The 72,089-nt window shown below is 45.0% G+C and overlaps 2 protein-coding genes across 2 annotated transcripts; one reads left to right on the top strand and one right to left on the bottom strand.

The window, feature by feature from the left end:
- The first annotated feature begins 6,479 nt into the window (after nt 1-6,479).
- On the top strand, nt 6,480-7,424 carry LOC141050035 (olfactory receptor 5P81-like). The gene has a single exon (XM_073546870.1). The coding sequence runs from the start codon at nt 6,480-6,482 to the stop codon at nt 7,422-7,424; it is 945 nt and encodes a 314-aa protein (XP_073402971.1).
- Nucleotides 7,425-54,239: 46,815 nt separating this feature from the next.
- LOC141050002 (olfactory receptor 11A1-like) lies at nt 54,240-55,172 on the bottom strand. Its single transcript, XM_073546841.1, has one exon. The coding sequence runs from the start codon at nt 55,170-55,172 to the stop codon at nt 54,240-54,242; it is 933 nt and encodes a 310-aa protein (XP_073402942.1).
- Nucleotides 55,173-72,089: the final 16,917 nt, after the last annotated feature.

Below are 72,089 nucleotides of genomic sequence, written 5' to 3'. Positions count from 1 at the left end.
CACGCAGATCAAGTTTGGTAAACACTATTGCTCCCCGCAACCTATCGAAAAACTCCGATATCAGGGGCGAGGGTACTTGTTCTTAACAGTGATGGTGTCAAGACCCCGGTAGTCTATGCATGGACGTAGTTCCCCATTCTTCTTCTGTATGAAGAAGAAACCTGCCCCTGCAGGTGACACTGACTTCCTAATGAATCCTCTTGCCAGATTCTTCTGGATTTACTGAGACATTGCCTCTGTCTCTGGGAGAGAGAGAGGATAAACTCGACCCCGAGGAAGCTCAGCACCAGCCAAGAGGTCAATAGGACAGTCATAGGGACGGTGAGGCGGAAGAGTCTCTGCACCGTTCTTGGAGAACACATTCGAATAGGGCCATTACACTGTGTGCAGAATTATTAGGCAAATGAGTATTTTGATCACATCATCCTTTTTATACATGTTGTCCTACTGCAAGCTGTATAGGCTTGAAAGCCAACTGCCAATTATGTAAATCAGGTGATTTGCATCTCTGTAATGAGGAAGTGTGTGGTTTAATGACATCAACACCCTATATAAGGTGTGCCTAATTATTAGGCAACTTCCTTTCCTTTGGCAAATTGGGTCTGAAGAAAGATTTGACGGACTCTGAAAAGTCAAAAATTGTGAGATGTCTTGCAGAGGGATGCAGCAGTCTTGAAATTGCCAAACTTTTGAAGCGTGATCACCGAACAATAAAGCGTTTCATGGCAAATAGCTAACAGGGTTGCAAGAAGCGTGTTGATAAAAAAAGGCACAAAATGACTGCCCATGAATTGAGGAAAATCAAGCATCAAGCTGCCAAGATGCCATTTGCCACCAGTTTAGCCATATTTCAGAGCTGCAACGTTACTGGAGTATCAAAAAGCACAAGGTGTGCCATACTCAGGGACATGGCCAAGGTAAGGAAGCCTGAAAAATGACCACCTTTGAGCAAGAAACATAAGATAAAACATCAAGACTGGGCCAAGAAATATCTGATTTTTCTAAGGTTTTATGGACTGATGAAATGAGAGTGACTCTTGATGGGCCAGATGGATGGGCTCGAGGCTGGATCAGTAAAGGGCAGAGAGCTCCACTCCGACTCAGACGCCAGCAAGGTGGAGGTGGGGTACTGGTATAGGATGGTATCATCAAAGATGAACTTGTGGGACCTTTTCGGGTTGAGGATGGAGTGAAGCTCAACTCCCAGACCTACTGCCAGTTTCTGGAAGACACCTTCTTCAATCAGTGGTACAGGAAGAAGTCGGTATCGTTCAAGAAAAACATGATTTTCATGCAGGACAATGCTCCATCACATGCATCCAAATACTCCACAGCGTGGCTGCCCAGTAAAGGTCTAAAAGAAGAAAAAATAATGAGATGTCCGCCTTGTTCACCTGATCTGAACCCCATAGAGAACCTGTGGTCCCTCATAAAATGTGAGATCTACAAGGAGGGAAAACATTACACCTCTCAGAACATTGTCTGGGAGGCTGTGGTGGCTGCTGCACGCAATGTTGATCGTAAACAGATCAAGCAACTGACAGAATCTATGGATGGAAGGCTTTTGAGTGTCATCGTAAAGAAAGCTGCCTATGTTGGTCCTTTTTTTTTTCTTTTTGAATGTCAGAAATGTTTATTTCTAAATTTTGTGTTGTTATATTGGTTTACCTGGTGAAAATAAACAAGTGAGATGGGTATATATTTGGTTTTTAATAAGTTGCCTAACGATTCTGCACAGTAATAGTTGCCTGAAAAAACAGATATCCTCCTAAGATAGCCAAATCTAAAAAAAAAGCACTCCAACTTCCAAATATATGAAGCTTTGATATTTATAAGTCTTTTGGGTTGATTGAGAACATAGTTGTTGTTCAATAATAAAAAGAATCCTCTCAAATACAACTTGCCTAATAATTCTGCACGCAGTGTAGTGTTTGGAGAGAGAGGAAAGATCTGCGGGTACCTCTGTAGTAGCAACCTGAAGGCAGTCCCTCTGACATCTACCCTCACAGGATTTACTCCATCCCAGAATTCTCCCTGAAAATCACTCTATATGAGGGGAGTGGTAGCGTAGCCATGGCATCCCCAAGAAAACCTCATCAATTCCCTCGGGCATGACTAGCAGGGAGATGATCTCCTGATGGGATGGAGACATGGATAGAGTAAATGGGATGGATTGATGTGTTATCCATGAGGGTAGTGTCGACCCATTTATCACCAGTATGGTCACTGGCTTGGCGAGCATCACCAGTGGAATTGCGTGCCATCAGGCAAATGCAGTAGACATAAAATTGCCCTGTGCCCTGGAATCCTCGCAAAGCTCTACCACATGGGTGGATGGGCCTGTACCGATTGTCCCCCTAAAGGTGAGCTTAGAAGATGGCGTTGCTGCATCTAGTGAACCAGTTCCTAAGGTCACTAAGCGTTGACGTTCCCTCGCTTGCTGAAGACACCTAGAGGCGAGATGTCCCGACTGCCAGCAGATACGACAGACCTTGCATGTACGAGCGGTCCGGGACATAGACCCCGCTCGAGACACCTCCATGGCCTCATGTGGCTTGGACATCTGGGCCGGAGATTCCAGAGGTTCGGCGAATGTGGGAGTCCGTTGAAACCTTTGCCTACACTGGGCTCGCTCCAACCTTCTCTCATTAAAATGAAGGTCGATGAGGATAAAAACTGCTATTAGCTCCTCTAGTGTGGCAGGAATCTTCCTAGTGGCCAAAGCGTCCTTTACATGGTCAGCCAGCCCCCTCCAAAACACTGGAATGAGGACTTCATCCGGCCACTCCAGCTCGGAAGCCAGAGTCCGTAAATGGACAGCAAAATGGCTGACCATGGACGGACCCTGTGTAGATGCCAGCAGTTGGAGCGCCGTATCGTGGGTGACTCGAGGACCCAAAAGGACCTGTTTCAGTGTGCTCAGAAACTGTGAAGCACTCTGCACCGCACGATCATCATGCTCCCACAATGGTGTGGCCCACTCCAACACCCTGTCTGACAAGAGAGATATTATGAATTCCACCTTGGCCTGCTCAGAGGGGAAACGTGCTGCCAGGAGCTCAAGGTGTATCTCACAATGGCTCACGAATCCCCTACATGACTGGCTATCACCAGAAAACTTATCTTCAGCAGGAGGCGGGATAATTTTGGAACAGGGGTGGCAATGGAAAAAGTGGCTACAGCCACGCTAGCAGCCTGAGCAGCTACTGCGGTAACATCCACGGCTGTGGTTGTGTGCTCAATAGCCTCCAACCTACCCTCCAGCTGCTGGATGTACCGCTGTAGTCGCTGCTCATCCGCCATTACTAGCCAGACCCTGGCGCTAATATAATGTTAGGGCTGGTGGAACGCACCAAATAATAAAATGATAGTAAGGTGCGTTCACAGCCCGGGGTCCACCGTGCATAGGTGGTAAACTGCTGCTTGGTAATGGCGGATGTATATAGCGGTATACAGAAGGTCACACGCGGGTTATTGTCATCCGGTGTGACCAGGAGCGGACTCTGTTACGTCACAGAGCCGCAGTACCATGGAACATAAATGTTGGAGCCTGTTAGAACTCACAGCACTCGGCAAGAGAGCGTTCAGTATGTGGTCACAGAACTCAGCACAAGGGACATGAGGTCTGAGTCCCTCTAGACCTACTGAGCATTCGGCGTCGCACCTGCGGATTCCCCTAATGAACGCTGACCACCGATTAGTGTCGAGCAAGTGCACTGTGGCGTGTAGAGCTACCAGTGGACACTGATTCCAGTCTCTGACTTTGCCTCTACCTACACCTAGGACAGGGCGCTTAACAGGCTAGGCTGCACAACACATGCGTACCAAGGGTAGGGGTTTCTTAATGTGTCATTCACCAGAGACATTCATACATGCATACAACACTCACTCGACATTGTCTAATCTTTTGCTATACTAGCACACAGCTGTGCGGTCGTGCGATCCTTTTATAGACACAGCCTTCCGGGACCTTTCTGATGGCCCAATCTGAGCTGCATTAGGACCTAAGCATGTGACCTCCGACCTCCAATGAGAGGTCATCCCATGGGCATGCTCAGTAGGAGAAAAGCAGGACTTAGTCCCAGGAGCGTCTGCTCGCCGCTGTCTCATGCATGGTACAAAAGCTGAGCCTGGAGTAGCAATCAGACGCCTAACATTAGCCTGGGCGAGATGCTGTGACCGACATCTCTGCTGAACAGGAACCTCTGCGACCGTAGAGGAATGGGTGACCGCTGAGGACATGGCTTGAAGTCCCCCCTGTGCAGTGGGAGAACCTCAGCGCCTAACAATCGCCCAAGAACTGAGCGCTAGGAGCTGGATACCAGAGTCCGTGGTTGCATGGGTACTACTACCCAGTGGCACAGCAGCATACCAGAGTCTGGAGCCAACACAAGGAGCGGCACCTGTGATAGGCTCCAGCTGCCTGCCATGGGGGCAAAGGTTTGCTTTTAAATCAGAGAGAGACTGTTAGCAGCAGGAGGGTGAGCTGTTAGGCAGCAAGGAAAAATGGAGGACAGCACAGAAGGAAGGCCTCCCTACCTACCTGTCCAGGTGTATCCAAAATTGCTTCCAGGCTGCCCTGCTCTCCATTGCAATCTGTTACCAGTGATAGTTCTGTACTATCAACCTTAAAGTAAAGGAAGATAAAACTACGGCCCTTGTGTCCTCCAGTGATCTCTTGCACCCTGAGTCCTGCACCACAAGGTACAGGAAACCTGACATAAACAGATCTGGTAGCCCTGGGGCCCAGCTCCACCTGTGGGGAGCAGAAGCATCACAGCTGCGTCACCATCACCCCCAGCAGTCTCCTTTAGCAGCATCGGCCATCCGTTTCCAAACATCACAGGTGGCATCATGTTAAATCCCATATACATATTCCCCATTATATGGAACTGCCACGTCCACGGAGTCGGGTCACGGCCCCGTGACTTCACCAAAGAAATGTCCGACCTGGTTCCGAGTACGCCACGGCACTGCTGGGCATGTCAACCACAAGGTCAGAACATCAAAAGCAGGCAAAGATGACCCACACTTTCTGGCTGAATGAGGAGATGGTGAATAAAGCAGAGTAGGAGGAGGAGGCAAAATGGACAGACAGCTGACTTAACGACTAAAAGCCATAAATAATTTCCCCATCTGAATAAGTTTGCAGAGCAATTGTCCTGATCTTATCCCAATTTAGTTTTCTTTTGCATCCCACAAGCCCTCACTATGACTATTTTACAGCCATTTTTAAGCTCCATAGTTTGGGTCCCCTTTGACTTCTATTTTGTTCGGGTCCAGGGTTAATTTTGAGGTCAAGTTTGGCCCCTAACCAAACATTTTACTTTATGTTCGTCAAAATTGGTGAACTCGAACATCCATGGGTTTGATCATCTCTAAACATCTAGTTTGTGGTAAGGACTATCTCAGCTCACGCAGGAACCATTTGGGACTGTGGGGTCAGGATCTCTAGTCTGTAGGAACCGGCCTGATCCATTGCAATTTTAAGTGTGTTTTCCACTTTCCAGAGTGAGTTGCTACACTATCATGACCCTCAGCTGGTATTTTGTTTGGGAAAAGTATCTCTTGCAGTTCCACTTATTAGTTTATATTTAGTAAGTGCAAGTTGTTGTCACAGATATACAAAAGAAAAAAAACTTGAATGATCTGTTTTAGAGTCATAGTATAACACTTTTTCCAATTAGATTTTTTTTTACATATGAAACATAACAAAAACCTTACAAATAGCATGCAGATAGAATAAAAGATGAACTCGCATCTGCTGCAAAGACGTCTCAGATGAAAAAAAAAAACCAATCACTCTCTGGTCTGTAATAACTATTAAATGTTCAGATCTCTTTGTATATTTTATGCCAAGATTGTTCTACACTGAGCTGCACAATGAATATGTGTGATGCATCATATGATGTGACACAAAACTTTTAATTAGCCGTTTAGTGACAAAAAGTTGTCACTTCTGCGTCTGAAACTTTGCTTTTTATCACATCTAAAGAATAGATTAGAATTCATAAATAGGAACATTTTTACAATTTTTTATCTGAAAATAAATTATGTTCTTGTGAAAAATAATAATTATTAGCAATAATAAACCATTAGGCTTTACAAGATAATGAGCCATAACTAGACTCCCCCTTGGACAATTATACTCTCATTTAATCTAAGCAGCCAGTCTTGTGTGTTTACTTCTTCCAGCAGAATGTGATTATCGGGATCCAGGTGGAATTAGCCATGTTTTTCTGACATTATAAAAGACGTCCACATTTAGGAGATTTCATCTTTACACGAGAAGACTCAACAACGGTTACATATCACATCGTGGCTGAAATGATCACAAGTCTCTTGAGAGCCTCCTATAAGAAGAACTGTCATAAAGTGTTTTATTGTGATGCATTTCAGGAGTTTATAAATGATTTTTATTAAATTCTCTTAAATGTTTAGGAGAAAAACATTTCTTTGAATATTCATGGGCCACAATTATGTGTGAGGAGAACCAGACACAAGTCACGCAGATACGTCTTCTTGGATTCCAAAGTCTATCCAAATACAAACCTCTTCTATTCCTTCTGCTTACCCTGAGTTACATTTGTATACTGGCCGGAAACCTTCTCATTATCCTTCTAGTGACCACCATTGACCACCTCAAAATCCCAATGTTTCTGTTTCTCAAACATTTATCCATAGCAGATGTCCTACTGACCACCAGTGTTATCCCCATGATGTTGCATTTAACAATAGTGGAAGAAGGAGTTATGTCCCTTTGGGGCTGTCTATTGCAGCTTTCTGCCTTTGGTACATTTGGATTTATTCAATGTTTAATCATCGCCGTCATGTCTTGTGATCGATATTTGGCCATCTGCCATCCATTACGCTATTCTTCTCTAATGACTCCAGATCTTTGTCTTTGGTTGGTTATTGGGTCTTGGTGTTTGGTTATTGGGTTGATATCAAGTGAGTTCTTTGTTGCTATCCAGTTTAACTTCTGTGGCTTGAATTCCGTCGACCACTTCTTCTGTGACTTTAGTCCCATAATGCAATTGGCCACTTCAGACATTTCTATATTCATTTTGCAAGACTTTGTTTATGGCATCTTTATGCTTTTTTTTCCATTTAGTCTTATTATTATTTCCTACTTTTGCATTTTTGTTAATATCCTTAAAATTTCTTCAACTAATGGTAGAAGAAAAGCCTTCTCCACGTGTAGCTCCCACCTGACCACAGTGTGTGCGTATTACGGCTCCCTAATCGCAGTCTATATAACTCCATCTGATGAGAGCTCATCCAACATCAACAAATACAGATCCCTGTTGTATCTAGTGGTGACACCATTGCTGAATCCCATTATCTACAGTCTGAGGAACAACGAGATCAAGAGAGCGATGCAAAAAATGAGTGATAGGTTTTTAAATGGATGGAGAAGGTAAAACGATAAGTTCAAAAGTAAAATTCAAAGGTTTCCTTCAGCTATGAATCTCAGAATCCTATAGCTGAAAACATTAGTCACATCTCAGGTCGTTACCCATGTCTTTATTTTGCATCCACTAAATGTTTTGAAACTTTATTTGAGCGAATCAATTAAAAGCACATCATATCTATTACAAAAATCATATTAAACCTTTAATGACCATCAATACATCTTTTTACTGACCTGTCAAATAAGAGACTCGCATCCCCATACAGGTGACAATCCAGCAGCTGTCGGCCGTCCACTATAGCTGACAATTTGCTGTATCAGCCACGATGAGTGTTGGCACCGACTATGGTCATTTAACCCCTGCTGTCAATAGTGAGTGCATCACATAAATGCTTAACAGAGTGTGGGGGCTTCACCTTTAACCCCGTCAGCATTCTGAGATCATGATTGTGTGGTCCTGATCATTGTCTTGGCAACTGATAGCCAAATAACGGCCTTAGAGTCTGCCGCCTGTAGCGACCTTTCCAGAAGTTAGCGACATTCAGATGGTAAAAATACACTGCTTCATTCCTGTCAAGTCACTTTCATTAATTCCTGAAAATCACCTGAAGGGTAAATAAACTACCTGACAGCAGTTTTCGATATGTCAGGGGTGCTGTTTTTTTTGGAGGTTTTCCAATATATAGGGCCCCCAAAGTCACTTCAAACCTGAATAGGACCTTCAAAAATATAAATTTTGTAAATTTCCTTTAAAAAAATGAAAAATGACTGCTACATTTTTAAACCTCCTAAAATTCTAACAAAAGAAAAGAACATTTTACCATTGAAGCTGATATAAAGCAGACATGTGGGAAATGTTACATGTTAATGTTTTTCTGTGTTATAACTATCTGAATTAAAGGGATAATCATTCAAAGTTTGAAATTGCTTTTTACATCTTTGTCAAATTTCTCATATATAATTTTTTTATAAATAAACACAAACCATATTGACCTAAATTTACCATTATCATAAATTATGATGTGCCACGAAAAAACTGTCTCAAAATCACTGGGAATTGTTGAAGAATTCTAGAATTATCACCACATAAAGTGACACTGGTGAGATTTCAAAAATTTGGCCCTGTTACTAAGGGGTTAAAATATGGATTCTCCGGAATCTGATTTCTTTTACGGTCATCAAAATGACATCAGGAAAGCTACTATTTTCTTAGTCTTTTCGAACGTGAGATCTGATAGTACCGTATATACTCGAATATAAGTCGAGATTTTCAGCCCAAAAAATTGGGCTGAAAGTCCCCCTCTCGACTTATATTCGAGTCATATACAAAGGGGGTCGGAGGGGGCGGAAGTGTCAGGTCATACTTACCCGTCCTGACGCTGTCTTGAGCCCCCAGCTTCTCCCCGTGCTCTCTCTTCCTGCCTTCAGCGGTCACGTGGTGCCACTCATTAAAACTCATCAATATGTGCATATTGATGAGTTTTAATGAGCGGCACCACGTGACCGCTGAAGGCAGGAAGAGAGAGCGCGGAGAAGCTGGGGGCTCAAGAGACAGCGTCAGGACGGGTAAGTACAGCGATACTCACCTGTCCTGCATCCATGGCTGCTTGCTGCTGTCTGTCATCGGTCAGTGACTTCAGACAGCAGAGGGCGCGGTGACGTGGTTATTGCGCGCCGCGCCCCCTGCAGTCTGAACGTCACTGACTGATGACGTGGCAGATAGCGGTGAGCAGCCATGGACGCAGGACACGTGAGTATCTGACACCCAGCGACGGAGAGGTGAGTATGTCATTTTTTTATTTTTACATGCAGCAGCAGCATGGGGGCAGCATATGGGGGAATAATCTAAGGAGCTTCCTATGGGGGCAGCATATGGGGGAACAATATGGAGCTTCTTGTGGGGGCAGCATATGGGGGAATAATCTATGGAGCTTCTTATGGGGGCAACATATGGGGGAACAATATGGAGCTTCTTGTGGGGGCAGCATATGAGGGAACAATCTATGGAGCTTCTTGTGGGGGCAGCATATGGGGGAACAATCTATGGAGCTTCATCTGAGGACACCATATGGGGGAATAATCTATGGAGCATTTCCCACCCTAGACTTATACTCGAGTCAATAAGTTCTCCCAGTTTTTTGTGGCAAAATTAGGGGGGTCGACTTATACTCGGATCGACTTATACTCGAGTATATACGGTAAATACTAGTGTATTATAGCAACATTTCCCCTCTATTGTCCTTCTGCACCTCAATGTTTGGTCCTCTACTTGCTCTCCATGGTCTTCTAGCACTGACTCCTTGGTCTCCAGTGTGTCGCACTTTTATTAATTCTCACTGACCTCTATGCCAATCATATATGGAGTCTGGAGAGTCCTCAGTGCAAAACAAACATCTTTTAACGGCAAAATTTTTATTCTCATGCAAACTATGCAGCTGAATTCAGTCTGATATCCTGAATTCGATTTTGGGAGACACGATCTTCTCTAGTTGTAACCAGCAGAAACTCTCTGACCTGCAGTGTATCACTAGGTCTCTGCATGGTGCAACTTATCGTTCAATGGAAGGTGTGGTTTTGTCATCATTTGAATTTAACCTACTTACGACAATATTTTGAAAAAGGACACGTTGCATCTTGATTAAGCTAACATGCTGAGCTTTCCATCTACTTGTTTCACATGGTTGACCACAACAACACAATGACTTTATTTGGTCTACGATTTCTAAGTTACTTTGCTATTGATTTTTAAGGCTAAGACTTCACAACTGTTTATCAAGATTGGAGTGAAAAATTCTAATTAATATCAAAGACATTTTGGGGAATTGTTGCTAACTAAAATTTAGCAATTTGGGGAAATTGCTTCCCTTTTTCCATTATGATTGCATCCCTGTGCACAAATTGAGTTTCATAAAGGCATAGTTTGTGCAGTTTGGAGCGAGGAAACCGGAATTATTATCTCAACCCTATTAGAAACTCAACATGCCAACCACAAGGCAAACCTTCTCATCACAACCAAGTGTCTAAATCAGAAACATGGTGCAAATTGACACAGTCAACTAAGAACTCTTGTTAACAGCCTTTTTAGAAGAATGTGTTCATCTAAAATAAGGTGCATAGCCCCATAATAGCTCACAATTTTTGGAAAGGGATGTCCATCAAGATGAAAAAGGTGAAATAGGAAACTTTTAGCCAGGTGGTGCATCTCACAGACCAGTACTATGAATGGAAGTTAATTTCCAATGAGAAGTCTATAGCCATACCACTCATGATGAGTGAATACATTCGGCACTATTGGTTACTCGCACGAATACTGCGGTATTTGGGCTATTCGTTACTCAGTGAGTAATAAGGTATTTGCCTCGGTATATTTAAGTGACCTGCCCAGCATGTTGGGTGCTTTATTTGCAGCCAATGAAGAAGCTTGCCAATCACAATAATGCCGGCGCCATCTTTGGTGTGGCATTACTGTGATTGGCTGGCCTTCCAGTATCATAGGGAATATTTAAAGGCTGCAGGTGCCATCTTGTGCACATTGCAGGCAGAAACAGCATAGGGAGAACGTAGTTTGAGCGTAGGGAGAGTGAAAGGAGCGTAGGGAGAGTAATAGGAGTTTATACTGAGGATTTGTTAATTCCAAAAAACTCTTTTAAGAGCTGAGGAATGTGTAGAGATTAGATTACTTGTTTGTTAGTTGGGGATTTCAGTAGTAGTGAGAGATTTAATAGGAGAGAAGGAGGGAGGGTGAAAAGCAGGAATCTTGGTGTTCTGATCATTGCAAGTAGATGCTGCAGATCTCTATTTTCCATTGTGTTGTATAGTAGTTAGTACTAGGAACAGACTGTGGGATTAGACTAAAATAGGGAGTTTTTCATCCAGTTCCAAAATAGAAAAATCAGCTACTTCTAGAGGGAAAGGATATTAGGTAATAACAACATATGCAAAACCATTTTTGGGGAGCCACATAATATTCCTGTGTAGCAGCTTGTACATTAATTTTTTTTACGCCAAATAATATTCCTCAGTGACAGCATCTAGTAACATCCATTTTAAAATCAAATTGCTAAATAATATTCCTCGTCTATTGCTTAAATAGCTAATATTTGTCTAGCGGTTGTGCGAGTGGCGCAATCCTTGTAGAAATAATCTTACGTGACAATTTTGCAGGGGCAATAATCTTCATTACTCTGCACTTGGAGTATGTCAGCAAGGCAATCAAAAAAATAATTTTCTATTGGTGTAAAAAATAGCGTATCTTTATCTAGCAGCTGTGTGACTGTGTGAATGGAAGACCAGGGATGGCCACTACGAGTATTTGGTCATGCTCTTCGGTTTGTGCAATGCTCCCGCAGTATTCCAGGAATTCGTGAATGACATTTTCCGAGATCTCCTGTACTCTTGTGTGGTAGTGTATCTGGACGACATTCTTGTCTTTTCCTCGGATTTGGCTACCCATAGGAAGAGTGTTCGCCTAGTGCTCTCACGCCTGAGGGAGAATCGCTTGTATGCGAAACTGGAGAAATGCTCCTTTGAACAAACCTCTCTTTCGTTCCTGGGGTACATTGTTTCTGATTCAGGCTTAAGCATGGATCCAGAGAAAGTGTCAGCTGTGTTCAACTGGCCGCAACCTCATAGAGTCAAGGCAATTCAACGATTCCTGGGTTTTGCCAATTACTACCGGCAATTCATCCCTCATTTTTCGTCCTTGACCGCTCCCATCTCCTCTCTGATTCGTAAGGGGGCCAATCCGCATGTTTGGACCTCAGAGGCCGAAGAATCCTTCCTTGCCCTGAAGCAAGCCTTTGCTTCTGCTCCAGTCCTTCACCGCCTGGAGACTAACAAACCTTTTATTTTGGAGGTGGATGCTTCTGCCATCGGGGCCGGAGCCATACTCTCCCAGAGATCCCCATCCGGGCGACTGGTCACCTGCGGCTTCTTCTCGAAGACGTTCTCCTCTCCGGAACGCAATTACTCCATTGGTGACAGGGAGCTTTTGGCCATCAAGATGGCGTTGCAGGAGTGGCGGTACCTTTTGGAAGGAGCTGTGCATCCTTTTAAGATCTACACGGACCATAAGAACTTGGTTTATATCCGATCGGCACAGAGGCTAAATCCACGACAAGCAAGATGGTCTTTGTTTTTCGCTCGGTTCGATTTTGAATTGCACTTTTGCCCGGGTAGTAAGAACCTCAAGGCTAATGCGTTGTCCAGATCCTTTCTTGCTATCGATGCCGAGGAAGACCCTACGCACATCCTGGATCCCTCCAAGATCATCACAGTGGCACCCCTCAGGTTGTCAACCCTACCACCGGGTAAGACCTTCGTCCCAGTGACCAACCGGAGACGAGTCCTGCATTGGGGTCATGCTTCCAAGATTGCAGTCCATGTTGGGTTGAAAAAGACCCTTCATCTGGTCTCACGCAAATATTGGTGGCCTACTCTTCCCCAAGATATTCGTAGCTTTGTAGCCTCGTGTCCATCCTGTGCCAAAAACAAGGTTCCCAGACAATTACCTTCTGGACTCTTGCACCTGCTTCCAGTTCATTCGGTCCCCTGGCAGTACATTGCTATGGACTTTATCACTGACCTACCTCGTTCGTCTGGATGTACTGTAATTTTTGTCGTTGTGGATAGATTCTCCAAGATGGCCCATTTCATCCCCCTGTCTGGACTACCTTCGGCTCCTGAATTGGCGAAGATTTTTATCCACCATATTTTTCATCTCCATGGCTTCCCTCAGTGTATTGTCTCTGATAGAGGAGTCCCAGTTCACCTCCCGATTTTGGAAAGCGCTCTGCAAGTTTATGAACATCACGCTGGATTTCTCCTCCGCTTACCACCCTCAGACCAACGGTCAAGCAGAGCGTACTAACCAAATTTTGGTTAATTACCTCCGTCACTTCTCCAACGCTCACCAGAACGACTGGTCAGACTTGCTCCCATGGGCCGAATTTGCGTATAACAACCACACCAGCAAATCTTCTGCCAAGTCTCCCTTCTTTATCGTCTATGGGCTACATCCAGGCGTACCTCTACCAGTTCCTCCTGTCTCGGGTGTGCCGGCCGTTGATCTTCTGTCTGGGGAGTTCTCCAGGATCTGGCAGGAGACCAAAACCGCTCTCGAACAAGCTCAGGTTCAGATGAAGAGACACGCAGACAAAAGGCGCTTGGACCCACCTCTCTATCATCCTGGCAACAGAGTGTGGTTATCCATCAGCTCATCAGTTCATCAGCCTTAGGATTCCTTCGCACAAATTGGGTCCCCAGTATATTGGACCCTTCGAGGTCTTGTCTCGCATCAACGACGTCTCTTACAAGTTAAAGCTCCCTGCCTCGCTTCGCATCCCCAATTCATTTCATGTTTCTCTGCTGAAACCTGTGGTCCTCAACCATTTCCATGCCACTACCACCCGCACCCCCCAGCCTGTTTCCGCCGATGATGTCTTCGAGGTTAAAGACATTCTCGCCATGAAAAGGCTAAGGGGAAAGACCGTTTTCCTGGTCGATTGGAAAGGTTTTGGCCCTGAGGAGAGATCTTGGGAGCCTCGGGAGAACATTCAAGCTCCCCGGATTTTGGCAAGATTTCCCTCCAGCCTTGGGAGGAGGGCGCGTAAGGAAGGGGGTACTGTTACGTCACCGTTTCCTTCTGCCGTGCCACCGCTCCCCGTGCCCCGTCGGACTCACCAGATTGCAGCTTCCCGGCGTGTCCCCGTCTGTTCCTCTGCTCTGACGACAGCGCTTGCTTCCTCCCGGGTGCACGCTCCCCGCAGCTCTCTCCGTGCACGAGCACTTCCCCCTCTTTGAGCCGGTCACTCTTCCTGGTCCTCTCTATGGTCAGGAGGACCCTGACCCAGGAGCTCCTCCCCACGCTCCCATATCAGGCCGTCGCTCCCTAGTGCCTCTTGCTGGCGTTCACCGCCGCTTCCTCCGCGTCTTGTCGCCTGCCTTGCTCTCTCACCTATGTTACCTGTTCTCTCCTATGTTTCCAGTGTTCCTGCCTTGCCAGCCCACAGCTCCAGTCTCCTGGGTTCCTGCCATTCTACCCTGGTCCAGTCTCCTGTGTTCCTGCCGCTCTACCCTTGTCCAGTCTCTTGGTTCCTGCCGCTCTACCCCGGTCCAGTCTCCTGTGCTCCTGCCGCTCTACCCCGGTCCAGTCTCCTGTGTTCCTGTCGTTCTACCCCGGTCCAGTCTCCTGTGTTCCTGCCATTCTACCCCGGTCCAGTCTCATGTGTTCCTGCCGTTATACCCCGGTCCAGTCTTCTGTGCTCCTGCCGCTCTACCCCGGTCCAGTCTCCTGTGTTCCTGCCGTTCTACCCCAGTCCAGTCTTCTGTGCTTCTGCCCTAGGTCTATTACCAGCTGCTGTGGTAATAGTTTCCCCTGGGCCTGTCCCTAACTCGCCCGGGGGAGGTTTGTTGCCGTGGTCCAGTGGGTTCACCTTCAGGGTTCCTAACACCCAGTCATCCTGCCTGGCCGAACCAAAATGTCACAGGTACGTGACCAGGGTCTGGTAAACCAAATTTTTGTGGTCGGTGTACACTTGGAAGGGATAGCGAGCCCCTTCCAAGAGGTGTCTCCATTCAGAAAAGGCCAACTTCATGGCTAGCAACTCCCTGTCCTCGATGGAATAGCTCCTCTCCACCGGTGAGAAGGTCTTAGTGAAGAAGAAGCAAGGATGCTTCTGACCTAGAGCATCCTTTTGGAACAGGACTGCTCCAGCACCGACAGATGAGGTGTCCACCTCCATAATAAATGGCTTATCTACATCAGGGCAATGTAAAATGGGAGTGCTAGCGAAGTGTGACTTGACAGAGAGGAAGGCCTTGGAGATCTCCTCCGACCAAAATTTGGGATTTGCACCCTTCTTGGTAAAGGCAACCAAGGGAGAAGTGGGGAATGAATTGGCGATAATAATTAATAAACCACATAAAGAGCTGCACTGCTTTGGGGAATGGGGCTCCTGCCAATCCATCACCGCCTGTAGCTTGGCAGGATCCATGGCCAATCCCCGGCAAAGATGATATAGCTCAGGAAAGGCAAGAACTCCTGCTCAAACTTACAATTCTCCAACTTGGCATACAGGGAGTTTGCCCTTAGGAGGTCAAAGACTTTGTAAACATCTCTCTGTTGGGAGTCTATATCTGGAGAGTAGATGAGAATATCATCCAGATAGACTATGACCGAGGTGGTGAGCATATCCCAGAAGATGCTGTTCACAAAGTCTTGGATGACAGCAGGGGCATTACAGAGACCGAAGAGCATCACCAGGTATTCATAGTGCCCATCCCTGTGTTAAATGCCATCTTCCATTCGTTCCCCTCACGGATGCAAATCAGGTTGTAAGCACCCCGCAGATCAAGTTTAGTAAATACCCTCGCTCCATGCAACCTATCAAATAGCTCAGATATCAGGGCAGAGGGTACTTGTTCTTAACGGTGATGGCGTTAAGACCCCAGTAGTCTATGCATGGATGTAGTTATCCATTCTTCTTCTGCACAGAGAAGAACCCCGCCCCTGCAGGTTACACTGACTTCCTAATGATTCCTCTTGCCAGATTCTCCTGGATGCACTGAGACATTGCTTCCATCTCCGGGAGAGGCAGTGGATAATCTCGAGCTCGGGGAGGCTTAGCACCAGGCAACAGGTCAATAGGGCAGTCAAAGGGGCGGTGAGGCAGAAGGGTCTCCGCAGACCTCTTGGAGAAAACATCTGCATAGGTGCAATAGTGTTTGGGGAGAGAGGAAGGATCTGCGGGTACCTCTGTAGTAGCAACCTGAACGCACTCCCTCTGACATCTACCCTCACAGGATTTACTCCATCCCAGAATTCTCGCTGAGGACCACTCTATATGAGGGGAGTGGTAGCGTAGCCATGGTATCCCTAAGAGGACCTCATCAATTCCTTCGAGAATGACTAGCAGGGAGATGATCTCCTGATGGGATGGAGACATGGAAAGAGTAAATGGGATGGTCTTATGAGTTATCTGTGAGGGCAGTGTCGACCCATTTATCACACGTATTGTCAATGGTTTGGCGAGCATCATCATAGGAATTGCATGCCGCCGGGCGAAGGCAGAAGACATAAAGTTGCCCTTTGCCCTGGAATCCACGCAAAGCTCTACTATATGGGTGGATGGGCCAAAGTTAATTGTCCCCTTGAAGGATAGTTTGGAGGAAAGTGCCGCTGCGTCCAGTGAACCACCTCCTGCAGTCACTAAACGGGGACGTTCTCCCGATCGCTGAGGACATCTGGAGGCAAGATGTCCTGACTGCCGGCAGACATGACAGACCTTGAGTGCACGAGCAGTCCGGGACTTAGATCCCCCTCGTGACACATCCATGGCCTCATGGGCTCAGGCGCCTGGACCGGAGATTCCAGAGGTTTGGCAAAGGTGGCAGCTAGCCAAAACCTCTGCCTACATTGGGATCGCTCCAACCTCCGCTCATTAAAACGAAGGTCGATGCGAGTTGACACTGCTATTAGCTCCTCCAGTGTGGCGGGAATCTCCCTAGTGGCCAAAGTGTCTTTCACATGGTCAGCCAGTCCCCTCCAAAATACAGGGATAAGGACTTTGTCCGGCCACTCCATCTCAGATGCTAAAGTCCGGAAGTGGATGGCAAAATGGCTGATCATGGACGAGCCCCGTGTCCATGCCAGCAGTTGGATCGCTGTATCATGGGTGACTCGAGGCCCCCAAAAGACCTGTTTCAGAGTGCTCAGGAACCGCAGAGCACTCTGCACCACATGATCGTCACGCTCCGACAGCGGTGCTGCCCACTCCAACGCTCTGTCTGGCAGGAGGGATACTATGAATCCCACCTTGGCCCTGGCTGCAGCCAGGAGCTCAAGGTGTATAGTACACTGGCTCACAAACACCCTACACGTCTTGCTATCACCAGAAAACTTATCTGGCAGCGGGAGTCGGGATAAGGTCGGAACAGGGGTGGCAGTGGACAAACTGGCTGCAGCCACGCAAGCAGCCTGAACAGCTACTGCTGTAACATCCAAAGGTGAGGTTGTACGCTCGAGAGCAGACAACCTGCCCTCCAGCTGCTGGATGTACCGCTGTAGTTGCTGTTCATCTGCTATTACTAGCCAGACCCTGGCGCTAGTATAATTTTATAATGTTTGGGTTGGTGGAATGCACCAAATAATAAAAAGATGGTAATAAGGTGCGTTTGCAGCCCGGGTTCCACCATACAGAGATGTTAGCTGCTGCTCTGTAACGGCGGACACTAAATTCAGGTATTGCACTAGACACACGTGGGTTAAACGCCACCCAGTATGTAATAGCGATGGGCTCTGCTGCTTCTCAGAGCCACGGTAGCGCATAACACAGATGCCATACCCTGTTAACTGTCACAAGGCACAGCTGAGTCAGCGCTAGTGTACGGTCACAAGACTCTGCCCCAAAGACGCAGGGAAAGAGCCTCTCTAGACCCACTAGGCGCACGGCATCGCACCAGCGAGCGCCACTAATAGACTCTGGCTACTGTGGAGTGCAGACCAAGTGCTCAGTGGTGTATAGGCAAAGCCACTACTTGGCGCTGAAGCTAGGCCCAGACTCTGCCTCCTACCTGCACTATTAGCCTAGGCACTGTCTGGCAAGGCTGATCAACACATGCATACCAATTGTAGGGGTTTCTTAATGAGTCAGTCACCAGAGACATTCATATGTGCATACAACACACACTCCATATTGTCTATACTAGCGCACGGCATGCTCAGATGGAGAAAATCAGGACTTAGTCCCAGAGCGTCTGCTCGCCGCTGACAAATGCAGGATGCTATAGCTGAACCTGGGGTGGCAGCAGCAACCAGACGTATAGCATTAGCCTGCGCACGATGCTGAGACCGACGTTTCCGCTGAGCAGGAACCTCTGCGGCTGCAGAAGAATGGGAGACCGCAGAGGACATAGCTTGAGATTCCCCCCCCGTTCAGTGGGGGAAACTCGATGCCTAACACTGGGCCTCTGAATCCTCAAACTAGTCCTTCTTCCTCTCACCATCAATAGTGCCAGGAGACATATTAACTCAATGCAGGCCATTCGGAGAAACTGTTTATGTTCCTTTGTAATTTGTTAGGCCTCTCAACGTACACCATTAAAGCGGGTGATGAGGAGGTGGAGTGTAGTGATGCCTAAACATTTAAGCACCTGTGGCAAGGAGAAAGGCACATTAGGAAAGGTCAATTGCTGATTGAAGAGATGGATGATAATCATAAAGCACAATTGCCATTAGGTCAGCCTCAAATCGCAGCTCAGAAGGAGGATCAGATTGAGGAATTGGAAGACGACATGGTCGATGATGAAGCCACTGATCCAACCTGGCACGGTGGCATTCCTATCGAGCACAGAACTGCAAAGAGGGATGGATCAGTTGCAAGAAAACAGGTAAAAAGTGGTAGTGGTTTGCCCTTAGGTAGAACTCAGTCAACTGTTACACAGAGCCCCCCCATTCAGCTACATAGCAGGCCAAAGGTGCGTTGTTCCCCTGTATGGCAGAAAATTTTTCAAAATTTCAAAATTTTTTACCATATCCATGTTCCTCGCATCATGTTCTCACATGCTTTAGGCATTTAATAGCCCTCTGTGTCTGTACTGTTACATATTTAGTCTGTTAACTGGTTCATGCAGCAACAGGAACACCTGATCTTACATTATGACTGGTCCAAACAATAAAAGCAATTGTTACCATCCACCTGTTGTGTCTCCCCTTTTCCCTTATAGATTGTAAGCTTGCGAGCAGGGCCCTCATTCCTCTTGGTATCTACTTTGATCTATGTGTTTACTGTTATGTTGTAATATTTATTGTCTGTACAAGTCCCCTCTAAAATGTAAAGTGCTGCGGAATATGTCGACGCTATAGAAATAAAATTATTATTATTATTATTATTATTATAAAGAATGTTATACAACACAAAACAAAATTATAGATGTCACAATGGAAAATGCATGAGTACATGAAATTCAGTAATGCAGCAGCCTTATTTGGTCACCGAATATATCAAGTGCATCTTTATACTAAGGGGAAGGTGTTCCATAAAAATTGAGGGTTTATATTATTATTTTAAAGTGCCAAAGCAAAAGGAAAATTCATTTCTAAAAGTTTTTTTTATCGACAAGGCTCAAGAATACCTGAATAATACATGGAGGTTTTTTTTTTTTAAATTATTATTTTAATATTTGTAAAAAATCACAACTGGTAATGGTGAGTGGGTTCATACACTTAAATAATGCAACAGCCTTATACAACTACAGTAAAGAATGTCAAATGCATCCATGTGTAAAGGAAAGGATATTCCATAAAATTCAGAATTTTGTATTATTATTTTAAAGTGACAGTGCATGAAGAGAGCTCTTATCATTAATGATAATAGAAAAAGGCTCAAAAATGTGTATGGCCCACATAGCAGTGTTTTCTGTGTCATCCCAAAAATATGCTGTCAACACTATGTAAGATGCAAACAATAATAGACAATCAATGGCCCCAAATGGGGGGAAAGCAATCAAGAACAATGAAATACACGGGTCTGCAATGCAACTTACACAGGATGATGCTGTAGATGGGTCTGTCCAACATCCCTCTGCCCCGACGCGCATTTCATCCACACTTCCTCAGGGTGCATCTGACATAACAGGTTCTAGCCCAGAAAATCAGGATGGGATATTACAGTCAGCATAAAAAAAAGCTAAGCAGAGTCTTTTTAGGTTTTTACATTTTAAGATTTCAAGGACAGCTCACAATTTAGTCATTCCAAATAAGAATAGCAAAATGCCAATCTAGTTGTAGTCTGTGAGTGGAAACACAAAGATTCAAGTAATATCTAGTGAAATTCTCTAGTTATATAGTCACTCAGTGTGAGTGTGAATTGATCGATCTATGATATGCTGAAGTAATCAACATCTTAAAGAGCCCCTGTCAGTAGAATCAACCCTCCTAAGCCATCTAAGTCCTCTCCCCCCTCTGTATCAGTCTGTCATTGTTAGTTTGTTTACTGTAAGTGATATCTGTAATTTGTATGTAACCCCTTCTCATGTACAACACCATGGAACCAATGGTGCTATATAAATAAATAATAATAATAATAATCTATATGGGTATATAGGTCATAGGCAGTTGAATTATATGATGCTTTCATATACGCAATTCAATGTTTTATTCCAAAGACATCCTCAATTTTCTTATGATATAAATTTTCAGTAGAGATCTATGGGCCGGACATAGATGCCACCAAGAATCTGACTCCAGGTTATTTTTTTTAATGAATGGAGCAATCATCAGTGAGAGCCATGTAATGGCTGACAGTTTGCTCTACTGATCTACATGTCTCACACTTGTATCTTTCCCATTCACTTAAAATAACCTTTGGAGGCAGATTACCAAGGAGTTCTATATCCTGTTCATAGTTCTTAACTTTTCATTTACATATTAATAAAAACTTGGATTTCTCTCGAATAAGACATTGGATCGCAGATAACAAGGTATTAATTTATTCAGTTCACTATGACCTATATGCCTGTGTAGACAGCTTCAGATGATTGACCCTATTGACAGAATCCCATTTAGAACATTATCTTTTTAATTCTTCTCACACTTCAAATAAAAAATGTCGTAATTTTGCAACTAAACCAAAATCCAATAACCAAGGCTTGTGTGTCACAGAATGTGTGCTTCCTACATTGTAAGACAGGCAAGCCATAGCTTTAAAAAATATGTCCATTATCCAGAAATCAAAACACAATTGAAGGCTTTTTAGCATTATGATAAATATGTTGCAAATCAAATTTTAGGGGGAAATTTTAACAAGGCTGGCAAATTCAAACTTCAAGCAATCCAACTCTAAATCCCAGAATATGAAGAGCAATATATATATATATATATATATAAAAAAAACTTCCTTCTCACCCCCAATGGGGGTGGTCTTTATTGTCCTTTTTCATTCTCTGGTCCTCTACCAGAGGCCTGGGAGTTTGAGGGTTTTGCGCAGGATCTTAGTAATTCCCAGTATTGCACTTTTCTGGAAGAGAGCTCAGATGTTGCTCCTGGGATCTGTTGTAGCCATTCTTCAAACTTAGGGGTCACTGCTCCAAGTGCTCCTATCACCACTGGAGTCACTGTTGCCTTCACCTTCCACACCTCCAGTTCTCCTTTGAGGCTCTGGTATTTCCCCAGCTTCTTATATTCCTTCTTTCTGATGTTGCTGTCACTTGGCACTGCCACATCTATTATCATTTCTGTCTTCTGATCCTTTTCTACTATCACAATGTCTGGTTGGATAGCCAACACCTGCTTATCTGTCTGGATCTTGAAGTCCAACAGGATTTTTTCCGTTTCATTCTCCATCACTTTTTCTGGGGTATCCCACCTGGACTTAGGGGGACTTAGCCCATATGCTGTGCAGATGTTCCTGTATACAATTACCGCTACTTGATTGTGGCATTCAGTATACACTGTTCCTGATTGCATTTTGCATCCTGACACTATGTGTTGGACGGTTTCTGAGGTTTCTTTCCATAGTCTGCACCTTGGGTCTTGTGTGTTAGATTCCTGCTTCTATGGATCTGGTACTTAGTGCTTGCTCTTGTGCCGCTATGATTAGTGCCTCTGTGCTGTCTCGGAGTCCAGCTTTCTCCAGCCATTGGTAGGATTTCTCCATGTCAGCCACCTCCATTATCTGTCCGTGGTACATCCCATGCAGCTGCTTGTCTTGCCATGGCACTTCATGTTCCTGTTCTTCCTTCCAGATTTGTTGTTGTTGCTGCCTTAGGCTTTCTCTCAGCATCTCATCTATTGATGCCATTCTTCTGATGCATTCCTGGATACTCCTTGCTTCATCCATGATGGTGACTTGGATGGTTATCAAGCCTCGACCACCTTCCTTTCTGTTGGTGTACAATCTTTGGGTGCTAGACTTAAGGGCCTGTCACACTAAGCAATATCGCAGCAATATTGCTATAACGTCACTGGTTTTTGTGACGTTATAGCGATATTGCTAGCGATATCGCTATGTGTGATACTTACCTCCGACCGGCTCCCCCAGTGATTATCGCTAATCGCCCGAGAACATCCTGGGCTGTTTCTCGTCGTCAGCTTCCTGCTGGGGCTTCTTGCTGTGGAGACGAGCGACGCGTGGACGCGGGCGGGAGGACATCAGGATCGCCTCATCGGACAGGTAAGTAGCGACCCCCGACCCCTGCTATGTTGCTGGTGAGATCTGCCTGTGTGGCAGCTCACTAGCGACCACTTAGTGATGCACCAGCGGTCCTGACCTCGTCATATCGCTGGTCGGGATCGCTGGTGCATCGCTAAGTGTGACAGTACCTTTAGGGTGGAAACCTCCATGCATTGGGAGGAGCTTTCATGTCTTCACATCTGCAGCTTCCATCTCTTATTTTGGCCAGCACACTATACCAGCAGGGTATCTGATAACTGGCAGGGCATATGTAATGATAATAGAAAAAATTGGAGTCCAGCTCACCAGGACTGGCTTTTTCTTTTCTTTTTCAAAAGAAAATATAGTGTGTACAAAACAAAATTTTCATGGTCGACATGACCCAGTTGACACGCTTCGACTGCACTAAGCAGTCTTACTCGTGTGAATATTTTTGTTCGTGATGCACTGATAGTAGTAAATTTCGAACAATATAATTTGTGCTTGCTTACGAAAATTTGGCAAATTTGACAACAATTTTCAAACGATGATGTTTTATGCTTTTTAAAAAGACCACATAAAAAGTTAATAAATAAAATTTACTATATGATTATTTTACATATGCATTATTCATGGAACAAGTATTTTTTGCGAAGATGCTCAAAGGTTTAACATTTAGCATTAATTTTCCAATTATTAAATATATTTGATTTTGCATTTATGTTTTTCTACAGGAGACAAGGGCATTAATTTTAGATGTTAAGGTGAGCATAATGTGTTTTTTTTTATTTTTAAATGAATGTGTAAAATGGTGTGGACATTGATGTTAAATAAAATATTTTATTCTGGATATTTTTTATTTACAATTTGACTTGTAGACGCCTCTCCATTAGTAGCCCCTATGCTTCATGTCAGCTACCAATACAAGGCATGAACCACAACCCTATTACTCCACTTGCCACCACACCAGGGCAATTGGGGCTTACTTAGTGATGCACCATTACTGGTGTGGCTGAGCGCTGACATTTTTAGTCTGGAAGGGGGACAATAACCAAGTGAATCATTTTTGGGGGCTCCCCTACAATAACCAGGAAAGGCTAAGCAAACAGCTGTGAGCTGATATTAATAGCTTGGGAATCTTTATGGCTATTGGCTCTTTCCCATAATATCAACATTATGTCATGCACAGTGTAGGAAGGACTAAATGCAACATGAAGGGATAAGGGGAATGGAGTCCAACACTAGTGAAGTGGGGAGTGGAGACCCCTAGGCAGATCTAACCCTGTCACCCTGTCTGCCCTAAGAAATCCTATATAGGTTCTGCACCTATCGCCGAGCAGAATACCTATTCCTTGCCTGATCCTAGAAGTAAGCCTTGCTTAAGGATGGATGGGGTACTACTGGTCGATCCCAACTACAGCTAAAGACAAATGGGAAAGACAAACAAAGGGAACACTTAGCTTGAGTAGATTCAGAGAGAAACACAAATGTCATCTCAACACCAAAGAGGAAGATAACCAAGTGCTATAGCTCCCAGCCTCAACAGGGGGAAAATGGAAATATCACCGGCAACTTCAAGCAGCAAGCTTCCAGGTGTGTCTATAAGAGTAAAAGGAAAGATGCCACTGGGTCTTAGAGTCAGAGGGACCAGGAAGAAGTCTGAAAAGCAAACTAATGAGACCTTCTGCAGTCAGATGCAGTGCGACGGTCTGCACCCTCTGACACACCCGTGACATGTTAGTCCTCAGCTGTCGGCTTTCCCTCAACTGGTTATGAAAACTGTGCTGGACCGCATGACATTTTTTATTTTTTATTTTATTTATTATCGATATTACTTGTTAATAAATACTTAAGTATTTAATAAGTATTTAAGGTGTTTTATAAGCATACTTCTTAATAAATGAAAAAATGGCATGTGCTCTCAATTAATTTTCATATCCAGTAGAGGGACAGTCGATGGCTGAGAGTTGATGTTAATATTCTGGGAAGGAGTCAATAACAATTAAGGTTCCCAGGCTAATTTAATACCCGCACACTGTTGTTTGATTAGCATTAACTGGCTAGTTTATAGGTGGACACTCAAAAAAATTAAAGTAGGGTCCTCCTATAAATTCTAACCAGCATAGGCCAAACAGAGAGTTGCAGTCTGATCCTAGGAGAGGATCATGGCTATTGGCCCCTTTTCAGACTAAAAACATCAACTCTCAGCCACCCCTGAAATGGCGCATCAATAAGATAAGCCAAATTTTGCACTTAGCCTCACTTGTCCCACTTGATCTGATGCAGTGGCAAGTAGGACAATAGGGTACGTGTTCATGTCAGCCTTGTATTGGCATCTGACATGAAGACCAGTGGTTGGTAATAGAGAGGCATCTATAAGCCATCCCCATTACTAATTACATAGTCAAATTGTAAGTAAAAAAACATCGAGAATAAAGTCCTTTAGTTGAAATAAATGCCCATATTATTTTACACATTTATTTAAAAATAAAAAAATATACTCACCTTAACAGCTAATCGCTGATGCCCTTATCCTTTGTAAAATAAAACATATATCTCAATTGTCCAACATACAGTATTGCAGCAAAATTTGCTATTCAGCATTATTGTTGGCATGATGAGGCCGTTTATGCTGAAAAGTAGGGGAGAGTGAGCTGTAGAAAGTGGGCAACCGAACTGCAGTGACCTCAGTGAGATAACAACTAGCATTATGAGAAAAGTCTCATAGAATCATAGAATCGTAGAGTTGGAAGGGACCTCCTGGGCCATCTGGTCCAACCCCCTGCTCAAAGCAGGATTCGCTAAATCATCCCAGTCAGATGTCTGTCCAGCCTCTGTTTGAAGACTTCCATTGAAGGAGAACTCACCACTTCTTGTGGCAGCTTGTTCCACTCATTGATCACTCTAACTGTTAAAAAGATTTTTCTAATATCTAATCTGTGTCTCCTCCCATTCAGTTTCATCCCATTGCTTCTAGTCTTTCCTTGTGCAAATGAGAATAAAGTTGATCCTTCTACAATGTGACAGCCCTTTAGATATTTGTAGACAGCTATTAAGTCTCCTCTCAGTCTTTTCTTTTGCAAACTAAACATTCCCAAATCCTTCAACCTTTCCTCATAAGACAGGGTTTGCAGACCGGTCACCATTCTGGTCGCTCTTTTCTGAACTTGCTCCAGTTTGTTGATGTCTTTTTTAAAATGTGGTGCCCAGAACTGGACACAATATTCCAGATGAGGTCTGACCAAAGAGAAGTAGAGGGAAATAATGACTTCACGTGATCTAGACTGTATGCTTCTGTTAATACATCCTAGAATTGCATTTGCCTTTTTTGCTGCTGCATCACACTGTTGATTCATATTCAGTCTGTGATCTATTAGTATACCCAAGTCTTTTTCACATGTGCTGTTGCTTAACCCTATTCCTCCCATTGTGTATATACTTTTTTCATTTTAATTGCCCAGATGTAGTACTTTGCATTTTTCCCTGTTAAAAACCATTCTGTTAGTTGCTGCCCACTTCTCCAGTTTATTTATATCTTTTTGAATCCTCTCTCTCTCTTCTCTAGTATTAGCTATCCCTCCTAGCTTTGTGTCATCAGCAAATTTAATCAGTTTAACCTCAATTCCTTCATCTAAATCATTGATAAAGATGTTGAACAATACAGGGCCCAGGACAGAGCCCTGTGGTACCCCACTTGAGACATTCTTCCAACTGGATGTGCAGCCATTTACGACCACTCTTTGGGTCCGATCACTAAGCCAGTTATGAATCCACCTAACAGTTGCCTTGTCCATTCCATACTTAGTCATTTTTTCAATAAAGATTGTATGAGATACTTTGTCAAATGCTTTGCTGAAGTCAAGATATACTATATCTACAGCATTTCCTTGATCCACCCAATCAGTGATACCGTCACAGAAGGAAATTAAGTTAGTCTGACATGACTTATTAGTTAGAAACCCATGCTGACTCTGTTTAATCACTTCATTCTTATCCAGGTATTGACATACATGTTGTTTAATAATTTGTTCAAAGATCTTTCCTGGTATAGAAGTCAGACTCACCGGCCTATAGTTGCCTGGTCCACCTTCTTCCCCTTTTTGAAGATAGGAACAACATTTGCTCTTCTCCAGTCTTCTGGGACGAGGCGTCTATGACCACTGTAGGCACGCTCCACGGCTACTACTAGTTGTTGTGGATAGGATCAGGGGTCTGCAATCCGCTAGTTACCAACCTCTCCGGTTTTCTGGGCTTAGCTTGCTTTTTTTTTTTCCTCCTCGGTGACTCATTCATAACAGGTAAGTGAGTGCAATAATATTACTGAGAAGCCATGCAAAGAGAAAAGGTCGCACTCATCGAGATGGAAGTTTCACTGATTTATTGACATATCATAAACATGTCAAGTCGGGGGAGTGACATAAGGAGTGCAAGAAAGGCTGACAACGGCCATTTCGCGCTGCTCGAGCACTTCAACGGGTCCTATATTATATTAATATTATAATATATTATTATAATAATATTACCAGTGATGGAATTGAGGGCGATAATATTACCAGTGAGGGAAGTGGGGCAATAATATTACCAGTGAGGGAAGTGGGGGCAATAACATTATCAGTGAGGGAAGTGAGGGCGATAATATTACCAGTGAGGGAAGTGAGGGCGATAATATTACCAGTGACGGAATTGAGGGCGATAAAATTACCGGTGAGGGAAGTGAGAGCGATAATATTACCAGTGAGGGAAGTGAGGGGACAATATTACCAATGAGTGAAGTGGGGCAATAATATTATCAGTGAGGGAAGTGGGGGCAATAATATTACCAGTGAGCGAAGTGAGGGCAGTAATATTACCAGTGAGGGAAATGAGGACGATAATTTTACCAGTGATGGAATTGAGTGCGATAATATTACCAGTTAGGGAAATGTGGGCAATAATATTACCAGTGAGGGAATTGAGAGCTATAGTATTACCAGTAAGGAAAGTGAGAGAGATAATATTACCAATGAAGGAAGTGAGGGCAATAATATTACCAGTGAGGGATGTGGGGGCAACAATATTACCAGTGATGGAATTAAGGGCGATAATGTTACCAGTGAGGGAAGTGAGGGCAATAATATTACCAGTGACGGAATTGAGGGCGATAATATTGCCAGTGACGGAATTGAGGGCAATAATATTACCAGTGAGGGAAGTGGGGGCAATAATTTTACCAGTGATGGCATTGACTGCAATAATATTACCAGTGAGGGAAGTGAGGGCGATAATATTACCAGTGAGGGAAGTGGGGGTAATAATACTACCAGTGACGGAATTAAGGATGATAATATCACTAGTGAGGGAAGTGGGGCAATAATATTACCAGTGAGGGAAGTGAGGGCAATAATATTACCAGTGACGGAATTGAGAGCGATAATATTACCAGTGACTGAATTGAGGGCGATAATATTACCAGTGAGGGATGTGAGGGCGATAATATTACTAGTGACGGAACTGAGGGCGATAATTAGAGATGAGCGACTTTGCCTTTTTTCGGGTCGAGTTGGGTTTCGCGAAACCCGACTTTCGCAAAAGTCGGATGGAACGAAATCGGCCGACTATAGGGAAAAGTCGGGGGTCCAACTGAAACACGAAACCCAATGTAAGTCAATGGGGAAGAAAAGTCGGCAGTGAGAGGAGGACAGGAAACACACCTACAGTGCCCATTTGAATGCCAAAAGCATAAATTCTTATTACTGAAGCTTGTCACCCTTTATTTACTTCATAATACTAGTTACGCACTGAAAAATGGGGGTTATTTGGCTAAAGTTGTGGGGGGGTAGGGCTGGCTCCAGGTTTTCATGTGCCCTGGGCGAAAGAGCGCCCCTTTAACACATACCACAACTCATGCTGCTCCGATACGGCAGAGAAATAGTGGTATACTACAAAGAAAAATACTTCACTTTTAACATCTCATGACGATGCCTATCTATTTCTCCATACAGAATCATTGGTCCCATATAATGTTTGAAACAGTATATGATGAGCGCAACATAATGCTACAGTATATGTTGGTCCCCATGGATGAAGCTCCACTGTCTTATGGGCCCAAATAATGCTCCATACATAATGGGCCCCATTTCTAATGCTCTAGTGTATAATGGGCCCTGTAAATGCTGCTCCAGTGTCTGATGTCCACCTTTGGAATTTTCCAGTGTATGGTGGGCCCCATCTATCGTTCTCCAGAGTATAGTGCTCCCCAAAAATTGCTGTCCCAACATTGAAAACAATGAAATGTCTCCTCGCTAGGGAATCCCTGTTCTAGTCTGGACTCCTCGTCGTCCCCATCTTCCATCTCACTGCACTGTATTTCAACCTTGCAAGTGCTGTGATCCTGAGCAAGCAGGGGGGGCCCACTCGTTGGCGACGGCACTGGCACAGGGCCCCTGATAGTACGGTGGTGTGTCTGACGGTGGGTGTGCCGAACCTGCACTTTCATCTGCAGCTTCCTCTTTGTCACCATGTAAGATGGAACAGCATATGGGAAGGGTAACCTGAGTTTCATCAGGGTCAGATTCAGGCCGTGTAGAGTGCGAGGGGAATGTAGTGGTCTGGGTCAATGTACCAGCAGATTCATCGAGCAGTGGCTGGGCATCAGTGCACTTGTGTCGCCCCCAGGAGTACGGTCGCCACAGCGGCATTACCTTCCTCCTAGGGAGTGTGATGTCATGCTTGGGAGCAACGAAGGATCTCTCTAGCAGGTTAACTGATTGGGCGGTGTTATTCCCACGAGTCACGACCCTCCAAACAGCGTTCATGAAGGCAAAGTGTTTGTTTTACGTGGGCAGTATGGTTGCAAAGCTGAACCTTAAAGGAATGTCCAGAAGGGCACCACCAGGAGTGGAGCCTGCGGAGTAATTTGACTCAACACGGGCAACCTCAACCATCCAGCAACAAAAAAGATGCACACATTGCAAGCTTAATTCCGTTAACGAACGAGACTCCGTCATGCCCAGCGGTCCGAGTCCGGCTTACTAGAGGGACACGCGAGGCTCTGGCACGTGAGATTGGCCAATAACTGGTGTGTCATGCCCTTACATGTCCGTGGCTGCATGTGCGCTACACTGAAAGGGCCAGCGTTTGTCGCTTACAGGTGCAGATAACCTGCTGAACACCGTTAGTGATGGGGATCTGGGATTACAATTATTACCCGCGAACGATGATTTCCCAGTAAGTGCAGGTCAACCGCAGTTCCGGAATTAGGCCTAACCGTCATTCCTGAAAAAATGAAAAACTTACGTGTGCAAACCACAGGTGCTGTAGCTTGCTTAACAGTTCGCCAGCCGTTCTCAAGCCCAGTATGGATTACACGTGATTGCACAAAGGTGAGAAAGGGTACCGTATTACCGGATAACATGTATGGATAGCATAGTGTGCACATTCAAAATATATGTCTATAGATCAGGAGGCAGGCTTAGACGGTGTCAGGCCCAATATGGATTACACGTGATTGCACAAAGGTGAGAAAGGGTACCATATCACCGGATAACATGTATGGATAGCATAGTGTACACATTCAAAATATATGTCTATAGATCAGGAGGCAGGCTCAGACGGTGTCAGGCCCAGTATGGATTACATGTGATTGCACAAAGGTGAGAAAGGGTACCGTATCACCGGATAACATGTATGGATAGCATAGTGTACACATTCAAAATATATGTCTATAGATCAGGAGGCAGGCTCAGACGGTGTCAGGCCCAGTATGGATTACACGTGATTGCACAAAGGTGAGAAAGGGTACCGTATCACCGGATAACATGTATGGATAGCATAGTGTACACATTCAAAATATATGTCTGTAGATCAGGAGGCAGGCTCAGACGGTGTCAGGCCCAGTATGGATTTGATGGCCCAGACTACACAGCGGAGGAGCAGGGAGAGGTAAAGATTGCAAATGCTGGGGCCCTGCCCAAGCAAGGGGGGCCCACTCGTCGGCGTCGGTGCTTGCACTGGGCCCCTCATAGCACGGTGGTGTGTCTGACGGCGGGTGTGCACCACCACCGTCAGAGACACATGATTGCACTATGAGGGACCCTGTGCCAGTGCCCGCGCCCAAGAGTCGGCCTACCCACCTGTCCAGGGCAACGGCACTCGCACGGTTTCGTGCGCTAGGTGGTGACCCTGGCCATGGGGGGGGGGAGGCAGCACAGTTAGGGAGTTTTAGAAAGTGGCATATGTTGATGTTGAACATTCAGCTGATGCAAAAGGCGAAATTGTTCAAGTCCCAGGAAGAGGAGGACCAAAGCAAGCCATTTTTCTGTCAACCTATGTGTCATCAGAGGACGGTGGGACAAAATCCTTGGAAACCCATGCATGGTTCATTTTAATGAAGGTTAGATCATCCAAATTTTGGGTCGACAGACGGGTCCTTTTTTCTGTCAGGATTGATCCAGCTGCACTGAAGACTCTTTCCGATAGCACACTTGCAGCTGGGCAAGCGAGCTCCTGTAAGGCATATTGGGCCAATTCAGGCCAGGTGTCCAGTTTAGCGGCCCAATAGTCAAAGGGGAATGACCTGTGTGGGAGAACATCGACATGGGAGGAAAAGTAGTTTGTAACCATAGTTGACAAGTGCTGTCTCCTGACACTTTCCATCGATGCAGTATTACCAGACGTGTGAGCGGGACTTGAAAAATCAGTCCACAACATGGTCATGAAACCCCTGTCTCCAACGCCACTTCTGATGTGTGCACTACGAACACCTCTTCCAAGCTGCCCCCGGCCCCTACGGCTCGTGTGAGAACCATCACCGCTGCTGTGTGCTGGGAATGCCTCAACCAACCGGTTTACCAGAGTAGATTGTTTGTTTGCCAATATTAGGTCAAGGTTCTCCTGTGGCATGATGTTTTGGAATTTGCCTTTATAGCGTGGATCCAGGATGCTGGCCAACCAGCAGTCGCCATCGTTCATCATTTTGGCAATGCGGGGGTCCCTTTTTAGGATCTGCAAGGCATAATCTGACATGTGGGCCAATGTTCCCGGTGTCAATGATGCAGTGTGACTGCTTGGTGGAGGAGCACTTTCTGGCAAATCCATATCCCTCCAGTCACGCACAAACCCTGTACCAGACCTTGCCAAGCCAACATTTTCTCTGGCCCACGAGAAGCATCCTCCACCCCTAAATAATCATCCCCATCATCACCCTCCTCCTCCTCTTCCTCTTCTTCCTCCACCTCGTCCAGGAGAGGTCCCGGAGCAGACAATGGCTGACTGTCATCAAGGATTTCCTCCTCCTCTTCCTCTTCGTCAACCTCAGCTGCAGACGCCTGCTCCTTAATGTGCGTCAAAGTTTGCCAATAGCTCAGAAGAGGAGGAGGAGCATCCGCAGCGGGCATCGACATCGCAACAGCTGTTATCTGGCAGGCCCGGAGCAGTCCAAAAACAGGTTACAATAACCAAAAGAGTTGCAGGACAGCTTGGCCAGACGGTCAAAATAGCACAGCGTGCAAGGCCTCAAAATGTCTTCCCTAGTAGGAAGAGTGCAGTGTGGCACTTTTTTGAACAAAACCCTGATGATCAGGCAAAGGTTATCTGTAAGGAGTGCGCAAAGATCTTTAGCCGAGGGAAAAATCTGAGAAATTTGAATACCAGTTGCATGTTAAGACATTTAACCACCATGCACTTTCAAGCGTGGACGGACAACCAAAACTCATGCACCACATGTGCAACTGCTCCCAAAGAAGGTAGTCAGCAACACTACATTGTTTCCCCACTGTAAGCCCACCGGTTAGCACACCCCAAGCAGCAAATGTTGAGTTGTCATCGCAAGGGCAAATCAGTCAGGGAATCACACTGTTATTGCAATGAAAGACTGAATCTAGGCAATCAGAAAGAACACCAACTCCATCACCATCATCAACCCTCTCTCAGTCCGTCATGTCCACTGCTAGATCCAACATATGCAACTCTCAAGTTCAGCTCACCCTACCAGAGACTATGAGTAGGAAAAGAAAGCACTCATCCTCTCAGCCGTGTACACTGGGTTTGAACGCCCACATTGCCAAACTAATCTCGTTAGATATGATGCCCTATCGATTGGTTGAAAGCGCAGCTTTCCGCGAACTCATGGCCTATGCAGTACCACGTTATGACCTACCCAGTTGCCACTTCTTTTCTTGCAAAGCCATCCCAGCCCTCCACCTTCATGTGAAAGACCGCATTGTCCATGCACTCAAGCAATCAGTGAGTGGCAAGGTGCACCTCAAAACTGATGCATGGTCCAGCAGGCATGGCCAGGGCCGTTACGTGTCCATCACTGCGCACTGGGTTAATGTGGTGGATGCAGGGTCCACAGGGGACAGCGGTGGTGGGACAGTGCTGCCTAGCCCACGGTATAGGAAACAGTTGGCTGTAGGCATTCGACCCTCCTCCTCCAGAAGCGAAAGCTCGTCTACAGAGCGCAGTCACACGAGCACTCCATCCGCAGCTGCCAGTGTTGCACATGAGGTGTCCCCCTATCGATCAGCTAGTGGAAAGCGTCAGCAGGCTGTGTTTAAGATGATGAGTTTGGGTGACAGACACACCCCGGAGGTACTGGCCAACTACTTTCAGCGACAAACTGAGTCATGGCTGGGCAGTCTACATCTTGAGACAGGCAAGGTAGTTAGTGATAACGGCCGTAATTTTGTGGCAGCCATAGCCCTTTCAAAACTCAGACACATACCTTGCTTGGCTCGCACCTTGAACCTTGTGGTGCAGTGCTTCCTCAATAATTATCCGGAGTTAACAGGCCTGCTCCATAAGGTTCGAAGACTGTGCTCGCACAACCGCCGGTCGCCCGTACACTCCAATCGTATGCAGAAGCTGCAACGATTGCTCCACCTTCCCAAGCACCGCCTAATTATCGACATTGCAACAAGGTGGAACTCCACCCTGCACATGGTTGAGCGGCTGTGCGAACAGAGGCAGGCCGTAATGCATTTGTGGGAGGACACACGGGCAGGCACTTTGAGGGCAGACATGGAGTTGACAGGTGTGTAGTGGTCGAAGCTGAAAGACCTCTGTAAAGTCCTTCAGTGTTTTGAGGAATGCACACGGCTGGTAAGCGCAGACGATGCCATCTTAAGCATGAGCATCCCACTTATGCGTCTGCTCATGCAAACCTTGACGCACATTAAGGAGCAGGCTTCTGCAGCCGAGGATGATGAGGAAGAGGAGAAGTGAAGCCTTGATGACAGTCAGCCATTGTCTGCTCCGAGACCTCTCCTGGACGAGGTGGAGAAAGAAGAGGAGGAGGAGGATGATGATGGGAATGATTATTTAGGGGAGGAGGATGCTTCAAATGGGGCAAGAGAAAATGTTGGCGTGGCAAGGTCTGGTACAGGGTTTGTGCGTGACTGGAGGGATGTGGATTTGCCAGAAAGTGCTCCTCCACCCAGCACTCGCAGTGCATCATTGACACCGGGAACATTGGCCCACATGTCAGATTATGCCTTGCAGATCCTAAAAAGGGACCCCTGCATTGCCAAAATGATGAACGATGACGACTACTGGTTGGCCAGCATCCTGGATTCACGCTATAAAGGCAAATTCCAAAGCATCATGCCACAGGAGAACCTTGACCTAATATTGGCTAACAAATAAGCAACTCTGGTAAACCGGTTGGTTGAGACATTCCCAGCACACAGCAGTGGTGATGGTTCTCACATGAGCCGTAGGGGCCGGGGGCACCTTGCAAGAGGTGTTCGTGGTGCACACATCAGATGTGGCGTTGGAGACAGGGGTTTCATGACCATGTTGTGGACTGATTCTTCAAGTCCCGCTCACACGATTGGTAATACTGCATCGATGGAAAGTGACAGGAGACAGCACTTGTCAACTATGGTTACAAACTACTTCTCATCCCATATCAATGTTCTTCCTCACAGGTCATTCCTATTTTACTATTGGGCCGCTAAACTGGACGCCTGGCCTGAATTCTCCCAATATGCCTAACAGGAGCTCACTTGCCCAGTTGCAAATGTGATATCGGAAAGAGTCTTCAGTGCTGCTGGATCAATCCTCACAGAAAAAAGGACCCATCTCTCTCGACCCAAAATGTGGATGATCTAACCTTCATTAAAATGAACCATGCATGGGTTTCCAAGGATTTTGTCCCACCTTACCCTGATGACACATAGGTTGCCAGAAAAATGGCTTTCTTTGGTATTCCTCTTCCTGGGGCTTGGCCAATTTCGCCTTTAGCAGCAGGTGAATGTCCCACATCAACATATGCCATTTTGTAAACCTCCCTAACTGGGCTGCCGCCTCCCCCCATGGCCGGGGTCACCACCTAGCGCACACAACCGTGCGAGTGCCGTTGCCCTGGACAGGTGGGTGGGCCGACTCTTGGGCGCGGGCACTGGCACAGGGTCCCTCATAGTGCAATCAAGTGTCTCTGATGGTGGGGGTGCACACCCGCCGTCAGACACACCGCCATACTATGAGGGGCCCAGATCCAGTACCGACGCCCACGAGTGTGCCCCCTTGCTTGGGCAGGGCCCCAGCATTTGCAATGTTTACCTCTCCCTGCTCCTCCACTGTGTAGTCTGGGCTGTCAAATCCTTCACTGGGACTGCCACTACAAATTTGTTGAACTGATAGAAGATGATGGTTAAGACGAAGCTATGCCCTGTCCCGCTGGCTGGGATCTAGCTTCAGATGATCAACGGCTTCCATTTCTTATGGACTTCGACTCGCAATCAGATGCAGTGGTGGTTTATCATCAGCTTTCACAGTTTTCCTACCCACAGACGTGTGACATTCCAGCGCACATTTTTAAATGTGCCCTCTCATGCCAATTCAATTGAATCGCCTACGGCCTGTGGCTTCTGTGTTTTGCACTCCAAAGTTACATGACAGATCATGATAGCCAGTGAGCATCATGTTTACATCGCTCCCTGTGATCAAAATTGGATGGATATGAGTAACGGCGATGGGATCAACGGTACTGCGATACAGCAACACTTTCTTCACAAACAAAGTTTTTTGCTGTCTCCACACACTAATTAATTGAGGGTCTGCATCGCCTCTGAGAATTGTGACGGAAGTTTTTCCCGTGAATAGTAATTCCTAGATTTCTGCAATCACTAGACTTTATGTCAGTAATTGTATGCATCTCATTTCCTATTGCGGAGAGTCTAGACTGTATTACTGAAACAGAAATATAAATGAAGATTAAGAAATACCACCAAAAGTGTATACTGGTCTACGCTTCAAATACATTTCCTTTTTTCGACTTTTTAGATTGTTGTCTAATCCATACTGAGAATACGGAGATTTTAAATGTTTAAACTATGCTCTATATACCTGCTATCCAGTGATAATGTACCCTTTCTCAACTTTGTACAATCTGGTCTAATCCATACTGGGCCTGAGACTGTCTGAGCCTGCTTCCTGATCTATAGACATAGGTTTTAAATGTGCAAACAATGCTACATATATACGTGTTATCCGGTGAAACTGTACCCTTTATCACCTTTCTAGAATCTTGTCGAATCCATACTGGGCCTGAGAACGGCTGCCGAGCTGTTAAGCAACTACAGCACCTTTGTTTTGGGCACGTAATTTTTTCAGTTTGTCAGGAATGCCGGTTAGGCCTAATTTCATAATTGCGGTTGACCTGCACTTACTGGGAAATCATCGTTCGCGGGGAATAATTGGAATCACAGATCCCGATCACTAACGGTGTTCAGCAGGTTTTCTGCACCTGTAAGCGACAAAAGCTGGTCCTTTCAGTTTAGCGTGCATGTAGCCCCGGACATGTAAGGCCATGATTGACCTGATATTGCTCGATTTCGCGTGCCAGAGCCTCGCATATCCCTTTAGTAAGCTTGTTGCATACCGCGGGGGCATGCCGGAGTCTCGTTCGTTAAGGGAATAAAGCTGACAAATCGCTAGCACAACTACAAATGGGCATACCACAACACACACAGAATCGACAAAACTTTCAATGTGTGCATCTTTTCTTGAAGTGGCATTGTAGTGGTTTCCCGGGTGTAGTCCAATGAAGCCACAGGCTCCACTCCTGATGGTGCCCTTTTGGACATTCCTTTAAGGTTCAGCTTTGCAATCATACTGCCCCCAGAAAGCAAACACTTTGCCTTCATGGACGCTGTTTGGATGTTCGTGGGAATAACGCCGCCCGATCACCAGTTGGCATAATTTATTGGTGGGAAGTCCGACGGTATATTATCGTGTTCGATTTCATTTTTTTTTTATTTTGGTTTGTTTTTTACATTTTTAGTTCAGCCTTTCTTGACTTCATAAGGGCATGGCAAGCCTATATCTGTGTCTCCTCCACCTCCTCCTTTTACTCCTCCACCTCTTTTGTAAATGTAGTTGCCCTTTTCCATATGTAATCTTTGTCTTCTGAGCATTTTGTCGGCTTTGGGACACCTTTTAAGGTGTTTTGTAATTGTTTTCTATGTGTTTGTATGTGTTTGTGTTTGCCTGCCATTGTTTTCAATGTGGTTCGACGAACATTCGACGAACTTGCCTCCTGTGTGACGAACTAAAACACTAGCTGGGTGGCTCAACACTACTCCTGATATATAGACGTACATTGTTAATGTTTAAACTATGCTATATATACCTGGTATCTGATGATACTGTACACTTTGTCTACTTATTATATTCTTGTTTAATCCATACTGAGCCTGTGAGCGTCTCTGTGTGACTGATGGAATATATATGGAGATTGACAATTATCCTTTGACTGAACAGAGCTGTACGCTTTTGATACAGTACCATATATGTGATGTTATTTGGTGTCTATTTTGTTCTAAATTTGGAAGTTTGGTGGAAGAGGCCGCGGACGTGGGCGTGGGGGGGGGCCAGCTGGTGCTGATGGTGGTGGTGCATCTGCTGGTAGTGGCAAAAGCACAATAGCAGCTAAGGCAAGAGGTGTTGAGCCTGTGTCATGGTCTGGCTCTGGAAAGCCTGGAAGGCTACCTTTTCTGGGAGTTGGTTAACCGCTTTTAAAGCCGGAGCATGAGGAACTGGTTTGGGCTTACATTGCCGAAACAGACTCCAGCAAATATGCCCTCCTCTTCTGAAGTTTCAAAAAATGCAAGCACTGAGTCGTCAAGTGCTGCTCCTGGTCAGGAAGAACCCCTTTCCTTGTGTCCTGCACCCCCAACCAAAGTGAATGATGCAGCAGGCCACACTTCACATTAGTCCATGTAGCTCTTTCTATCATACCATGCCTGGGTTATCAAGTCAAATCGTGAATTCCCCAGTCCAAGATTAATCTGACATGGAGTGTGGGTGGCCAGCCAGGGCAGTGGGGTTAATCGGTACCGGGCCGATGTCTCACAGGGATGTGTCACGGTGGTGGTGACCCGTTCCGTGGCCCTGGGCGTCCATGCAAAGGGCTGAATTACGTTTATAGGTGAATGATACGTGACGCCACCTGTGGTTTCTGATTAGATTGACCAGCACTGCAGTGGCGCTTCTCTGGGACAGATGTTGTGGTGCAGGTAAGATGTAGAAGCCCGGCACAGGTAGGGCCGTTGTCGCAGGGCATATGAAAGAGTTGGTAGATGGTGTGCAGTGCAGGATGTAGCAGAGCCATGCGCCAGGCACAGGAGAAAGAGGACAGACACAGTCATGCAGTTCCTTTACCTGGACTTGGTAAATGCCGTCCAGGACCCAGAGTACAGATGGAGAAGGAGTTGGTTAGCCTGGAGCCAATTTGGAATTCTCTCTCTGCAGATAGGTAGTGTGGCCTCCGTTCTAGCGCTTATCTGAGGTACTCGCATTGCTGAGTTCAATGAAGTTCCTCCTGTTGACTCTCTCTTGGAACTTTCTCGTATGGCAGGCAGCCGTAGCCTTTTCCTTCTGGCTCCCGCTGCTGGGGCCTCCGAGCCTTAGTTGGGTACAGAGCATTTACAGCTGCTACTTCCTCCGGTTTCTGCTGCTGGAACGTCAGTGTCCCTACAAACTCGGAGACAGGAATCCGGACCATGCGCTCCAGCTAGGAGTGAGCCTTAACTCTGCTCATCCTCCAGCTTCCCTTCTCATGTCCACACACTTCCCCTTCCCTTCACAGACTGCCCTAACTTACCTCCTCCCGACCACAGAGAGCAGCTCCTCAGCAGTCAGGTTCAGAGGTCTCCCTGCTGGCCTGGAGTGGGAAATGTGTTGTGTGTTGGTTTAACTGCTAGAGAGATCCTTTGTTGCTCCCAAGCATGACATCACACTCCCTACGAGGAAGGTTATGCCACTGTGGCGACCATACTCCTGGGGGCACCACAAGTGCACTGATTACCAGCCACTGCTAGATGATTCTGCTGGTAAATTGACCCAGACCACTACATTCCCCTCGCACTCTACACAGCCAGAATCTGACCCTGATGAAACTCAGGCTACCCTTCCCATATACTGTACCACCTTACACGGTGACAAAGAGGAAGGTGCAGATGAAAGTGCAGGTTCGGCCCACCCGCCGTCAGACACACTGCTGTACTAGGAGGGGCCCTGTGTCAGCACCGTCGCCAACGAGTGGGCCCCCCCCTGCTTGCTCAGGATCACAGCAGTTGCAAAGTTGAAATACTTACCTCTCCCTGCTCCACAGCCATGACGTCTTCCTCGTTTCCTGACAGTGATATTCTGATCAGAGTGCGCAATGACATCACATCTGTACGCCCAGACTAGTACAGGGATTCCCTAGCGAGGAGACTTATTTGAGGAGACTTATTTAATTGTTTTCAATGTTAGGACAGCAATTTTTGGGGAGCACTATACTCTGGAGAATGATATATGGGGCCCAACATACACTGGAGCATTCCAAAGGTGGACATCAGACACTAGAGCAGCATTTACAGGGCCCATTATACACTGGAGCATTAGAAATGGGGCCCATTATATATGGAGCATTATTTGGGCCCATAAGACAGTGGAGCTTCATCCATGGGGACCAACATATACTGTAGCATTATGTGGAGCTCATCATATACTGTTTCAAACATTATATGGGACCAATGATTCTGTATGGATAAATATATGGGCCTCATTACTCTGTATAGCGCACTATGCGGTGGCCATAATACTGTATGGATACTGTCCGTTTTTGGAGCTATTGGAGAATTTAAAATGGATATCAGTCATGAGATGTAAAAAGTGAAGTATTTTTCATTATACTATACCGCTATTTCTCTGCCGTATCGGAGAATCATGACTTGTGCTTTGTGTTAAAGGGGCACTCTTTGGCCCTGGGCACATGAAAACCTGGAGCCAGCCCCACCCCCCCACAAATTTAGTCAAATAACCCCCATTTTTCAGTGCGTAGCTAGTATTATTAAGTAAATTAAGGTTGAAATGCTTCAGTTATAAGAATTGATGTTTTTGTCCTTCAAAAGGGCACTGTAGGTGTGTTTCCTGTCCTCCACTCCCTGCCGACTTTTCTTCCCCATTGACTTGCATTGGGTTTCTTGTTTCAGTCGGCCTTCAACTTTTCACAATAATCGGCCGATTTCGTTCGACCCGACTTTTGCGAAAGTTGGGTTTCATGAAACCCGACCCGACCCGAAAAAAGGCAAAGTCGCTCATCTCTAGTGAGTGCAATAACATTACCAGTCAGGGAAGTGATGCCGATAATAGTAACAGTGAGGGAACTGAGGGGAATAATATTGTCAGTGCGACAAGTGGGGGCAATAATATTACCAGTGAGGGAGGGAGTGGCAAAAGTACTCTCACTGTAGGAAATGGGGGCAATAATATTACCAGTCAGTGAAGTTAGGGCGATAATATTACCAGTGAGGAAAGTGGTGGCAATAATATTAGCAGTGAGGGAAGTGAAGGTGATAATATTACCAATGATGGAAGTGAGAGGACTAATATTAACATTGAGTGAAGTGGGGGCAATAATATTACCAGTCAGCGAAGTGAGGATGATAATATTACTAATGAAGGAAGTGAGGGCAATAATACTTACAGTGAGGGAAATGTGGGCAATAACATCACCAGTGAGGAAAGTGGGACAATAATATTACCAGTGAGAGAAGTGTGGGCAATTATATTACTAGTCAGGGAAATGGGGCAATAAAACTACAAGTAAAGGAAGTGGGGGCAACAATATTACCAGTCAACGATATTAGGGTAATAATACTACCAGTGAGTACAATAATACCACCACTGAGGTAAGTGAGGACAGCAACACTAACAATGATGAGAGGTGGCAATAATAACACTAGTGAAGGAAGAGAGGGAAATAATATTACCAGTGAGGGAAGAGAAGGCAATAATATCACCAATGATGGAAGTCAGGGCAATTATATCACCAGTCAGGTGTCATGATCCATCTTGGATTATGACAGATAAATGAACTAGTAACCTTTTTTTTTTCCTTAAGCTGTCTGCTTAAAGATAGTTTTGCCCCCGCTGGCCATTAGGGTCATTGCACTCTGGTTACTTTAGTGCGCGTGATTATAAAGCAGGTGTGATTGCTCTTGCTCTGCTATAAAAGAGTGTCAGGTGTTGCAATCACTGTTGGTGATATTGCTCATTTCCAACCAAGTCTGGTGGAGGAAGGAACTAAAAAAGAGGAGTTCCTTGCAGCTCAAGAGAGCTTTGGTGTAAAGTCTGGTGGAGGAGGGAATTACAGAGAGGTGTTTCTTGCAGCTCTGACAAAGCTTGGAGAAGTAGCAGTGATTCTGGAGGAAAGCTGCATTCTGGTGGTGGACTCTGTTGCTGGGAGCAAGAGCAACAGAGCAAAGCTAAGTGGTGCTATCCCTGTTTGTGACTTCCCTTATGTGTGTTTCAGTGCAGTGGTGGGATTAGTTTCTGCACCGTCCATTTCATTAGAAAGGGCTAGGTGCAGGGCGAGCTAGGGTTCATAGGTTCCAGCTCGGCGACAGGTGTGGAACCTGTATAGGTACTGTTAGGAGTGTAGAGACTGGCTCAGGGGAGTGCAGGAGTATCGGTTTCCCTGGTGGTTCCCCTTATTATTTAAATTCGCCCTGCTGGAGGCGGTGTATCCAGTTTCACGTATAATTCTGAAATTCACCTGCTGGAGGCGGTGTATCCGGGCTGCACATTATATTATTTAAATTTGCCCTACTGGAGGCGGTGTATCCAGGGTCACGTGTGTGAGAGAAATTTGCCCTGCTGGAGGCGATGTGTCCATCCACACGTTGACCATCATATTATCACCAACCCAAACTTTTTTCTCTGTTGAGCCATGGACCAAGTGCTGACCGGTGAGCAGTTGCTGCTGGCCCTCACTGAGGTTAGTGAGGAGCTGAATGATCTGTTTCAGCAGCACCAGCAGCGGAATTATGGGTCTGAGGCCTATCCTCTGCCTCAACTAGAGGGTCCATATATGGCTTTGGCAAGGATGTGCCGTGGAGTCCCTGCTGGGGAGCAGGACTTGCTTATACAGGTGGACGTACCCTGGCAGGTGGATGGAGTCGGTTTCCCCTTGGTGCTGCCTGGTGTTCCCCAAGGTGAAGGGGTACATCCCTGTAGTGAGCAGACTAATGATTTAGTCCTTGGCACTCACGCCGAAACTTCAGTTATATCAGAGAAGCCATGACCCCTGGTCGTGAGGAGGAAGATGACCTGAGAGTGTATATTTCCTCCTCGCCCTCAGAAGGTACTATGTCAGCAGAGGTGTTGGTTGGTGAGGTATCTGAGGGCATACCGGTGCTTGTGAACAGTGGAGCTGAAGTCAGTCTGGTGGATGCTCAGTTTGTCCAGACTCATGGTCTGAGTGGTGAGACGCCGGACAAACCCATAAGCGTCCAGGCCATTAACTCTGTCCCACTGAGCCAGGGGGGGTTAAGCCAAGTCGTAGAAGACATTGTGCTGTATAGTGAACATCATGGTGAGTCCCAGTCATACTACGTCTTGGAGGGAAATCCAGCACCTATCGTTGTGGGCCCCCCTTGGTCTAAAAAACACAACCCGGTTTCAGATTGGCAGACTAGGGAAGTAGTCAGCTGGTAGCAGTCATGTGAGGGCTGCTGCCTAGGGGCTACTGTCCCTGCCGTCTCTCTACAATCGTCCCCTTCCTCTCCAGTGAGAGCAGCGGAGATGCTGCAGGAGAGTGGGGGCAAGGCTCAACCCTCGCCATTAGCCAACCCTGAGAGGCGCAGACCTCATAGTAGGAGGGGTTGGAGGGTGGTGTTTCCCTTGGTGAATTGCGGGGGTGTGAGTGTGGTGACACAGGGGAACACCTCTGTCAGTTCCAGAAAGAGATCACCCTATTTTGACAAATGAATGTGTGGCAATAAACATTGAGGTCCGGACCTGTGTGTGAACGAGCATGTATGGGTGGCCACCAAAAACATCCAGTGGAAGTGTGTTTCAGGGGTCTGGAATTCTCAGGTGATCGGGCAGTATCTGGTGTCGGCTATCCAGGGCCCGGAGACTTACCAGCTGGAGTTACCCACATACTTACCCATACACCTCTCGTTCCCCAGATCGGCGCTTTGGAGATGGGTGGTGCCTCCGGAACATACTTTGCCAATACCAGCGGTGCTTGTTTGTCATAAACCTGAAGTGTAGGTAGTTGCTGATGTGAACTCTGGACCTGGGCATCCCCGCTGTAAATGGTTCCCTGATGAGGAGCGGTCTTGAGGGTCCAGAGGCCCCTCATTAAGGGAGGGTACTGTCATGATCCAGGTTGGATTATGACAGATAAATGCACTAGAAACCTTTTTTTTCCCTTAAGCTGTCTGCTTAAAGATAGTTTTGCCCCCGGTGGCCGTTAGGGTCATTGCACTCTGGTTACTTTAGTTTAGTGCATGTGATTATAAAGCAGGTGTGATTGCTCTTGCTCTGCTATAAAAGAGTGTCAGGTGTTGCAATCACTGTTGGTGATATTGCTCATTTCCAACCAAGTCTGGTGGAGGAGGGAACTACAAAGAGGAGTTCCTTGCACCTCAAGAGAGCTCTGGTGTAAAGTCTGGTGGGGGAAGGAATTGCAGAGAGGTGTTCCTTGCAGCTCTGACAAAGCTTGGAGAAGTAGCAGCGATTCTGGAGGAAAGCTGCATTCTGGTGGTGGACTCTGTTGCTGGGAGCAAGAGCAACAGAGCAAAGCTAAGTGGTGTTATCCCTGTTTGTGACTTCCCTTATGTGTTTCAGTGCAGTGGTAGGATTAATTTCTGCACCGTCCATTTCATTAGAAAGGGCTAGGTGCAGGGCGAGCTAGGGTTCTTAGGTTCCAGCTCGGTGACAGGTGAGGAGCCTGTATAGGGACTGTTAGGAGTGTAGAGACTGGCTCAGAGGAGTGTAGGAGGTCTCCACGTCCCCGTTCCCTATCGCAGGGCCCTCCATTGTATCGGTTTCCCTGGTGTTTCCCCTTATTATTTAAATTTGCCCTGCTAGAGGCGGTGTATCCAATTTCACGTGTAATTCTGAAATTTGCCTGCTGGAGGCGGTGTATCTGGCTGCACGTCATATTATTTAAATTCGCCCTGCTGGAGGCGGTGTGTCCAGTTACATGTTGACCATCACATCAGGGAAGTGAGGAGGATTATATTACCAGTGAGGGTAGTGGGGGTGATAATATTACCAGTGAGAGAAATGGGGGCAATAATATTAACAGTGAGGAAAGTCGGGGCAATAATATTAACAGAGAGTGAAGTGAGAGCAATAATATTACCAATGAAGGAAGTGACAATTTTCTGGTGCATTTAGCATAATTAAAGCGGATCTGACAGCAGTTTTGGCCGATATAAGATACTGCCACTGCCTTTCGGGGCTTATCTAAAGCATTCTATAATGCTGTAGATAAGCCACCGGTCCAACCTGAAAGATAAGAAAATTAAGCTTTATTACACTCACCTGCAGGGCGGTCCGGTCCGATGGGTGTCACAGGACCGGGTCCGGCGCCTCCCATCTTCTTGCGATGCCATCCTCCTGTTGCTTCAATGCTCCACGGCATCTTGCTCCTGTGCAGGCATACTTATGTGCCCTGTTGAGGGCTGGACTGACTAAAGTACTGAAGTGCCCAGGTGCTGGGAAAGGTCAAAGAGGCCCAGTAGCTGTGCAATGCAGTTCTTTTCTCTGCCCTCAACAGGGTAGATAAGTGTGCCTGCGCAGGAGCGCGATGCTGGGGAGTGATGAAGCAACAGGACATCCCTTTCAAGTCAGACTAGGGACTTATCTAAAGCATTATAGAATGCTGTAGATAAGCCCTGAAAGGCAGTGGCCGCATGTTATATCGGCCAAAACTGCTGACAAGTTCCCTTTAATGTCTCCCAACAGCCCAACTGTGGCTTGACTAGTGACTTGTATAGGGGTAGAATTATGTCTTTTCATGAACCTCTAAGCCTCTTCTTTGCATCCCATGATTTCATTTGTCTGGCAGCTGCCTGACGTTGGTCACTATACAGTAAAAAGTATGCTGTCCATTAATAAATTAAATAAATACTGTATGGAAGCAGATCGCACCAAACCATAGGGTGATGCCTCTATAAAAAGACATATTAGATCCAGATCAAGTGCTCATCAGAGTGAGTTGTGTAGTCACAGCTCCTGTGAGAGCTCAATAACGGTTGCAGCTGCCTGTGACTGGGGGATGAATGTCACCAGGATGCTTGAATGACGAAACAATTCATGGTTTGGGCTAGGCTAACAGTAAGGAAGATATTTGAGCCAACATATTAAAAAGAAGTTTTTATTCCACAACATGTTGTGATGCTGTCCTGGTGTCTTTCTCAAGTGTTAAGATGAACTTATTCTACAAGCCAGTGTGGAAATGCATTGCAAAATAAAAAACACTTCTTTCTTTTATTGGATCAGGGATCTTCACGTTGATTAGCGCACCCCAAGTTGTGACTTGGGTTTTCCTTTGGTTTGCTATTTAGTAAGTCATTGTACGTTCTATTTTCTTGGCCCATGTGCATTTCTTATATTTAACTATATGTAAGAGCAATTGCAATTTCTTCAACCAAGCCTCAAAATTCTGTATAAAGCATTAGTATTAAATTATCCTCCTCTGTGTTAATTATCTTACAAAACATATTACTACAGACAAACATACACTATCTGTCTGTGTGTACTCAGCAGCTCTGCCATCACCACGGCCGAAAGTGCCACTACAACTCCACCAACACAGACATGCCTTCAGATCATGCTATCTATCTGCACTTGATCCTCCGTCTCAGCCCTATCGTTTCTCAACTGAAAAATTCTGGCTGACTTAACACCCAGAGTGCTGTCTTGTCAACTCTAGAAATTAAGTTGAGAATTGGAGAAATCACTAACATTAGTGGAGTTCCATAGGGGTCAGATTGGGATTGGTTACAGCAGGGTTCCCCAACTCCAGTCCTCAAGGCCCACCAACAGATCATGTGTTCAGGATTTCCTTAGTATTGCACAGGTGATAATTGCTTCACCTGTGCAATACAAAGGAAATCCTGAAAACATGATCTGTTGGTGGGCCTTGAGGACTGGAGTTGGGGAACCCTGGGTTACAGTAATCGGCAGGTAACAATCTGTGCTTAATAAGTCTAATAATACCAAACAATTGTGCCGATCCATCACTCCTATGTGAAATATTATTCTGAGCCTATCTGGGGCAATACTTTATACCCTATCATACAACTCAATGCCACCTCTCTTTGCCTAGAAGGACATCTCAACCGAAGATTATACCACCCCTGGCTCTCTGCTTATCTGGATATTGGACATTACGTTGGTTATGAAGACCCAGTCTTCTTGGCTTATTTATCTATCCCTTTAAATTCACCGTTTTGTAGGAGACAACATGTTTTGTATTACTTATGATCTATAGGAGTTTCTAGAAGTGTTTCCATTGAAATACCTAATGATTGTACAAGCCCAGGAGCACAAGGGAGAATGTAAGCGTCCTGTAGGCTAAAATAATAAATCTGAGCACTAATTTTTCTCATCTCCATTCTGTTTTCCAAACAATTTTATTAACATTTTATAACAGAGCATACATAAATGCGATATCGTGAGGCACTCATGACACATGAAAGAAAAAATAAAAAAGACACAACCAGACTATAAATAATAAGAAGAAGAACTCAAGGAAACATTTCCAGCCAGCGAGACCATTTCTTTATATAGGAAGGAAGACAGCCATTCAGCAACGCCAATTTTTGCTCATATGACTTATGTAAAGTCAACTTTGCAATGATATCGAGTGAAGTGGGCACTCGAGTGGATTTCCAATAAAACGCAATTTCATTTTTAGAAACCAAAAGTAAATGAATAACCAATTTCCTAACAGAAGGATTCAAACGACTTTCATCCAACGAGAGCAGGGCGAACTGAGGAGTCAGTGAAAAATCTGATTGATTTAAAATATGAGAAATAAGAGAGGAGATGTCGTCCCAAAAATGCCAAAGACGTGGACAAATCCAAAATAAATGGGAAAGGCTACCATGTTGCCCGCAGTCCCTCCAACAGAGAGGGGAGGTGGAAGGATTGATAAAAGCTAGACGAGATGGCGAGTAATGCCATCTCGATATCATTTTAAAGTAGGACTCATGGAGAGCCATAGACATGGTAGCAGAGTAGGTTAGGGACATGGTCAGTTCCCAAACCTCTGGAGTAACAGAAAAATTCAAAACCGATTGCCATTTTTTCATATATGGGGATTTTATAAATGCAGAATCGTTGTTGAACCACTGGTAGATATAACGAGTGGACCAAAAAATATTATGGCCTGAGTTACATAAAATATTGATCGCTGGCTCCGATAGCGGACGGCAGCGAGTCACCAGTGGAGTCAAAAATTCTTTCAACATAGTAAAGTGTAGAAAAGCAGAAGAGGGAACAATAAAACCTATTCTTAAGATGAGAAAAAGATACAAATTTATGACCATCAAAGATGTCATTTAATTTAGAAACACAAACAATTATACACACTGGCGCTCCTTCCAAGAGTACACCTAATGGAGAAGCTGCAGGTGAAGACAGGCACTGCGCAAATCCTGTTACATGAACTACAAGTAATAGACCAAAAATAAAATTCACTGCGCTTACTCTCTAAGAATTAACATGAATATATACCAAGAAAAACATTGTATCAAAAAGATACTCAGGATAGACCATTCACTGCCACTGCCTGATAATGATTAGTTAAATAGCAGACAGTGGCTGTGCCGCGAAAGCACTATAGGAATTAGCCTCACACTACTAACACCAGAGAGTGATGGAATGTAACCTCCGCTGGTAAGGCTATGAGATAAGGTTGACAGGTTCTGCTGACTGATCAGGAGACCGTCACAAAGATGCTGTATAGATTAACAGCCTGCCACTGTTAATAGACGGTGGCGAAGTGAAGCACTTACTTGCTGAACTTGTGAGGCACCATAGCCAGGTGGTCAATCAGGATGCCGTATAACATAAAGATGTAAGCTTTCAATGTGCTGCTAAGGGTTAACGTGCTGCTGGAACGTGAGGAATGCAGGCGGGGAGCTTGGAATGAACAGAGGCTGACGGCGGGGCTCCGGCTGAAGTAACCCCCACCAGCACACTGCAGAGCATGGAAAGCCGGGGCGTGACGTCACGTGACCAGCCGCTGTGCTAGACGGATGGTGCTCAGGGTCAATCCGAACGACGCGTTTCGAGGACACGGTCCCTCTTCATCAAGGTTTATTTTTGGTCTTATTTAGAAATACCCCGGTCAGCCCAAGTAGATTGCAAATCGAATGAATAAACAGAGGCCAGAAAAGAGAGAGGAAGCCTCAACAGGAGTTGAATCCTAGAAAAACCACTCTTAAATTTAAAAAACTTCCACCAAGCCACAATAGCAGCCATAAAAATTGGATGATTAGACTGAGATAAATGCTTAGAGGTCAATAGATTCAAAATAAGAGAACAAGGAGGGGAGTTTTTATTAAAATAAAATTCCAAGTCCGCCCATGAAGGTATACGGCCAGTTGACCACCAACATAGACTTTGCTTAATAAGATTAGAGTAATAATAAGCGGAGATGTTCGGCAGTCCCATACCTCTACGTAACTTATGTTTGTATAACTGATTTGAAGCAATACGGGCCTTTTTATTTCCCCAAATAAATAAATTAAGGCGTGTCTGCAGACTAGTTAAATAAGAAGTGGAAATAAGCAGGGGAAGGGATCTGAAAACATAGAGGATTTTGGGAAGGAATATTGATTTGGCTACTAGACATTTTCCCCACCAGGACAATTCTTTGTCTGCGTAAAAATTATGGCCTTTAGAAATGGAGGCGATTAGGGAATCTAGATTAGTGGAAATCAGAAATCCAAGGTTTCTAGAAAACCGCAGACCTAAATAAACAATTTCCCTCTCTGCCCAACCCCAAGAAGAGACAGCCTTTATACTCCTGATTTGAGCATTGGTGAAGTTCTCATTTCCATTCTGTAGCCTGGAAAGCTGCTATGTATCATAAAGGTCAAAAAGCAAAGGTCTGAGCCTAGAATTTCACTCCTTTATAATGGCCCTGTCCACGCCATGGATATTTACCAACATAAGAGAAGGGGTAGAGACAGTTGCTTGTTCCCAACAATAAGCATTTGCTGGTGATTATCATTTTCATGGGTATCAATAAAATCCAGACACAAAAAGAGATGAACAGTAGGTGGTAAGCTTCGACAACCATTACATTGCAGCTGGTGGTCCGTCAAAAAGAAATCGATGTGAAAGCCATATTTGTTCATATTTCTATGTTGAACTTAATATTTAATTTCCTGTGTCCATTCAACTATGTAAAGAAGCCAGACTTGTACCGTCACCTTCTATTTTAGGTTTTTGTAAGAGTCAACCAAGACTGTGAGCACAAACATACTGGCATACAGGGTAATAATTTTGTTTTATATTTAACCCCTTCACCCCCAAGGGTGGTTTGCACGTTCGTGACCGGGCCAATTTTTACAATTCTGACCATTGTCCCTTTATGAGGTCATAACTCTGAAACGCTTCCATGGATCCCGGTGATTCTGACAATGTTTTCTCGTGACATATTGTACTTCATGATAGTGGTAAAATTTCATTGATATATCTTGCGTTTATTTGTGAAAAAAATGGAAATTTGGCAAAAATTTTGAAAATTTCACAATTTTCCAACTTTTAATTTTTATGCCCTTAAATCACAGAGATACGGCACACAAAAAACTAGATAACTAACATTTCCCACATGTTTACTTTACATCAGCACAATTTTGAAACCAAAATTTTTTTTTGTTAGGAAGTTATAAGGGTTAAAAATTGACCAGCGATTTCTCATTTTTGCAACACCATTTTATTTTTAGGACCACATCACATTTGAAGCCACTTTGAGGGGGCTATATGACATAAAATACCCCAAAGTGACACCATTCTAAAAACTGCACCCCTTAAGGTGCTCAAAACCACATTCAAGAAGTTTATTAACCCTTTAGGTGCGTCACAGGAATTTTTTTGAATATTTTAAAAAAAAATGAACATCTAACTTTTTTCACAAAAAAAATACTTCAGGTTCAATTTTTTTTATTTTACCAAGGGTAACAGGAGAAATTGGACTGCAAAAGTTATTGTGCAATTTGTCCTGAGTACGCTGATACCTGATATGTGGGGGGGAACCACCGTTTCGGTGCATGGCAGATCTCAGAAGGGAAGGAGCAATGCAAAATTGGCTGGAATTCAGATCGGACGCCGTGTCACGTTTGAAGAGCCCCTGATGTACCTAAACAGTGGAAACCCCCCACAAGTGACCCCATATTGGAAACTAGACCCCCCAAGGAACTTATCTAGATATGTGGTGAGAACTTTGAACCCACAAGGGCTTTACAGAAGTTTATAACGTACAGCGGTACAATTAAAAAATCATATTTTTTCCACAAAAATGATCTTTTCACCCCAATTTTTATTTTCCCAAGGGTAACAGGACCCTAAAAGTTATTGTGCAATTTGTCCTGAGTACGCTGATACCCCACATGTGGGGGTAAACTACTATTTGGGCGCATGGCAGAGCTCGGAAGGGAAGCATCACCATTTGATGTTTTTGGCTGGAATTGAGATCGGACACCATGCTGCGATTGGAAAACCCCTGATGTACCAAAACCGTCGAAACCCCCTACAAATGACACCATTTTGGAAACTAGACCCCCAAGGAACTTATCTAGATGTGTGGTGAACACTTTGAATCCCCCAGTGCTTCACAGAAGTTTATAACACCCGGGTGTGAAAATAAAAAATTCGTATTTTTTCCACAAACATGATCTTTTAGTCACCAATTTTTTTTACTTTCCCAAGGGTAACAGGAGAAATTGGACCCCAAAAGTTGTTGTCCAATTTTTCCTGAGTACACTGATACCCCATATGTGGGAGAAAACTACTGTATGGGCACATGTTGGGGCTCGAAAGGGAAGTAGTGACGTTTTGGAATGCAGACATTGATGAAATGGTCTGCGGGTGTCATGTTGCCTTTGGAGAGCCCCTAATGTACCTAAGCAGTGGAAACCCCCCACAATTGACCCCATTTTGGAAACTAGACCCCCTAAGGAACTTATCTAGATGTGAGGTGAGCACTTTGAACCCCCAAGGGCTTCACAGAAGTTTATAATGCCCGGGCATGAAAATAAAAAAATCGTATTTTTTCCACAAACATGATCAATTAGTCCCCATTTTTTTTATTTTCCCAAGGGTAACAGGAGAAATTGGACCACAAAAGTTGCTGTCCAACTTGTCCTGAGTACGCTGACACCCCATATGTGAGAGAAAACTACTGTATGGACACACGTCAGGGCTCGGAAGGGAAGTAGTGACGTTTTGGAATGCAGACTTTGAGGGAATGTTCTGCGGGTGTCATGTTGCCTTTGAAGAGCCCCTAATGTACCTAAACAGTGGAAACCCCCCACAAATGACCCCATTTTGGAAACAAGACCCCCTGAGGAACTTATCTAGATGTGTGGTAAGCACTTTGAACCCCCAAGTGCTTCACAGAAGTTTATAACGCTCGGACATGAAAATAAAAAAATCATTTTTTCCACAAAAATGATATTTTTGCCCCCAATTTTTTATTTTCCTAAGGGTAACAGGAGAAATTGGACCCCAAAAATTGTTTTGCAATTTGTCCTGAGTAGGCTGATACCCTACATGTGGGGGTAAAACACTGTTTGGGGGCATGGCAGAGCTTGGAAGGGAAGGAGCACCATTTGACTTTTTCAACTCAGAATTGGCTGGAATTGAGATCAGACGCAATGTTGCATTTGGAGAGCACCTGATGTGCGAAACAGTGGAAACCCCCAATTCTAACTCCAACCCGAACCCCAACACACCCCTAACCCTAATCTCAGCCCTAACCCTAACCCTAATCTCAGCCCTAACCCTTACCCTAGCCCTAACCCTAGCCCTAACCCTAGCCCTAACCCTAACCCTAATCTCAGCCCTAACCCTAACCCTTGCCCTAACCCTAGCCCTAACCCTAGCCCTAACCCTAACCCTAACCCTAATGGAAAAATGGAAATAAATACATTTTTTTATTTTATTATTTTTCCCTAACTAAGGGGGTGATAAGGGGGGTTTGATTTACTATTTATGGCGGTTTTTATATTTGGCAGCTGTCGCACGCTAAAAGACGCTTTTTATTGTAAAAATAGTTTTTGCATCACCACATATTGAGAGCTATAATTTTTCCGTATTTTGACCCACCGAGTCATGTGAGGTCTTATTTTTTGCAGGACGAGTTGACGTTTTTAATGGTACCATTTTCGGGCACGTGACATTTTTTGATCGCTTTTTAGGACGCAGAATGAACAAAAACCAGCGTTTCATGAATTTCTTTTGGGGGAGTGCGTTTACACCGTTCCGCGTGCGGTAAAATTGATAAAGCGGTTTTATTCTTCGGGTCAGTACGGTTACAGTGATACCTCATTTAGGTCGTTTTTTATGTTTTGTCGGTTTATGCAAAGAAAACTATTTTATATAAAAAATAATTATTTTTGCATCGCTTTATTCTGTGAGCTATAACTTTTTTATTTTTTCGCTGATGATGCTGTGTTGCAGCTCGTTTTTTCCGGGACAAGATGACGTTTTCAGCGGTACCATGGATATTTATATGCGTCTTTTTGATCGCGCGTTATTACACTTTTTGTTTGGCGGTATGATAATAAATCATTATTTTTTGCTTCGTTTTTTATTTTTTAAGGGGTTTGCTAAAAGGGTTAACTAATGAGACAGTTTTATAGGGCGAGTCGTTATGGACGCGGCGATACCTAATATGTGTACTTTTATTGTTTTTTTTTTTTTATTTCCAAAAAATGGATTTATTTGGGGGAATATTTTTTTTTTTTTTCTAATTTATTTGGCGATTTTTTTAAAAATTATTTTAACACTTTTTTTATTTTTTTTTAACTTTATTAAATAGTCCCAGGTGGGACATCACTGTCCTGTGACAGATCGCTGATCTGTCACATCACAGACCACTGTGACAGATCAGCGATCTGTCACAGGCAGTGCCGAAGGTTTCCTCATGCCTGCGCTTTGCAGGCACTGAGGAAGCCAGCTTCCTGCAGGCCGCCGAAGGCCCCCGTCGCCATCTTGGATTCGGGGGCCTGCAGGAAAGGAGCCCCCCGCAGCAGCGCTGCACATTGCGCTGCCGTGGGGGGCTCAGGGAAGCACGGAGGGAGCCCCCTCCCTGCCGATGCTTCCCTTTAACCCCCGGTACACCGCGATCATGTTTGATCGCGGTGTGCAAGGGGTTAACGTGTCGGGAGCGGTCTGTGACCGCCCCTGACCCATTGTGCTGGGTGTCAGCTGTGATAATCAGCTGACACCCGGCCGCGATCAGCGGCGCTCAACCACGTGGGCGCCGCTGATCGCGGTAGACGTACTATCCCGTCCATGGGCATAGGGGCCCGGGTCCCATGGATGGGATAGTACGTCTGATGTCAGGAAGGGGTTAAAAAAATGGATTTATTGGAGGAATATTTTTTTTTTTCTAATTTATTTGGCGATTTTTTTAAAATTATTTTAACACTTTTTTTCTTTTTTTTAACTTTATTACATAATCCTAGGTGGGCTGGACCCCATGGACGGGATAGTACGTCTAATGTCAAAAAGGGGTTAAATGGAATCTGTCACCTTATTTTTCGCCTATCAGCTACCAGCACCGACATCAGGGGCTTATCTACAGCATTCTGTGATGCATTCTGTAAGGCTGTAGATAAGCCCCCGATGTAAACTGAAAGATAAGAATTATGAGTTAGATTATACTCACCCAGAGGCAATCCAGTCTTGGTCCGATGGGTGTTGCGGTCCAGCACCTCCAATCTTCTAATGGTAACGTCTTCTTCTTTGCTGCCTGTCGTGGCTCCGGCGCAGGCGCACTGCTCTGCCCTGTTGAGGGCAGAGCAGAATACTGCAGTGCGCAGGCACCGGACCTCTCCCGGCACCTGTGCAGTGGAGCCACGATGGGAAGGAAAGAAGAGGACATCATCGTTAGAAGATGGGAGGTGCCGGACCGGACTGTGACACCCATCGGACCCGGACCGGACCAGGACCACCCCTGCGTGAGTATAACCTAACTCATTTTTCTTATCTTTCAGGTTACATCGGGGGCTTATCTACAGCATTACAGAATGCTGTAGATAAGCCCCTGATGTTGGTGCCGGTAGCTGATAGTCGAAAAATAGGGTGACAGATTCCCTTTAAGCTACAAATTATAAAAAAAAACAAAAAGTATACAATAGAAATTCTGTACATTATGTTATATTAATTTATTTTCTCTTGATTGTTTCTGGCCATAAATAGCTCAGCACGGCCATTTTGATTTCTTGATTTCTTAAACCATATATGATTGGATTAAATAAAGGTGTCATTACAGTGTACAACAGAGACAACACTTTGTTAACAGTCGTGGAATACCTTCCACGTGGTACAACATATATTACAAAGAGCGCTCCGTAATAGGTACATACGACAGCCAGGTGTGAGCTACAGGTAGAAAACGTCTTCTTCCTCCCGGTGACTGAGGTGATCTTCAAGATCGTTACAAAGATATAACAATAGGTGACAACAATGAACACAAAGGGGATTGTGGTAACGATACCAGAGAGAGATAACACCTCATATTTCACAACTGAAACATCTGAGCAGGAGAGCTCCAGAAGAGGTCCAAAGTCACAAAAAAAGTGTTCGATGACTCTAGGACCGCAGAACCACAATGTCTGTAGCAAAAATATTGGAATAAGGGTCAGTCCAAAACCAAGTAACCAGCAGCCAGTGACTAGATATATGCAAACTTTGTCATCCATAATGGTTGAGTAGTGCAGTGGTCTACAAATAGCGAGATATCGGTCATAGGACATTGCCGTCAGCAGAAGACACTCAGTAGTTGCAAAAGCTCCAAAAAAGAAAAACTGAGCAATACAACCTGTCAGGACCAAACTTCCTCCATCTGTCAAAGTAATACTCACCATGACTGGAACAACATTTGATGTGACCAATATATCGGTAAAGGAGAGGTGACCGAGAAAGAAGAACATTGGAGATCGGAGACGGTAACTGATTGACACCAACAAGATGATAATAAGGTTTCCTATTACTGTCACCAAGTAGATGAGCAGACACATGCAGATAAAGAGGAACTTGAAGTTCTGCAGGTTTCCAAACCCTCTGAGGAAGATTTCTGATATGAAAGTCTTGTTCATTGTACATCTGGGTGAATGCATGTAAGATACAATGATGGATGGGATCTTAGAAAATCACCATGATTACCTGTTAGAAAGAGAACTTTCATTTCAAGTAACTTGTAAGGCATCTTTATGAAACCAGAAACATCTGCCACACAAAAGGAAGGACCACATAAAAATGATGGATTTTGATTAGCAGAAGTGAATGTTTAACAGTCTTAAAAGGTTTGTTGAGTTGTAAAACCTCTCTTCATATATAAAGTTAAGGAACTTTGAGTTAATGGAAACCTGTCAAGAGTTTTACTGTCACAAAACTTATTTCATCACTAGGTATGGTAGTAAAAGACAAGACAAACACATGAGTGGACTTTTCATTGCTGGAAAAGTATTAAGGATGTGCCTATCCCTGGTTAGTGGTTTGTTCCTTTGTATTATTTCCTACTTAGCACCTATCCATATGCTTGTTATTCATTTCTTCTGTATCTCTTGCTCTACAGCTTCTGCATCAGAAAAGACATGGAGACTAATTTAAAGTATAATTTTACTACCTACGAATTGGTTAGTCTTTCTTGCAGCCTCAGTTACATAATGATTCAAAGTCAACTTTTAATTTTTAATCAAGACTTGCAGGACCTTAAGGCTACGTAAACCTTGGTTCTCCATGGAAGTCAGATCATGGTCCTGCAAATTTATTCCCCTACCACTCAAATGCCAGCTTACGCAATGGCATTATGTCACTGTGGCTTTGCAAACATCAGAGGCGCCCAGGATGGCATTTGAGTGCTGGCTAAAGAAGTTTGAAGGATCCTGGTCCAGATTCCACATAGTTTCAATGTGGACATCAAACTAGAGTATTGCAAACATGTTTTGCTCAAATCTGCATGAATGGTATATCTTTAATACTGGATAGGTCTTCTAGAGTGAGGGATGCTCTACCCTTTGACAATGAGATGAGAAGTGAGAACAGTAGCTAGAATAGGAATTAAACCTCCTAGATCCAGTGCAAAATCTAAACAGGATTCCATAATTAGTTTTTGCCGTTTGTAAAATTGATTTCTTCTTCCATGCCAAAGGTGTCTTTGGGCCTCTTCACCTAGATATGGGTGTACTCCCTGTATAAATGCCTCTTGAAATAGAACGTAAGGGGGTATTTGAATTTAATGAAAACCTCTGAGCATTATTGCTATCACAAATCCTTACAGAATAATATGTCTTTGAACTGCATGAGGCCTTCATTGTTCAATTTCATGCCTTTCTAGTTGTAGGAATGTAAAGTAGCACTTTCCCTGAGAAACGTGATACCTTGCGTGAAATGTCTGACTACAGATCACCTGGAAACCTGTGTAGCCCTCATTGATCATGGCAGGGTCACTCTTGACCATGGTAATGTAAGAATTAAAAAGTTGAGTTATAAAGTTATCCTAACCCGAGTTGCTAGAACCAGAGCTATGTTGTCAGTGGCCAAGCGACATAATGAAGACTGGAAAAGTTGGCATTTCTCTAAGAGCAGATTTTTTTGGCAGAGCATGTATAAGTCAAAGTGAAAACTTCAGGTCTGGTACCATCAACTTCCAATAGAATAGCACAGGTTTTAGGTACCTGAATACACTCACTAGAAGAAAGTAGAAAGTAGAAAGTTTACTCTGTTGGAAGCCAGGTTTTATATACAAAGTCAAACTCATACGCTTTATAATTGATATTATGGTTGTAACAACCAGACCCTGTGCAGCTCATCTGAACTAAACCTGGGTCTCCACACAAACCTTATATATTCAAAATTCGCTTATCTAAATCTACACTAAATCTAGTTGTACACCAAAAAAAATGTCCTAAAAATGTTAAAAGCTGCGGAAATTGGTGACACTACATGTTAAAATATGGACTCTATACTGTATGTTATTAATAATCATCTCATGTTCATCCTATATAGAATTGTGCTTGTTGTTATCAGCGTCTAAATTTACCTTGATCACATCCCTGATGCTTCACGTCAAAACTGAATGGTCACTAAAGGACACGATTCATTCCAGCTGCCGTCTTCTATTGTCAGGTAATATATAGTCTCAGAGTTTACTAAATATCCTGTAAGGAATTCCCATTGGTCTCATTATACTAATTATTAACAAGAATTGCTATAGCTCTGAATGGGAAGATAATAAGACATTTGTAGTGAAATAATGGGAAAAATTATCCACAGTTCTTCACATGTGTGACATCTTTTATGCACTGTTTATTTTATAAGAAATATATAGTTTGTGAGCCAGTTGAGACATTTAGACTAGCGATGAGCGACCTTTTTTCGGGTCGAGTCGGGTTTCATGAAACCCGACTTTCGCAAAAGTCGGGTCGAACGCAATCGGCCGATTATCGTGAAAAGTCAAAGGCCGACTGAAACACGAAACCCAATGCAAGTCAATGGGGAAGAAAAGTCGGCAGTGAGTGGAGGACAGGAAACACACCTACAGTGCCCATTTTAATGCCAAAAACATCAATTCTTGTTACTTAAGCTTGTCAACCTTAATTTACTTTATAATAATAGTTAGGCATTGAAAACTGGGGGTTATTTGGCTAAAGTTGTGGGGTGGTAGGGCTGGCTCCAGATTTTCGGGGGCCCTGGGCCAAAGAGTGTCATGCCACAATTCATGATCCTCTGATACGGCAGAGAATTAGCGGTATAGTACAATGAAAAATACTTCACTTCTTACATCACATGACTGATATCCATTTTAAATTCTCCAATAGCTCCAAAAACAGACAGTATATAACTCCATACAGTATTATGGCCACCGCATAGTGCGCTATACAGAATAATGAGGCCCATATATTTCTCCATACAGAATCATTGGTCCCATATAATGCTCCATACAGTATATGATGAGCTCCACATAATGCTACAGTATATGTTGGTCCCCATGGATGAAGCTCCACTGAGTTATGGGCCCAAATAATGCTCCATATATAATGGGCCCCATTTCTAATGCTCCAGTGTATAATGGGCCCTGTAAATGCTGCTCCAGTGTCTGATGTCCACCTTTGGAATACTCCAGTTGATGGTGGGCCTCATATATCATTCTCCAGAGTATAGTGCTCCCCAAAAATAGCTGTCCCAACACTGAAATAATTAAATAAGTCTCCTCGCTAGGGAATCCCTGTACTAGTCTGGACTCCTCGTCATCCCCATCTTCCATCTCACTGCACTTGGACTGTTTAGACAGAGGGCGTACAGAAGTGATGTCATTGCGCTCTGTGACCAGAATGTCACTGTCAGGAAACGCGGAAGACGTCATGGCGGTGGAGCAGGGAGAGGTAAGTATTTTAACTTTGCAAGTGCTGTGATCCTGAGCAAACAGGGGGGCCCACTCATTGATGACGGCACTGGCACAAGGCTCCTCATAGTACGGCGGTGTGTCTGACAGCGGGTGGAGGGCCCTGCCACCGGCAGAGACACTTTTGCGTACTATGAGGGGCCCTGAGCCAGTGCCGTCGCCAATGAGTATGCCCCCCCACCTGCTCAAGGAACCTGCACTTTCATCTGCACCTTCCTCTTTGTCACCATGTAAGGTGGTATAGTATGCGGGAAGGGGAACCTGAGTTTCATCAGGGTCAGATTCTGGCTGTGTAGAGTGCGAGGGGAATGTATTGGTCTGGGTCAATGTACCGGCAGAATCATCTAGCAGTGGTTGTGCATCAGTGTACTTGTGACGCCCCCAGGAGGACGGTCGCCACAGTGGCATTACATTCCTCCTAGGGAGTGTGATGTCATGCTTGTGAGCAATGAAGGATCTCTCTAGCAGTTAAACCAACACACAACACATTTCCCACTCCTGGCCAGCAGGGAGACCTCTGAACCTTACTGCTGAGGAGCTGCTCTCTGTGGTCGGGAGGAGGGAAGTTAGGGCAGTCTGTGAAGGGAAGGGGAAGTGTGTGGACGTGAGAAGGGGAGCTGGAGGATGAGCAGAGTTAAGGCTCACTCCTAGTTGGAGCACATGGTCCTGATTCCTGTCTCTGAGTTTGTAGGGACACGGACGGTCCTGCAGTAGAAACCGGAGGAAGTAGCAGCTGTAAATGCTCTGTTCCCAACTAAGGCTCGGAGGCCCCAGCAGCGACGTGTTGATATGGCACACAAAATGCGTGTGTTGTCATCTTAATTGTCTGTGGCCGAATTGGATCTCTGGCAGAGATTATACGTGCACGGAGAAAAGAATACACAAGACAAGGTATATCATGTCAAATGATTCTTCCTTACTTTTAATCAGAGATGTACAGTTTTTATAACAGAAATCGAGCTGTCTCATTGTGTTACATCATGGGTTCTTTTCCAAATTACTGTTTACCTCAAATAGCAAATTAGTATTGATCTCATATGATCTCATGTGTCCTATATCTACTATATAATCATTACGCATATACTGTAATTATTGTTTCTAGCCTAGACTACCCTAATCCACCCAGTTTTGATGAAGCTGGGTAGGTTATAGAATACAGAAATAAGTCTTAGAAAATCAAGAATATCTTAAAGCTACATGATTCCAATATTCAGCAGTGTCCATAAAGTATAATAGTGGTATAATTTTTGATTCTTGTATATATTCATATGCCATATATTCTCCCCTTAACGGTGTGTGAGCCAGAAGGAAAAGGCTATGGCTGCCTGCCATACGAGAAAATTCCAAAAGAGAGTCAACAGGGGGGACTTCAGTGAACTCAGTACTGCGAGTACCTCAGATAAGCGCTAGAACGGAGGCCACACTACCTATCTGCTGAGAGAGAATTCCAAGTTTGCTTCCAGGCTGACCAACTCCTTCTCCATCTGTACTCTGGGTCCTGGACGGCACTTACCAAGTACAGGTAAAGGAACTGCACGACTGTGTCTGTCATCTTTCTCCTGCGCCTTCCGCACAGCTCTGCTACATTCTGCACTGCACACCATCTACCAACTCTTTCATCTGCCCTGCGACTACGGCCCTACCTGTGCAGGGCTTCTACATTTTAGCTGCACTACAATATCTGTCCTAGAGAAGCGACACTGCAGCACGGGTCAATCTGATCAGAAACCACAGGTGGCGTCACGTATCATTCACCTATAAACGTTATTCACCCCTTTGCATGGACGCCCAGGGCCACGGAACGGGTCGTCACCACCAACGTGACACATCCCTCTGAGACACTGGCCCGGTACCGATTAACCCCACTGCCCTGGCTGGCCACCCACACTCCATGTCAAATTCATCTTGGACTGGGGAATTCATCATTTGACTTGAAAACCCAGGCATGATATGATAGAAAGAGCTACATGGACTAATGTGAAGTTTGGCCTGCTGCATCTTTCACTTTTGTTGGGGGTGAAGGACACAAGGAAAGGGGTTCTTCCTGACCAGGAGCCAGCACTTGACAACTCAGTGCTTGCATTTTTTGAAACTTCAGAAGAGGAGGGCATATTTGCTGGAGTCTGTTTCGGCAATGTAAGCCAAAACCAGTTCCTGATGCTCCGGCTTTAAAAGTGGTTAACCTACTCCCAGAAAAGGTAGCCTTCCAGGCGTTCCGGATCCAGATCAAGATGCAGGCTCAACACCTCCTGCCTTAGCTGCTATTGTGCTTTTGCCACTACCAGAAGGTGCACCACCACCATCAGCACCAGCTGCCCCCCCCACACCCACGTCTGCGGCCTCTTCCACCATCCTTCAAAATTTTGGAGAAAATTTACCCAAAATAACATCAGATATATGTACTGTATCAGAAGCGTACAGCTCTATACAGTCAAAGGATAATTGTCAATCTCCCTGTATATTCCATCAGTCACACAGAGGTGCTCACAGGCTCAGTGTGGATTAGACAAGAATATAAAAAGTAGAAAAAGTGTACAGTGTCATCAGATAGCAGGTATATATAGTATAGTTTAAACATTCTAAATCTCCGTAGATATTTCAGGAGGCAGACAAAGACGCTCTCAGGGTCAGTATAGATTACAACACAATATAAAAAGCCATAAAACGGTAATGGATCTGAAGGGTACAGCTGTACACAGTGTAGGGGTCATTGTTGTCAATCTCAGTATTTATTTCCACAGTCATAAAATAACTCTCACTTGGTCAGTTTGGATTAGACCAGAATATAAAAAGCAGGAAATGGGTAATGTATCACAAGCGTAGAGCTGTATACACTAGTGTTGGGGTAATTTTTAAATGTACATCTAAATTGCAGGACTAACCCACAGACTGGCAGGTATATATAGCATAGTTTAAACATTAAAAATGTACGTCTATATATTCAGGAGTAGTGTTGAGCCACCCCGCTAGTGTTCGAGTTTGTTTTGGTTCGTCAAACAGGAGGCAAGTTCGTCGAATGTTCGTCGAACGTTCGACGAACACCGTCGAACACCATTGAAAACAATGGCAGGCAAACACATACTAACACATAGAAAACAATTACAAAACACCTTAAATGGTGTCCCAAAGCAGACAAAATGCTCAGAATACAAAAATAACATATGGAAAAGGGCAACTACATATAGAAAAGAGGTGGAGGAGTGAAAAGAGGAGGAGGAGACGCAGATATAGGCATGTCATGCCTTTATGAAGTCAAGAAAGGCTGGAATAAAAATGTAAAATACAAAAAAAAATAAAAATCTGAAATCGAAGATGATCATATACCGTCGGACTTCCCACCATAAATTATACCAACTGCCGGCGGCGTTATTACCACGAACCTCCAAACAGCGTCCATGAAGGCAAAGTGTTTGGTTTCCGGGGGGCAGTATGGTTGCAAAGCTGAACCTTAAAGGAATGTCCAGAAGGGCACCACTACAAGAAGTGGAGCCTGCGGCGTAATTCGTCTCCACCCGGGAAACCTTAACCATGCCAGCTATAGGAAAGATGGACAGATTGCAAGCTTTGTCAATTCAGTGGGTGGAGATGGATGTCCGTTTTTAGTTGTGCTAGCGATTTGTCAGCTTAATTCCATTATCAAACGAGACTCCGGCATGCCCCTGCGGTACGCTTCAAGCTTACTAGAGGGACACGCGGGGCTGAGACACGCGAGATCGAACAATAACAGGTCTGTCATGCCCTTACATGTCCGGAGCTGCATGCGCGCTACACTGAAAGGACCAGCATGTGTCGCTTACTGGTGCAGATAACCCGCTGAACACCGTTAGTGATGGGGATCTGGGATTCCAATTCTCCCCCACGAACGAGGATTTCCCAGTAAGTGCAGGTCAACCGGAATTCCGGAATTAGGCCTAACCAGCATTCCAGAAAGAATGGAAAAATTAAGTGTCCAAACCACAGATGCTGCAGCTTGCTTAACAGCTGGGCTCCTATGCTGAGTAGCACGCAGTTCTTACATAAACAGGCGGCATAGCTAGGTTCACGGGTGGGCAACTCTGCTGAGTAGCAGACAGTGCTTACATAAACAGGCAGCATAGCTAGGTTCACAGGTGGGCTTCTCTGTTGAGCAGTAGACACCGGTACTAGTCCCAAAGTATTCACTGGCCTAAATGGAGTTAAAAAATGGTTCTTACATAAACAGGCGGCACAGCTTGATTCACGGGTAGGCTCCTCTGATGAGTAGCAGACACAGTTACTAGGCCCAAAGTATTAACTGTGCTAAATGCAGTCAAAAACTGGTTCTTTCATAAACAGGCGGCATAGCTAGGTTCACTTGTGGGCTCCTCTGCTGAGTAGCAGACAGTGCTACAAGGCCCAAAAGGATTTTCTGGACAAGATGCGGTAAAAAATTATTAGAAACACACACGGTGTAGCTCCTTGACAGGTGTACTACACCTCTTGCTACCAAACACCGCTACTATGTCATGAAACAGTCTATTAACATTGAAAACCATTATTGATGCGAAAATGAAGTTTCGCTTTTAGTGAATGGACCGTTCTCGAACAGAACCTCGAACAGCCGAATTTTAAGCAAAGTGTTCGAGTTCGACGAACGGCTCGAACACCGCCCAAAACAGGTGGAATTTTAACTTGGCGAACAGGTCGACTCGAACACCGCTCATCTCTAATCAGGAGGCAGACTCAGACGTTCTCAGGCCCAGTATGAATTCGACAAGATTGTAGAAAGTTGAGAAAGGGTACAGTATCACTGGATAACAGGTATATATATTTACACATGAAAAATCTATGTCTATATATCACGAGGCAGACTCAGAGGGTCTCAGGCCCAGTATGGATTCGACGTGATTGTAGAAAGTTGAGAAAGGGTACAGCATCACTGGATAGCATGTATATATAGCATACTTTAAACATTAAAAATCTGCGTGTATATTTCCGGAGTCTGACAAAGACACTCACAACCTCAGTATGGATTAGAAAAGAATCTAAAAAGTAGAAAAAGGGTTATGTATTTGAAGCGTACACCAGTATACACTGTTGGGGTATTTTTCAATCTTCATATATATTTCAGTCTCAGTAAGATAGTCCAGACTCTCCGCAAGAGGAAACGAGATGGATACAAGTACAGATGGAAAGTCGAGTGATTACAGAAATTTTGGAATTACTAATCACGGGAAAAACTCCCAGGTGAATTCTCAGAGGCGATGCTGACCCTCAATTACTTTGTCTGCGGAGACAGTGAAAACAGTTCTTATGAATGTCACACATCTTTGAGTCGGAAAACCGTGAAAGCTAATGATAAACCACCACTGCATCTCAATGTGAGTCAATGTCCATAACAAATGGAAGCCATTGATCATCTGAAGATAGAGCCCAGCAGGACAGGGCATAGCTACGTCTTAACCATCATCTATCATTTCACCAAATTTGTATTGGCAGTCCGAGTGAAGTATTTAACAGGCCAGACTACACAGTGGTGGAGCAGGGAGAGTTAAGTATTGCAAGTGCTGGTGCCCTGAGCAAGCAAGGGGGGCCCACTCGTGGGCGGCGCTACTGGCATAGGGCCCCTCATAGTACGCCGGTGTGTCTGACTGTGGGTGTGCACCCCCACCTTCAGAGACTCTTGATTGTACTATGAGGGACCCTGTGCCAGTGCCCAAGAGTGGGCCCACCCACCTGTCCAGGGCAACGGCACTAGCACAGGTGCATGCACCAGGTGGTGACCCCAGCCTTGTGGGGGGAGGCAGCCCGGTTAGGGAGGTGAAAAAATAGCATATGTTGATGTTGGACATTCAGCAGCTGCAAATGGAGTAATTGGAGAAGTCCGCAGAAGAGGAGGACAAAAGCAAGCCATTTTTCTGGCAACCTACGTGTCAGCAGGGGAGGGTGGGACAAAATCCTTTGAAACCCATGCATGGTTCATTTTAACCCCTTCACCCCCAAGGGTGGTTTGCACGTTGATGACGGGTCAATTTTTACAATTCTGACCACTGTACCTTTATGAGGTCATAACTCTGGAACGCTTCCATGGATCCCGGTGATTCTGACAATGTTTTCTCGTGACATATTGTACTTCATGTTAGTGGTAAAATTTAATTCAAATAACTTGCGTTTATTTGTGAAAAAAATGGAAATTTGGCAAAAATGTTGAAAATTTTGCAATTTTCCAAATTTGAATTTTTATGCCCTTAAATCACAGAGATACGGCACACAAAAAACTTGATAACTAACATTTCCCACATGTTTACTTTACATCAGCACAATTTTGGAACCAAAATTTTTTTTTGTTAGGAAGTTATAAGGGTTAAAAGTTGACCAGCGATTTCTCATTTTTACAACACCATTTTATTTTTAGGACCACATCAAATTTGAAGCCACTTTGAGCGGTCTATATGATAGAAAATACCCAAAAGTGACACCATTCTAAAAACTGCACCCCTTAAGGTGCTCAAAACCAAATTCAAGAAGTTTATTAACCCTTTAGGTGCGTCACAGGAATTTTTTTGAATATTTAAAAAAAAATGAACATCTAACTTTTTTTCACAAAAAAAATACTTCAGGTTCAATTTTTTTTATTTTACCAAGGGTAACAGGAGAAATTGGACTGCAAAAGTTATTGTGCAATTTGTCCTGAGTACGCTGATACCTGATTTGTGGGGGGGGAATGACTGTTTCGGCGCATGGCAGAGCTCAGAATGGAAGGAGCGCCGTTTGACTTTTTCAATGCAAAATTGGATCGGACGCCATGTCACGTTTGGAGAGTCCCTGATGTACCTAAACAGTGGAAACCCCCTACAAGTGACCCCATTTTGGAAACTAGACCCCCCAAGGAACTTATCTAGATATGTGGTGAGAACTTTGAAGCCACAAGGGCTTTACAGAAGTTTATAACGTACAGCGGTCCAATTAAAAAATCATATTTTTTCCACAAAAATGATATTTTCACCCAAATTTTTATTTTCCCAAGGGTAACAGGACCCTAAAAGTTATTGTGCAATTTGTCCTGAGTATGCTGATACCCCACATGTGGGGGTAAACCACTATTTGGGCGCATGGCAGAGCTCGGAAGGGAAGCAGCGCCATTTGACGTTTTTGGCTGGAATTGAGATCGGACACCATGTCGCGATTGGAAAACCCCTGATGTACCTAAACAGTGGAAACCCTCCACAAATGACACCATTTTGTAGACTAGACCCCCCAAGGAACTTATCTAGATGTGTGGTGAGAACCTTGAACCCCCCAGTGCTTCACAGAAGTTTACAACGCCCGGGCGTGAAAATAAAAAATTCGTATTTTTTCCACAAACATGATCTTTTAGTCACCATTTTTTTATTTTCCCAAGGGTAACAGGAGAAATTGGACCCCAAAAGTTGTTGTCCAATTTGTCCTGAGTATGCTGATACCCCATATGTGGGAGAAAACTACTGTATGGGCACACGTCGGGGCTCGGAAGGGAAATAGTGACGTTTTGGAATGCAGACATTGATGGAATGGTCTGCGGGTGTCATGTTGCCTTTGGAGAGCCCCTAATGTACCTAAACAGTGGAAACCCCCCACAAATGACCCCATTTTGAAAACTAGACCCCCTAAGGAACTTATCTAGATGTGAGGTGAGCACTTTGAACCCCCAAGGGCTTCACAGAAGTTTATAATGCCAGGGCATGAAAATAAAAAAATCGTATTTTTTCCACAAACATGATCAATTAGTCCCCAATTTTTTATTTTTCCAAGGGTAACAGGAGAAATTGAACCCCAAAAGTTGTTGTCCAATTTGTCCTGAGTACGCTGACACCCCATATGTGGGAGAAAACTACTGTATGGACACACATCAGGGCTCGGAAGGGAAGTAGTGACGTTTTGGAATGCAGACTTTGATGGAATGGTGTGCGGGTGTCATGTTGCCTTTGGAGAGCCCCTAATGTACCTAAACAGTGGAAACACCCACAAATGACCCCATTTTGGAAACGAGAACCCCTAAGGAACTTATCTAGATGTGTGGTGAGCACTTTGAACCCCCAAGGGCATCACAGAAGTTTATAATGCCCGGGCATGAAAATAAAAAAATCGTATTTTTTCCACAAACATGATCAATTAGTCCCCAATTTTTTCATTTTCCCAAGGATAACAGGAGAAATTGGACCCCAAAAGTTGTTGTCCAATTTGTCATGAGTACGCTGACACCCCATATGTGGGAGAAAACTACTGTATGGACACACGTCGGGGCTCGGAAGGGAAGCAGTGACGTTTTGGAATGCAGACTTTGATGGAATGGTCTGCGGGTGTCATGTGCGTTTGGAGAGCCCCTGATGTACCTAAACTATTGAAACTCCCCACAAGTGACCCCATTTTGGACACTAGACCCCCCCACGGAACTTATCTAGATGTGTGGTGAGCACTTTGAACCCCCAAGTGCTTCACAGAAGTTTATAACGCTCGGACGTGAAGATAAAAAAATCATTTTTTTCCACAAAAATGATATTTTTGCCCCCAATTTTTTATTTTCCTAAGGGTAACAGGAGAAATTGGACCCCAAAAATTGTTTTGCAATTTGTCCTGAGTAGGCTGATACCCTACATGTGGGGGTAAAACACTGTTTGGGCGCATGGCAGAGCTTGGAAGGGAAGGAGCACCATATGACTTTTTCAACTCAGAATTGGCTGGAATTGAGATCAGACGCAATGTTGCATTTGGAGAGCCCCTGATGTGCCCAAACAGTGGAAACCCCCAATTCTAACTCCAACCCGAACCCCAACACACCCCTAACCCTAATCTCAGCCCTAACCCTAACCCTAGCCCTAACCCAAGCCCTAACCCTAGCCCTAACCCTAACCCTAATCCTAGCCCTAACCCTAGCCCTAGCCTTAACCCTAATGGAAAAATGGAAATAAATACATATTTTTTATTTTATTATTTTTCCCTAACTAAGGGGGTGATAACGGGGGGTTTGATTTACTATTTATGGCGGTTTTTATGTTTGGCAGCTGTCGCACGCTAAAAGACGCTTTTTATTGTAAAAATAGTTTTTGCATCACCACATATTGAGAGCTATAATTTTTCCGTATTTTGACCCACCGAGTCATGTGAGGTCTTATTTTTTACGGGACGAGTTGACGTTTTTATCGGTACCATGTTTGGGCACGTGACATTTTTTGATCGCTTTTTATTCCGATTTTTGGGACGCAGAATGAACAAAAACCAGCGTTCCATGAATTTATTTTGGGGGAGTGCGTATACACCGTTCCGCGTGCGGTAAAATTGATAAAGCGGTTTTATTCTTCGGGTCAGTACAGTTACAGCGATACCTCATTTAGGTCTTTTTTTATGTTTTGTCGGTTTTATGCAATGAAAACTATTTTATATAAAAAATAATTATTTTTGCATCGCTTTATTCTGCGAGCTATAACTTTTTTATTTTTTTGGTTATAATGCTGCGTGATGGCTCGTTTTTTGTGGGACAAGATGACGTTTTCAGCGGTACCATGGATATTTATATGCGTCTTTTTGATCGCGCGTTATTACACTTTTTGTTTGGCGGTATAATAATAAATCATTATTTTTTGCCTCGTTTTTTATTTTTATTTTTTAAGGGGTTTGCTAAAGGGGTTAACTAAAGGGACAGTTTTATAGGGCGGGTCGTTACGGACACGGTGATTCCTAATATGTGCACTTTTATTGTTTTTTTTTATTATTTTCAAAAAATGAATTTATTGGGGAATATTTTTTTTTTTTTTTTTACTAATTTATTTAGCGATTTTTTAAAATTATTTTTACCCTTTTTTTTTTCTTTTTTTACTTTATTACACAGTCCCAGGTGGGACATCACTGTCCTGTGACAGATCGCTGATCTTTCACATCACAGGCAGTGCCGAAGGCTTCCTCATGCCTGCGCTTTGCAGGCACTGAGGAAGCCAGCTTCCTGCAGGCCCCCGAAGGCCCCCGTCGCCATCTTGGATTCGGGGGCCTGCAGGAAAGGAGCCCCGGCAGCAGCGCTGCACATTGCGCTACCGTGGGGGGCTCAGGGAAGCACGGAGGGATCCCCCTCCCTGCCGATGCTTCCCTTTAACTCCCGGTACACCGCGATCGTGTTTGATCGCGGTGCGCAAGGGGTTAACGTGTCGGGGGCGGTCCGTGACCGCCCCTGACACATTGTGCCGGGTGTCAGCTGTGATAATCAGCTGACACCCGGCCGCGATCAGCGGCGCTCACCACGTGGGCGCCGCTGATCGCGGTAGACATACTATCCCGTCCATGGGCATAGGGGCCCGGGTCCCATGGACGGGATAGTACGTCTCATGTCAGAAAGGGGTTAATGAAGGTTAGATCATCAACATTTTGGGTCGATAGACAGGTCCTTTTTCTGTCAGGATTGATCCAGCAGCACTGAAGACTCGTTCAGATAACACACTTGCAGTTGGGCAAGCGAGCTCCTGTAAGGCATATTGTGCCAATTCAGGCCAGGTGTCCAGTTTACTGGCCTAATAGTCAAAGGGGAATGACCTGTGTGGGAGAACATCGATATGGGAGGAGGAGTTTGTTACCATAGTTGACAACTGCTGTCTCCTGTCACTTTCAATAGATGCAGTACTACCAGTCGTGTGAGCGGTACTTGAAAAATCAGTCCACAACATGGTCATGAAACCCCTGTCTCCAACGCCACTTCGGCTGTGTGCACCACGAACACCTCTGCCAAGCTGCCCCCTACGGCTCGTGGGAGAAACATCACCGCCGCTGTGTGCTGGGAATGCCTCAAACAAATGGTTTACCAGAGTTGCTTGTTTATTAGCAAATATTAGCTCTAGGTTCTCCTGTGGCATGATGTTTTGGAATTTGCCTTTATAGTGTGGATCCAGGATGCTGGCCAACCAGTAGTCGTCATCGTTAATCATTTTGGCAATGCGGGGGTCCCTTTTTAGGATCTGCAACGCATAATCAGACATGTGGGCCAATGTTCCAGGTGTCAATGATGCACTGCGTGTGCTGGGTGGAGGAGCACTTTCTGGCAAATCCACATCCCTCCAGTCACACACAAACCCTGTACCAGACCTTGCCACCCCAACAATTTGTCTTCCCCCCTGAGAAGCATCCTCCTCCCCTAAATAATCATCCCCAATATCCTCATCCTCTTCCTCTTCTTCCTCCACCTCATCCACGAGACTTCCCTGAGCAGACAATGGCTGACTGTCATCAAGGCTTCCCTCCTCCTCCTTCTCCTCGGCTGCAAACGCCTGCTCCTTAATATGCGTCAAAGTTTGCATGAGCAGACGCATAAGTGGGATGCTCATGCTTATGATGCCTTCATCTGCGCTTACCAGCCATGTGCATTCCTCAAAACACTGAAGGCCTTTACAGAGGTCTTTCAACTTCGACCACTGCACACCTGTCAACTCCATGTCTGCCCGCAAACCGACTTACCGTGTATCCTCCCACAAATGCATTACAGCCTGCCTCTGTTCGCACAGCCTCTGAACCATGTGCAGAGTGGATTTCCACCTTGTTGCAACGTCGATAATTAGGCGGTGCTTGGGAAGGTGGATCAATCGCTGCAGCTTATGCATACAACTGGAGTGTATGGGCAACCGGCGGTTGTGCGAGCACAGTCTTCGCACCTTATGGAGCAGGGCTGTTAACTCCGGATAATTATTGAGGAAGCACTGCACAACCAGGTTCAAGGTGTGAGATAGGCAATGTATGTGTCTGAGTTTTGAAAGGGCTATGGCTGCCACAAAATTCCGGTTGTTATCACTAACTACCTTGCCTGCCTCAAGATGTAGACTGCCCAGCCATGACTCAGTTTGTCGCTGCAAGTAGTCGGCCAGTACCTCCGTGGTGTGTCTGTTGTCGCCCAAACACATCATCTTCAACACAGCCTGCTGACGCTTACCTCTAACTGTTCGATAGTGGGACACCTCGTGTGCAACACTGGCAGCTGCGGATGGAGTGCTCGTGCGACTGCGCTCTGTGGATGAGCTTTCGCTTCTGGAGGAGGATGAGGAGGAGGAGGGTAGAATGCCTACAGCCAACTGTTTCCAATACCGTGGGCTAGGCATCACTGTCGCACTACCGCTGTCCCCTGAGGACCCTGGATCCACCACATTAACCTAGTGCGCAGTGATGGACACGTTATGGCCCTAGCCATGCCTACTGGACCATGCATCGGTTGTGAGGTGCACCTTTCCACTCACTGATTGCTTGAGTGCATGGACAATGCGGTCTTTCACATGCACATGGAAGGCTGGGATGGCTTTTTGCAAAAAGAAGTGCTGACTGGTTAGGTCATGGCGTGGTACTGCGCAGGCCTTGAGCTCGCGGAAAGCTTTGCTTTAAACCAACCGGTAGGGCATCATCTCTAACAAGATTAGTTTGGCAATGTGGGCATTCAAAGCCAGTGTACGTGGATGAGAGGATGAGCACTTTCTTGTCCTGCTCAGAGTTTCTGGTAGGGTGAGCTGAACATGAGAGTTGCATATGGTGGTGATGGTGATGGTGTTGGTGGTGTTGCTGATGGCCTAGATTCAGTCTTTCATAGCAATAACATTGTGATTCCATGACAGATTTGCCCTTGCGACGACACCTCAACATTTGCTGCTGATGGTGTGCTAACCGGTGGGCTTACAGTGGGGGAAGCGATGTAACGTTGCTGACTACCTTCATTCGGAGCAGGTGCACATGTGGTACGTGAGGTTTGGTAGTCCATCCACACTTGCAAGCGCATGGTGGTTAAATGTCTAAGCAAGCAACTGGTATTCAAATTTCTCAGATTTTTCCCTCGGCTAAAGGTCTTTGCGCACTTCTTACAGATAACCTTGGCCTGATCATTAGGATTTTGTTCAAAAAAGTGCCACACTGCACTCTTCCTACTATGGAAGACATTTTGAGGCCTTGCACGCTGTGCTAATTTGACCGTCTGGCCAAGCTGTCCTGCAACTCTTTTGGTTTTTGTAACCTGTTTATGGACTGCTACGGTCATGCCAGATAACAGCTGTTGCGATGTCGTTGCCTGCTGCGGATCCTTCTCCTCCTCTTCTGAGCTATTGGCAGTAGCACCCTCTTCCCCCAATGGATGCCCATCTGGGTCAACAACTGGGTCATTTATCACCTCCTCTTCAATTTCATGTGCACCTTCCTCTGTGTCACCGTGTAAGGTGGTATAGTATGCGGGAAGGGGCACCTGAGTTTCATCAGGGTCTGATTCTGCCTCAGTACACTGCAAGGACAATGTAGTGTAGTGCTCTGAGTGAATGTACCAGCAGATAAATCTAGCAGTGGCTGTGCATCAGTGCATTCCATGTCAGATTCATCTTGGACTGGGGAATTCACAATTTGACTTGCTAACCCAGGCGTGGTATGTGAAAAGAGCTCCATGGAGTAATCTGTAGTGTGGCCTGCCGCATCCTTCACTTTTGGTAGGGGTGATGGACACAAGGAAAGGTGTTGTTCCTGACCAGGAGCCTCCAATGATGACTCAGTGCTTTTATTTTTTGAAACTTCAGAAGAGGAGGTGAGAGAGCTGGAGGCTGTGTCAGAAATGTAAGCCAAAACTTGTTCCTAAAGCTCCGGCTTTAAAAGCGGTTTACCTACTCCCAGAAAAGGG

Source organism: Dendrobates tinctorius, unplaced genomic scaffold (assembly GCF_039654945.1).
Source record: "Dendrobates tinctorius isolate UK_male_01 unplaced genomic scaffold, ASM3965494v1 ptg000151l, whole genome shotgun sequence".
Taxonomy (NCBI): Eukaryota; Metazoa; Chordata; class Amphibia; order Anura; family Dendrobatidae; genus Dendrobates; species Dendrobates tinctorius.
This window is presented reverse-complemented; position numbering and strand designations above follow the sequence as displayed.

Excerpts from the sequence above, each read along its gene's own strand:
- LOC141050035 (XM_073546870.1), top strand. The coding sequence starts at position 6,480 with ATGTGTGAGGAGAACCAGACACAAGTCACGCAGATACGTCTTCTTGGA.
- LOC141050002 (XM_073546841.1), bottom strand. The coding sequence starts at position 55,172 with ATGAACAAGACTTTCATATCAGAAATCTTCCTCAGAGGGTTTGGAAAC.